This window comes from Theobroma cacao, chromosome 8 (genome assembly GCF_000208745.1).
Source record: "Theobroma cacao cultivar B97-61/B2 chromosome 8, Criollo_cocoa_genome_V2, whole genome shotgun sequence".
Classification (NCBI taxonomy): Eukaryota; Viridiplantae; Streptophyta; class Magnoliopsida; order Malvales; family Malvaceae; genus Theobroma; species Theobroma cacao.
The window spans coordinates 9800517-9871691 of record NC_030857.1 but is presented as its reverse complement, the minus strand read 5'-3'; the positions used below and the strand labels follow the sequence as shown (position 1 = coordinate 9871691).

At 33.2% G+C, this 71175-nt stretch overlaps 7 protein-coding genes across 8 annotated transcripts; 3 read left to right on the top strand and 4 right to left on the bottom strand.

Moving 5' to 3' along the window:
- LOC18592556 (LRR receptor-like serine/threonine-protein kinase RCH1) lies at nucleotides 5862-9670 on the top strand. Its single transcript, XM_018126337.1, has 2 exons — nucleotides 5862-8730; nucleotides 9064-9670. The coding sequence occupies exons 1-2, from the start codon at nucleotides 5937-5939 to the stop codon at nucleotides 9507-9509; spliced, it is 3240 nt and encodes a 1079-aa protein (XP_017981826.1). The 5' UTR covers nucleotides 5862-5936; the 3' UTR covers nucleotides 9510-9670.
- Nucleotides 11993-17340, bottom strand: LOC18592555. Of its 2 annotated transcripts, XM_007019360.2 has the most exons (9): nucleotides 17034-17340; nucleotides 16865-16930; nucleotides 14627-14707; nucleotides 14446-14499; nucleotides 14297-14365; nucleotides 12955-13017; nucleotides 12591-12673; nucleotides 12424-12489; nucleotides 11993-12319 (listed from the first exon to the last, which is right to left on the bottom strand). In XM_007019360.2, the coding sequence occupies exons 1-9, from the start codon at nucleotides 17277-17279 to the stop codon at nucleotides 12277-12279; spliced, it is 771 nt and encodes a 256-aa protein (XP_007019422.2). In that variant the 5' UTR covers nucleotides 17280-17340; the 3' UTR covers nucleotides 11993-12276. The 2 variants fall into 2 exon arrangements, with proteins under 2 accessions (XP_007019422.2, XP_007019424.2); XM_007019362.2 differs by lacking the exon at nucleotides 16865-16930 and having other exon boundaries at nucleotides 17034-17325.
- LOC18592554 (glycolipid transfer protein 3) lies at nucleotides 25732-28296 on the top strand. The gene is made up of 6 exons (XM_007019358.2): nucleotides 25732-26153; nucleotides 26257-26312; nucleotides 26565-26695; nucleotides 27358-27493; nucleotides 27835-27978; nucleotides 28067-28296. Exons 1-6 carry the CDS (start codon nucleotides 25994-25996, stop codon nucleotides 28100-28102), a joined length of 663 nt encoding a protein of 220 aa, XP_007019420.2. The 5' UTR covers nucleotides 25732-25993; the 3' UTR covers nucleotides 28103-28296.
- On the bottom strand, nucleotides 28342-31418 carry LOC18592553 (endoglucanase 25). The gene is made up of 6 exons (XM_007019357.2): nucleotides 30985-31418; nucleotides 30570-30880; nucleotides 29983-30465; nucleotides 29743-29875; nucleotides 29465-29640; nucleotides 28342-29366 (listed from the first exon to the last, which is right to left on the bottom strand). Exons 1-6 carry the CDS (start codon nucleotides 31364-31366, stop codon nucleotides 28995-28997), a joined length of 1857 nt encoding a protein of 618 aa, XP_007019419.2. The 5' UTR covers nucleotides 31367-31418; the 3' UTR covers nucleotides 28342-28994.
- LOC18592552 (uncharacterized protein C57A10.07) lies at nucleotides 32757-38379 on the top strand. Its single transcript, XM_007019355.2, has 3 exons — nucleotides 32757-33784; nucleotides 35309-35433; nucleotides 37776-38379. The coding sequence occupies exons 1-3, from the start codon at nucleotides 33190-33192 to the stop codon at nucleotides 38094-38096; spliced, it is 1041 nt and encodes a 346-aa protein (XP_007019417.2). The 5' UTR covers nucleotides 32757-33189; the 3' UTR covers nucleotides 38097-38379.
- Nucleotides 39114-40489, bottom strand: LOC18592551 (pathogen-related protein). Its single transcript, XM_007019354.2, has 4 exons — nucleotides 40278-40489; nucleotides 40059-40191; nucleotides 39667-39968; nucleotides 39114-39585 (listed from the first exon to the last, which is right to left on the bottom strand). Exons 1-4 carry the CDS (start codon nucleotides 40413-40415, stop codon nucleotides 39442-39444), a joined length of 717 nt encoding a protein of 238 aa, XP_007019416.2. The 5' UTR covers nucleotides 40416-40489; the 3' UTR covers nucleotides 39114-39441.
- Nucleotides 49321-50713, bottom strand: LOC18592550 (pathogen-related protein). The gene is made up of 4 exons (XM_018125355.1): nucleotides 50377-50713; nucleotides 50140-50272; nucleotides 49720-50021; nucleotides 49321-49640 (listed from the first exon to the last, which is right to left on the bottom strand). Exons 1-4 carry the CDS (start codon nucleotides 50557-50559, stop codon nucleotides 49494-49496), a joined length of 765 nt encoding a protein of 254 aa, XP_017980844.1. The 5' UTR covers nucleotides 50560-50713; the 3' UTR covers nucleotides 49321-49493.

The window sequence follows — 71175 nt, the reverse complement described above, 5'->3', positions numbered from 1 at the left end:
TACAATCGATCAGTGAGAGAATTAAGAATGTATCCATGACATATAAACTTGTCATGTTTCAATTTCTCCATGTTAACATCAGCGATGGTTGTGACAGTAGTTGGGGATGCAACAATAGTTGTTGCAGCAATGTTTCTAGAAGATGTTATTTGTGTTCTTTCCACTGACATGATCTCTTTTAGAATTGATGGTTGATCCATCTCAAGAACATAATAAATCTTCAATGTGGTTAAAAGGAATACCATCTTGTTGCTTTATCAAGTGAAATTCGTTTCATTGAATTTATCCAATTTAATCATTTCTTGATTTTGGAAATGAATCTTCACACTTGAATTTGGCCTAGTCTCCATCACGAAATAATTGCGAAAAAAAGTTAAAAAAATACCTTAAGAATGTTAGAAAATTTTTTATTTATTTTAAGAAGAAAAAGAATACGACTTTAAAGGTGTGAATAAAACACTTTCCTTAAGGTGCTTTTTTTTAACCTTTAAGATATGATAAAGTCCTTAACACCCTTATCAGAATAGTGAAAATGACAATGTAATGACATTGTTTATATAATAAACGAAGATATACGTCATTTAATGTAAACAATTGTTTTCTTTTATAATATAACTATTCAAAAAGTTATAGTTATTCATAACTCTTTAGTGACAACTTTTCATTAATAAGCACATTTCATAAATAACATTTATTATTCAATCCAAAAATTAAAATAATAAAAAATTAATTACTTATTAATATTTTAATCCAAGAGTCTAAATGCCATCATTAACAAACTATCTAGCATATATTACATAATTTAAAGCGTGCTACTAACCTTAATTTTTTTTGGTACAAAATAATACTAATACAGGAATATATTATTATATTATTATTATCTAACTCTTACATAGAAATTATAAAATAAAATAATAGTTTTAGTTTATTTGTAGTCCCACATTAGAAATAAAATAATAGTTTTAGTTTATTTGTAATCCCACATGAAAAAATAAGAAGGCTTTCTTCTCTAAGAATAGTTATATAAAGCCCTAGTGGGTTAAGTGTTAAGCATTAAGTTAAGAATAAAAAAAGAATATTTTTTTAAATGAGCAATGCTTATTTTCTCTAGACTCTTTTCAAAAGAGTAAGAGGTTCTATCTCGCCAAGATTGGTGTCCTCACAATGTCCCGACGTTAGTTTGGTATCAAAGCAAGAGGATCATTACTCATTATGTAATTCATATTCTTGCCGCTGTCTGGTTTCAACTTTTCTTGTTCAAGTAATTCTGTCTTTTTTATTGTTTTGTAGTTTTATCATCATTTTTTTTGCATCACCACATCGTCATCACCAAGTCATCGCCATATCATCACTACCATAATTGTCGACCTTCATTTGAGTCAACAAAATTCTACCGAGATGCCATAATGCTTGTCAAAGAAATGTTCATGTGATCGAGATTAATGAATTACATCGTCAAGTTCAAGAATAACAAATGTAACTAGTAAAACATGATGCTGCTCAAATCAACAACAGTAGCTCCAGTGATGAAGAGGATAATGCCAACCCTTTTCATAAAGAATCGACCTTTGAGGAAGAAGTACCTATACATTGTTTTAGAACTTCTACTAATAGAGATTTGAGAATCAAGGTAGACATTCTTGAGTTTGAAGGAAAGCTTCACTCTAATGACTTTCTTGACTGACTCTACATAGTGGAAAGAGTTTTCGAGCTCAAAGATGTTCCTGATAAAAAACTTGTGAAGCTTGGTGTAATTAGATTGAAGAAGCATGCCTCTATTTGGTAGGGAAATTTCAACGGCAACAAGAAAGAGAAGGCCACAACAATATCAAAAAATGGTATAAGATGTGTCTAAAACTCAAGCATAATTTCCTTCTAGAGCACTATCAACAAGAAATTTTTATTAAATTTCATAACTTAAGGCAGAGAACAATGTCGATGAAAGAATATACAATGTTGTTCAAACAACTTCACATAAAGTGCAATGTCCATGAACCTGAAGAGTAAACTATAACTCATTATCTTAGAGGTCTCAATGTTGAAATTGTAAATTTTATTCAATTACAATCATATTGGAATTTAAATGGTGTCATCAAATTAACATTAAAGGTCAATAAGCAATGATCATGAAAAGGCTCAATGAGTTCATCTAGACAACAAGAGTTTACCTCAAACCATGAGAGACAAATTCAGTAACCATTTTGCGTCCAAAAGTAAACTTTTCCAAAACTTCAACCAATAATGATAAAAAAACTACTTTTACTTGTGCTTTTAATATCAACAAAAAGTGTTTTAAATGCCAAGGATTTGGGCATAGTGCTTCTAATTGTCCAAATTGAAAAATTATCATTTTTGTAAAAGAAAAAGTTATGGAAGAACCTAGTATAGAAAAAGTAAAGAATAAGTTAGAAATATTCAACGAAGATGAGACAGAAGAAGTTCCTGTAAACCATGGAGAAGCTCTTGTCATTCATCGTAACCTTAACAACGCTATGATTATTGAAGATGAAAGTTGGCTTCACCACAACATTTTTTATACAATGTGCATATCCCAAGAAGAAAAGGTTTGCAATGTCATTGTTGATAATGGAAGTTGTGAGAACATTGTTGCCACCTTCATGGTGGAAACGTTGAAGCTTTCAACTGAAGCACATCCTTGTCCTTACAAGTTACAATGGCTAAGAAAAAGAAATGAAGTTAAGGTAACAAAGCGTTGTTGTATTTAATTCTCTATTGAAAATAAGTATCAAGATGAAGTCTAGTGTAATGTCATTCCAATGGACGTATGCCACCTGTTGTTAGGACGCTCATGGTAATATGATCGTCGAGCTCACCATGATAGATACAAAAATATTTATTGCTTCTTCAAAGATGAAGCAAAAATTATGTTGACTCCACTAAAGCCAAAAGATCACCCAAAGAGACAAGAAAAAGATAAAGCACTCGTCACTGTGTTTAACCTCAACAAAGCTTATCGTAAGTCAAGCCACTTATACCTTTTATTAGTCTATAAGGAGAATGAAGTATCTTCATCCTTATCCAAGGATGGTCAAACAGAAGTGGTCAATAAAAGTTTGGAAAACTTATTGAGAAGTTTTGTGGGCAAACATATTCGCCAATGGGATCTTGTATTAGCACAAGTAGAATTCTCTTACAGCAATTCTATGAGCTAAACCGCTGAAAGATGTCCATTCGAAGTAGTGTATGGAAAATGCCTTCTTAGTCCCTTGGACCTTCCTCCATTACCAATTACTCATGAATTAGCACTAATGCTTATGAACATGCTAAGCATATCAAAAAGCTCTATGGAGAAGTCCGAAAGAAGATTATTCATCAAATTGCCAAATACCAAATGCAAGACAACAAGCACAAAAAGCCAACTAGTTTTAAAGAAGGAGACTTAATGTGGATTCACTTAAAAAAAGATCATTTTCCTAAGTCTCATGCAAAATTATCTCCTCAAGCTGATGGATCATTTCGAATCTTGGAACGTATTAATGAGAATTCTTGTAAAATTCATCTTTTTGGAGGATATAAAGTTTCTTCTTCCTTCAATATAGCTGATCTTTCTCTTTATTATGAGAAATACGAAAAAGACATGGATCATAAAGGCGATTTGTCTCCAATCTGAGGAGAATGATATAGGCTTATATTATTATATTATTATTATTTAGGTCCCACATAAAAATTATAAGATAAAATAATAATTTTAGTTTATTTGTAGTCCCACATGGGAAAATAAGAAAGCTTTCTTTTTTAGAAATAATTATATAAAGCCTTAGTGGGTTATGTGTTAGGTATCAAGTTGAGAATGAATAAAGAATATTTTCTTAAATAAAAAGTACTGATTCCCTCTAGATTCTTTTCAAACAAGCAATGGTTCGAACAACCAAGGTGCGAGTTTGGTCATTTTACACTTTAATGGGGTAAAAAATATTTTCTTGAATAAGCAGTACTTATTCCTTCCAGATTCTTTTTCAAAAGAGCAATGGTTCGATCAACTGAGGTGGGAGTTTGGCCATTTTGCACCTTAATGGGGTTTCTAACCTCGTCAAAAATGATGTCCTCGCAACGTCTCAACGTCAAATACGAACACAATTAAATAAAAGTAGAAAGATTCTATTTAGTCTAAAACCTCGAATTAAACAGGACATTTCCAAAATAAAACGAATAGAATAGTGACATCATAAATATTGTGAAAGTTATTACATATTCAACTTGTAAGAATGATTTTAATCCGAATTATTCAGTCGATTTTACTGTCATGGAAATTGACTTCCCAATTTGATGACAGAATGCTGGTGAATGAAAGGCTAATGAACCTTGCAAAATCAGGCAGGAAAGCATGAGTTAAAATAAATAGCGCCAAATTAATTATCTTGTTACATGTCCCAGGCAGACAATCAACCTTAACTTTTTCGACAACCATTTGCCATCATTTTAATTAGGTAGAATGAAGTTCTTAAGTCTTTCATAAAGCTCCAGAAGAAATAGCTTCAATAAATTTAAAAAAGAAAAAAAGAAAAAAGGAAGAGAGACAGAGGCTTGTGATTGAGTCATGTAAAGTTATAAAAATTCCATTACAGGTTGTCTATGCAAAAAGCTTTAGAGTTTTTTTCAAGTATATATAATGACGGCAAAGTGCCAAAATGAAAATGCTGTGTATAAGAAGGTTTTACAAAATGGCCAAATTTGGCATCATATTGTAGTGGTTTTGCCCTTTGTGGGAAGGTTCATGCATGGGAAAGGGGCTGGGGTATAGCCACTGTCCAATCCTTTCGAAGATCGTTGGCTTACTTTGTTGCTAAGAACTTTTTCTATCGAATGCAAAACTGATTTTGAAGCCTTACCGGTTCTCAAATGACAGCAAAAATAAGAGTTGTGGTGTCCACCTCTTTTTTTATTATTATTATTATTTCTTTGGTGTTGTTTTGTCATTTTCACACCTCAAGGACTGCCATGCAACTCAACTAAAAAAGATGAGCAATCTTTGTTTGAGAGTGTTTGGAAAGTTACAAGTAACTATCAATCACTTTGTCATATAGATATACACTCAGTACTGAAAGAAACATTTACAGTACAAATACCACTAAAGAAAAGCATGTCCAATTAATTCTGAATTTCTATCAAAGTCAATTTCTTTTCTTTTTTGTTTTTGTTTCTTTTTGCGAGTCTCTTCATCTGTATTGACTACATGTCTTGGCCACTAGTGCTTGAAATACAAGCTACACCATCTTTTTCATGTCTAGAATCTTTAAATCTTTTTATCTCATGTTTGTAAAGTCATTTTATCCAGGTTACTTAATCTGATAAATGGTCTTCAATTTGAGTTTAAGCATTGTCAAGTACTTAATCTTAGCCAAAAAAAAATCCAAAGATAGACACAGGGTCCTTATTGTTGAAGTTTTCCATTTGTAAAAGACTCATAGTGGTACAGAGCTATTGTAAAATACTTCAGCAGAACCTGTTATTTTCCAATTTCTAGGATATAAAGTAGACCACAAAAACAATTCTGAATAGAGAGTTCCATGTACTTAACAGAGGAAAACGGCAGTAAAGTTGCACAATGACTCAAAAGGAAAAAAGCTTTTTTACAACCCCAATCATGTAGATGAAAAAACTATAATCTAAGTTGCTTATATCCATATTGTGTTGGTGCATCAATGCATTAGAAACCATAAACTGATCTGTCCCTCCAATCTCAGTCACTTCAGCACAACCAATGCATGTGATTTATGAAAACCGTGTAGAGGATTTTTTTTTAAGGTTAAAGTAAAGATGTCACATTGTTTTCAGTAATTTTGGATAGAAGTGGGGGCATTTCATTTCAAGATCCCACTCTTGGTGATAAGAGGGAGGCTCAAAAGGAAATTGGAAACTGACTTTGCTATCTATAACTGGACGAGATAGAACAGTAGTAGAATACTAGCCTCATCATGTCAAGCAATGCTATCACTATTATTCTCTTGTTTCTCAACATCTCTTTGCTTCCAGCCATCTCTGCCTTGAACCAAGAAGGCCTCTCTTTGCTTTCATGGCTTTCAACATTCAATTCTTCTTCATCTGCTGCTTTCTTCTCTTCATGGAATCCGTCCCACCAGAATCCATGCAGATGGGATTACATAAAATGTAGTGATGGATTTGTTAGTGAAATCGCAATAACCTCCATCAATCTCAGTAACAGTTTTCCCACCCAGATCCTTTATTTTCAGCATCTTACTACTCTGGTCCTTTCACATGGAAATCTCACTGGAGAAATTCCACCTTCGATAGGAAACTTGTCATCACTGGTCACCCTGAACCTTAGTTTTAATGCTTTCACAGGAAATATCCCAGCTGAGATTGGAAAGTTAGCTGACTTGCAGTCATTGTCTCTGAATACAAACTTTTTACATGGTGGGATTCCAAGGGAAATTGGAAACTGTTCAAAGCTTCAGCAGCTTGAACTGTTTGATAACCATCTATCTGGAAAGATTCCTACAGAAATAGGAAAATTGGTGGCTCTGCAGATTTTCCGGGCAGGTGGGAACTCAGGTATCCAGGGTGAAATCCCAATGCAGATATCAAATTGCAAACAACTTTCTTTTCTTGGTCTAGCAGATACTGCTATTTCAGGGCAACTTCCAAGTAATATAGGGGAACTGAAGAATCTCAAAACTCTTTCAATCTATACAAGCAATCTTAATGGTCACATCCCACCAGAAATTGGTAATTCTTCAGCTTTAGAGGACTTGTTTCTTTATGGAAACCAACTTTCTGGTCAGATTCCCGAAGAACTGGGTTTATTGAAAAATCTCAAGAGGGTGTTACTGTGGCAGAACCAGCTAAGCGGGAGAATTCCAGAATCTCTGGGCAACTGTTCGGGTATGGCTGTCATTGATTTCTCATTGAATTATCTAAGTGGTAAAGTTCCTTTGTCTCTTGCCAATTTAGTTGCATTGGAGGAGCTTCTTTTGTCTGGGAACAACATTTCTGGTAAGATACCTCCTTTTGCTGGCAACTTTTCGAGCCTAAAGCAACTGGAATTAGATAACAACAGATTTTCCGGCGAGATTCCACCAGCCATTGGACAACTAAAGGAGCTTTCTCAGTTCTTTGCCTGGCAGAATCAGCTTCATGGAAGCATACCAACTGAGCTAGCCAACTGTGAGAAACTTCAACATTTGGATCTTTCCCACAATTTCCTTACTGGTTCTGTTCCGAGTTCTCTGTTCAATTTGAAGAACTTGACCCAATTGTTGTTGATATCAAACAGACTTTCAGATGAAATTCCACAAAATATTGGTAATTGCACCAGCTTGACCCGTTTAAGGCTGGGATCAAACAGCTTTAGCGGTCATATTCCATCAGGAATTGGGCTTTTACACAGTTTGAGCTTTCTTGAATTGTCAGAAAATCAATTTACTGGAGAAATTCCTCCTGACATTGGCAACTGCACTCGTTTAGAAATGGTAGATTTGCGCGGAAATAAGCTCCAAGGTACAATTCCAGCGTCTTTTGAATTTCTTGCTGGTCTTAACGTCCTCGACCTTTCAATGAACAATATAGGAGGCACCATTCCTCAGAATTTGGGGAAGCTCACATCCTTAAACAAAATGGTAATCAGTGGAAACTACATAACAGGTTTTATCCCAAAGTCACTAGGAAATTGTAAGGATTTGCAGTTGTTGGACATTAGCAGAAATAAAATTGCTGGTTCTATCCCAGAAGAGATTGGTCGATTGCAAGGACTGGATATACTCTTCAACTTGAGTTGGAATGCTTTAACAGGACCTATTCCAGAAAGCTTTTCAAATCTCTCAAAACTGGCCAACTTAGACCTCTCTCACAACATGCTAACTGGGAGCCTGAGGGTACTAGGTGGTCTTGACAATCTTGTTTCTTTGGATGTCTCATACAATAATTTTTCAGGTATCCTTCCAGATACTAAGTTATTCCATGATCTCCCCTCCGCCGCATTTTCTGGCAATCAAGAACTCTGCATTAACAGAAGCGAGTGCCACTTGAGTGGAAATCCCCATGGCAAAAAATCAACCAGAAATCTCATCATGCGCACTCTTTTCAGTGTAGCTGTAACTATTGTAGTAGTCATTGTTGCTGTGTTTTTGTTTATCAGAGTTCATGGAGCCAAAAATGAAGATGATTTTTTGGACTGGCATTTTACCCCATTCCAAAAGCTTAACTTCTCGGTGAATGATATTTTGACGAGTCTGTCTGATTCAAACATCGTTGGAAAGGGTTGTTCGGGCATGGTTTATCGTGTTGAGACACCCACGAAGCAGGTTGTTGCAGTGAAGAAGCTATGGCCAATAAAAAAGGGTGAGTTTCCCGAGAGGGATTTGTTTTCTGCAGAAGTTCAGACTCTTGGGTCAATAAGGCATAAAAATATAGTGAGGCTACTGGGATGCTGTGATAATGGAAAAACTAGATTACTCTTGTTTGATTACATCAGTAATGGAAGTTTGGCTGGATTACTGCATGAGAACAGGGTATTCTTGGACTGGGATGCAAGATATAAGATCATACTGGGAGCTGCTCAAGGTTTAGCTTATCTTCATCATGATTGTATTCCACCAATAGTTCATCGTGATATCAAAGCCAATAACATCTTGGTGGGACCACAGTTTGAACCTTTCTTGGCGGACTTTGGTCTGGCAAAGCTAGTTGATGCTTCAGAAAGTCCGAGAGCTGCCAACATAGTTGCAGGTTCTTACGGGTACATCGCTCCTGGTGAGTACAATCAGGTTATTCAACAACCCATTATGCGACAAATCTCCCATGATTTCTTCCTATAAACCTACATTTTGTTTTCAAATTTCTTTGCAACCGATATCAGAAAGAATAAGTGACTTATTTTTCAGAAGATATATATATTTCTTTATGAGATATCTATCACATGGATTAGTTTATAGCATGAAACAGAAGTCATGTCTTTCTATCATTTTACTACTAACATGTTCCTAGCTTCGTAATCTTCCAGATTTTGAAATCTTCTGGGACATGTTCCTATTTCCATCCTGTATTCCTGTAGATAGCTAATCCTGACATTATGACAATTTGCAGAGTATGGATACAGCATGAGGATCACAGAGAAGAGTGATGTGTACAGCTTTGGCGTGGTGCTCCTAGAGGTTTTAACAGGAAAGGAACCGACCGATAACCAGATTCCAGATGGTGTCCACATTATTACTTGGATTAACACGGAAATTCGAGAAAGGAAAAAAGACTTCACAACCATTCTTGACCAGCTGCTCCTCATAAGATCAAGTACACAAATCCAAGAGATGCTTCAAGTGCTCGGGGTGGCTCTCCTATGTGTCAATCCATGTCCCGAGGAACGTCCCACTATGAAAGATGTAACAGCAATGTTGAAAGAGATCAGGCACGAGAATGAGGATTATGAGAAACCAAATCTCCTCGGAAAAGGAATAGCAAACAACCCGGAGGCTGCAGTTCATTGCTCTAGTTTCTCTAGATCATCTGAGCCTCTGATTAGTTCACCTTCTTAGTTGCCAGTCTCCAATCTTTGTGCATTAGTTCATTGGTATTTTTTGTAACCGTCATTTGTATAGGTCTCATAATATGTAGCACAACTAGGGCTCTCTATCTACTTTACCGTTAACTCAACGGCTGCTTCATTAATTTGAATGCATTTCTCAGTATTCTCATATATATTCTCTCGAAAAGCAAAGAGGAGAAGGTGAGTTTATCTTTGCTGCATAAAAAATGCACGTCAGTTGCTCACGACAATCAAAGAAACGGACAACCTGATGCATCGACCAAAGACGATGATCTTGAGGAAAAGGCATGAGCTTTGACAGGATAGAAGAGACGACAAGCTTTTCACTCACTTGTAATATACCCCTTTCCTCTCCTGCTTTCTCTTTAGGGGGGGAGTACCTAGCTTTACATGAACCCAGATGGAATCCTTCGTTTCCTGCGAAACATGTGGGGCGGTTGTCCTCATAGACTAAGCCCCAAGAAGATACAAAACATGGAACAGGAATAATGGCACTTTATAATCGGACCAACTATTTTTCATCTGTTTCCCCAAAGTAGGAACATTTACAACTGCTAAGATATGCAGGTGACCCAGCATAAAGAAGATCCAAATGCCATCAAGCTGGGTACCTATATTCCAAATGACAGGATAATATATTTATACCGAAGCTTAAAATCTTTCAATATTATCACTGTCATCTACTGTATATTTTCGAGACCAAAATGTCATCAACCGTCACCTCAACAATCAAATGGCATAGATCACGGAAAGTAAACAATAATTAAAAGTGCTACAGTACAAAAAAATCAAGCAACATGACTGCTCATCAGATAGAGTTTTCAAGTAGGGGACCAATAGGGGAAGGCTTTAGCTTTCAAGCCCATTGGGTTGTCCTTGGGGAGCTGGCCATTGAAAAGCTAAGGGTAGTGACACAATCTTGGTTGGCATGAGCCAGATAGAACATGAAATTATGGAGCTGCAAAAGGACCACCATCTCTCACAAGCTTACCCAACATCTGTTTCAGTGAAGATACAGAGACCTTAAAGCCCCAAGTTCTTGAAAGGGTGCATTGCTCCTAGTCATGTGACTTCAAGCTATCTTAGGCCCACAGATGGCTTATGCTACCATATCAATCTCTAGTGGCTAAGAACGCAAGCAACCAATGACAAAAGTCTTACGTTTTATGGAACTTTTTCTTACAAGCAATCTGAACCTTATTAACCGAAATATTAAAATACTATTATTTGCAGACAGCCCATCTAGGTTCAGCCATACATTACTTTATCTTCTTATTTTCAAGCAAGAAATAACAAATTTGAGCATTTTGCTCATCTTTTTTTCTTTCAATTGGCCAATTATTGTTTATACAGGATTTCTTTGGATTTAAATCAAATGACAACAAGCAAGCGAACAGATTTCCTTTTTCTATTTTACGTAGAAGCCAAGTGTGAAAAGTTCAACTGTCTCAGGAAATCTGAGGTTCAAATTTTTTATGATCCTGGAGTTTAACGTATTCCAGCTCATCCCAGAAACATGATATAAACAAGCAAGCAAATCATAGAACTGACCCATGAACAAGAAGGAATCAACTTAATTAGAAGGGGATAACTGCCTTTTTGGTTCGAGTTTCATCTAAGAGTGTGGTAGGGCCCCATTAATCATTCAACAAACATTACAAGACACTTAGGATGTACTCTAATAAACAAGACATAATCAATCTGAAACATATCGATTATGACAGATTAACAGTGGTAATATATATGGTAGCCAGAGCACACTTCCATTTTGTAAAATAAGCAACTTCACAATGTACCAAAAAGAATATGCAACTTAACTCTAGTTGAAAACTACACCAACAACCAAATTAGTCATTCGAAATTTGTGGCATTTCTAATGCAAATGCTTAGCAGTCGCTGTAAGAAGATGCATAAATATGTCCAGAGACATTAACTGTAGGCTTAGGTTTTAGTATGGTAGAGACTTGTAAAAAAATAAACTGCCCATGCCTGAGCTACCATATGTCAACATGCTTACATTCTTGCCTGTGTTTATACGTTTATCTTGCAGTATTTGCATGGTAGGGAAGTTGTAACAGTGAAGATATAACATTTAATTTGGCACCATGGTAGGATGAATGAGGATGTGAAGGGAAGATTTCATAGTTGTCAGTAGCAAAGCACCATACTATAATGACTAATTGTCAAACCCATCTCACTGCACCAGTCAATTTTTGCACCAAAAGAAAAAAAACTACGATTACCTACCATATTTGCATATCTTATCTGCTGTTCCAAAGAGCTTTTTGCAAAGAAAATGATTAAATTGTCAGACTGTTGGTTAATCTTACTCTTGCACTTCTTTCAATGTCTCCCAGAAGTATGAATGCAAAACTAGAGATTGCTGTCTGATAAATCCACGATTCTTAAGGGATAAGAGTAGCCAAGAATTTAACTGCAAGTGATATTGCATGCCAACAATGATAAGCCTGACACCAGTAACCAGTAAACTTTGTAACAGCTTTTAATCCATATGTAGAGCAATTCCTATATACAAAATTACAAGTCAGATTACAATTACATGTTGAATCTTTTCATATCCACTGTGCTTTCAGGATTCCAAAGAAAGGAACCTGTTGGTTCATGGAACTTTATGACAAGAAAAATAAGTTGCACTCCAGTATTATCTATTTGCACTAAAAGGAAATGCCACTTCTCTTAGCAAATGTACACTCACAGATTATGTTCTTTAGATAACTGAATAAAATTGTTGCACGCTACGAGCTTTTTAATGGGTGCCACTTTATGCTGCATCCAACACTATTAGCAAATGGGAAATAATGACTTTTAGTGTGTAACACGTCAAGTCAAACTGTTAAAAGATAAAATTAAAAAAAAATGGAAGTACTAAAGGAAGAGCGCACCTTGGTTTCTGAAATGATGGTACTGGTTGGCCACTAAGAACACGATCTATAGCAAGGCTTAAGTCCCTAGAAATCATTAAACAAGCAGATTGATTAGTAATGCAACAGGAGGAGAGGGGAGTTAAATTGTTAATTACATATTTAAGCTTAAAATTACAAAAGCCAACCTTCCAGTAACAGGAACATTATTACTTGGCCGTGAATCATCAAATTGCCCATGATATACCAGCTCAAATGGCCTCCTGCCAGCCTGTTAAAAAGGAAGAAGTTAGCAAGTTATTGTTATTATTATTCTCAAAATACTTTTACATGACTCCAAGTCTTAATCCCACCGCACAGAGTCTTCTAAGTAGATCATGTTCTGATTAATCACAAATTTTCTAACATTCAAATCTTCATGGCATGGCAGACTGCCTACTTATCATAGCCAACCTGCTTAGCGCTGGTTGCCTGTAAAGGTAATCAAGAGCAAAACCAACAATTTGTGCATTTTTGTGAGAAGATAAAATGAGTTACACAGATTGTGGTCACCTTTTTAAATAGAAAAAATTCTGGTGTACAAACTGCTCCAAAATCTCTTGCAACATCTTGAGTCTGCAGTTAAACATATTTAACTTAATCGATACGAAACTTTTAAGGAGAAAATCAATTATGAAGCAAACTAATGTTATTCAGATGCTTGAGTAATCAAAAGACAGATAAGTACACCTCAGAGAAATGTGCCAGATTTAAAGCTCGAATAAGAAAGAAAAAGATATTAAGATATTTAATATCTCCTTAATCATGTTAACATGCCAGATAATTGTGGAAACAGAAAAGAGATTTTAAAGTATTCTTTTGTAGTACGCTTTCTGTCTTATTTTCTTAGTCATATTCTTGCAGTCCTAAAGTTTTCATATTCCTTGTGGTCTCAATTGACATGTTTTATTTTAGGATAAAATACCCCCACACCCTTAAGTTTTAATCGAAATTCCAGGCAGGTCCATTAGTTTTTGAAATGGATAAGGGAGCACCAATCGATGCTCTCCTATTTTTTTTTAAATTAATAATAATAATTTTTAAAATTAATAGAGAGTAAAATTGTCATTTCAATATTACCACGCCATCAAACTAATGGAAACACTAATGGTTGACTAACGGCTAGACCTATTTGTCTGGCAAAAGATATCTTTTTGGGGCAGAATACCCATTTTGAAGACTAATGGACCCATTTGGAATTTCAATTAAAACTTAAGAGATGGGGGTATTTTACCCTTTATTTTGTTGTAAAGGGATGCCAAAGTTTCTCTCATTTAACCAATTTTATATCTGATTCACTATTGTTGCAATGAAATAACTGTAATATTTTTTAAGCTACATCAGTTAAAACAAGACCATTTGTGTTACTACTTCCAGTACAGCTACAGTTATCTGTACGCTAAAACTAATCAAGGTTTGTATTTTACAATTTTCAGACCTAATTAGTGTCTACTTATAATATTTGAAGTTGCTTTTTAAGTTTGTATAGTCTTAGAATCCTGCAGTCTGAACAGTGCTTAAACCTACTGAAAATCCTAGGGAAGATCAAAATTTTAACTACACCAGTACCAATTTAGGCAGGACATTTTGTGATTGCATGTCTATACATGGCATGAACAATAAACTACAAAAAATGTGCTTGAGATTATACAAGAAAACAAAAAATGGCAATGAAATAACAGGCAAATTCAGCAATCTTAAATCTATAATAACGTTGAAATTTAAACAAACTGCGAATTTTATAACAATGGAAGAAGCATAGTTTTCGAGGTAAAGATAAGAGGCATATTCTAATAATGTTTCATTTTTTTATACAAAACAATTACAGAGAGAACAAAGGGTAGCAATGGCATACCTCATCATATAGGTAAGGGAAAGGATAATTATATAGTTTCGCCTCTTCTGCCATAAATTGTGGCCCATCCTGTGAACAACAGTTCATTCAGAGAAACCATACGACAGCCTCAAAGCAGCTTTATTCTCAAATTAGGGGATAAGTGGAACCTGAGGGTGAGTGGCTACAGAATTCGAAGATATTGCAACAACTGCAAGCCCTTTCTGTAACAGAGTGCAATATATATTGTAATTTTAATCTTGTACTGTCATTTATCTTTTCAAAGTTCCTTTTGCTAACAGGAAATGAAGCAGGATGCAAAGCCCAGCAAGAGGAAGAAGACTTAGCTACCTTCATATAGAAATTTGAAAGCTTCACAATATCCTTCTTAAGGTGCTTAACAAATGGGCAGTGGTTGCATACAAACATAACCTGCAAAACAACATGGTTACAATAAATCTTATGATAAATACATGTCAATATAAAGAAAACAAATGCGGTTAATCCTCAAGAATCAAGAAGCTCATTGTGGCATCTTATTGTTATAATTATTAATTATTTTGAAAATGATAGTGTAATACTTATTATTATTTATGTTCTAAAAAATATTTCATTCTGTTAAGTGGTTCAAACTTTCCTGAACCTATCTGTAAGTGGCACCATAAACCAAGTCCATTTGCTATGTTGGTTCAAACTCACAATCAATATATATATGTGTAATCATAATCATTCAACTCTAGATAACTCAACAAAACTATGATGTTTACTGTCAGATTTTCAGAATATCCCATTAGTTTAGCTAGTATAACTGCTCGTGCTTCTTTACATCAAATATGAAGGATGCACTTCACACAGGGGTATATACAAGCCAAGTTAAAAAATATATGATACTAGTAAATTTTGGTTTGTTCAAGTTTTAACTGGGACAAATATTTGCCTACAACCTTTCCTACTTGTATGAAATTGGCATTGTCCATGGGAAAAGTGTAGCCCTCTTTCATTTACTACGTCTGCCTCATTAAGAGATACTAGATTCAACAAACATGAGAATATATGGTTATACTTCCATGTAAAAGGGTGCTAAATATAGTGAAAGGTGTAGAATAGATGGTTGTACATTAAGACACGTGAAAAAAAAAAAACAGAGTTGAGCAGGGATGTTGAAGGACTACTCTGGACAATCCACTACGTGATGTTTATTTATAAATGCACTGTTTACAAGCCCCATGACATTTACACTTTTGCCTTGTGTCAAAATCAGCAATTAAGGTTCCACCTTGGAATATGCCCTTGCCACATAGTTCACAGATTCAATTAAGTGGACCAAAAGAACTCCAGCTATTCCTAAGCAGCAGATACAGGCAGACATTCAAATCGATTTAAAAAAAAACCTCCAAAAATACCTTTTTATCCTTCTGGATTGTTACAAAAAGCCAATGTAGTAATTTTCCTATGCAAATTAACAAACCTAAATCCAACCATAGCATCATTGTCAAACTGCCATCCATGAGTCAGCACCTGAAACTGAAAGAACAGGTGCTTGTTGCAATGACTATTTGGAGCTTCTTTTTTTTTTTTCTCAATCACCATAAAATATATTAAGTGAAAGAAATAGCAAGTACAATAAAGCCTGGGTTTTAACAAAAAAGAGACCCCAGGCAGCGAGATATAACCTTCTTGCAAAGGTAACTATTTGGAGATTTTACATTCTGGAAATTTAACATTCTTGAATAATTGGCTGAGTCACAATTATTTTGAACACCAAATCAAAATGCCAACACCAATGATGTTGATGCAACGATATCATAACCATGATATTGGTCATTTGTTCAACGATAATTCCTGTCACAATCAGTTTCCTTTTAAAACCAGTGATGCCACTAGGTCTTAAACTAATACTAATAAATCCTTGCATTTTCCAATTGGAACAAATCATCTCTTTTAGAAAAATAAGCAATGCCCCTTTCTAGTTTGAACCCTTATTTTGTCTTTGCTTTCCCTTGTCAAAAACCTCAGTTCTAATTATGCACTTACTCTCATCTTGTGACAAGCATAGTGATATGGCACTGACACAATCCTTCTTCAAATAAAGCATAACACATCATAAACTGAGCCATTGCTGTATAAATAAAGAACGATGAGACAAATAATATACATTCCACCTGACAGTCACCCCATTTTCAATCATGTCAACTCTTACCTCAGTTTAACAATACCCCAATTTATGAATTAATCAAATCCAATGCACCTTTCTCCTAATGATTCACCTTAAATTTTTCTAAAACTCAATACTTTCACTATCTTATAAGAAAACAAACAGGAATTTCATATCTTATGCTATTGAAAAATGGTAACATTGAATATCCCAAAACTTAGAATGCCTTACTTTTACAAATTTCATAAAAGAAACATACTTCAACTACCTTTAATGGAAGCTCAATAGATTCCAAATAATCCAGAAAAAGGGCGTAATTAGAGAATAAAACACGGATTCTTTTTGCACCCGTCCATCAAAAGAAAGAAACGAAAAGACCAAAACATAAATAAATAAAAAAAAGAAAACATTGCAAGAAAAATATGAGTTATTACCAATAAAGCAGGATATGATTCAAAATCTTCCAAAGTCCAAATCTTCCCAGTTAGAGGCTCTGGCAACTGCCCTCCAAAGGAATTAAAATAATAGTAATAAAATACAGGCAAAAAGATTAATGTTTTCAACGTGCAAAATGTTTATGTTTCGATAAAAAAAAAAAGAAACCTGGAAATTGGGAGCCCTGAAACCAAGGGAAACGCCTTCGGACTCAGCTCTTGCAGCTCGTATAACAAACAGCTTTTTTCTGTCGGGTTCATTGTTCCTTATCCGCACCGGCCACAAACCCAACTTCGAAGATGACAACGCCGTTACAAATGATGAAGCCTGGATAGATGCTAAACTGCGCGAGACAGACAGTAAACGTACGCCTGTTGTGGTTGCTGATACAGCTCGACCAACAGCAACCGCCATTGCTTTTTTTTTTTTTTTTGTTATAGAAATCTGCTCTAACGGCAAGGAAGCTAAACTGACACTGAAAAGAATATAAAAGTTAAAGCTGTCATCTTGGGTACATGACAAGGGTAATCTTGTCTTTGTGCCAAAATGAAAACATGGGTTAATCCAGCTAGGTTGGGCAGGCGAGAATTAGCCCAATGTATAATTTTTGGGTAATCTTGTCTGTGTGCGACATGAAACCCATTATATACGGGCTCGTAAAGCCCTGACAGAAAGTCCCTTAAGACCGTCTTGGAGGTTGTGCTACTCATAATTACCTTGGTTTTTTTCTCAAGCAAAAAAAAATTATTTTTTTAGCAAAAGTAAATATTACCATTTTAATTCCCCTTCCATAAGATAAGATGTATTAAAAATAAATAATCTTATTTCATGCCCAAATCAAGTGATGTTACAAGTTTGGTTCTAGATACAAACCATACCCAATATAAACTCTAAACATCTTCAACAAGTAATTCCTTCAAAATTTAAATCTTGTCCCCGTCAACTTTTATTTGTTGTAATTAGCACCAGAGTTTTGTGATAATGTCATCTTAACAAATTGTTTTATTTCAATTTTTTTTAAGTTGAGATTTTTTAAATAGTTTTTACCAACAAGGAATGATTACAAACACAAGTTGCAAATATAATCTTGGATGCTCCCTTAGAATATGTGAAAAGTTTTTGCTTAAAATAACATAAGTAGCATTGATTCTTAAATTAATTTTCCTATACGAATCTAATAGCATAATTTGTAGGAATATATAAATGGAGACATTAATATGGTTGCTTGATTTATAAATGATAACTCGATGAGTAAGATTAGAATATCGTGCACTTTTTTATTATGTTCTTAAATCTCACATTTAAAAAAAAAATTGTTGAAGGGACATATATATAGTAATGGATTCATGACATGATAATTTAAATTTTTGGGTTTAAATGAGATTCTAAGTCACATATTTAAAGTTTTGCTTGGTTAGAGTGAGAACCACAATGAAGAAAATGTGAATATATATATATATATATAGATAGATAGAGTGATAGATTTATGAGCGGACAGTTGCTTAGTGGATTCCTCGAGGCGTTCAAGCACACAACACCTTTCTTTTAACGGTGAAGTAGCAATATATGATTTGTCATGTATCGAAAATACTTCTCATAAACTATGAGCAACTATTGGCTGATCATACACGGAAGAAATACTACAAGTGAATACAAAAAGCAAACAAATGTTGTCAGCATGTTAACACCTTAATTAATCAACCTAACACCACTTGAATGGTTATTAAGATTCTTAAAAGAAAAGAACTCACACTAATTATTTTACATCATCAAGTGGCTTATTTTATCTTCTAATTAATACAGGCGCAGCCTGTATTGTACTCTCTCTCTCTCCCTCTCTCTCCCTATGTATATATATATATATATATATTGTTATCTAAACTATTGTGGGGGTTATTGCCCTCAAAGAATCTTATCGCATTCACACTTTGAGCTTTGTGATACACATCTTCAGAAACCATATATGTAATTATTTTTATTTTAACTCCTATATGTTTATATCTTAATCCAAGTTCTTGGAATAGCTGTCATATATGTATGATGCAAATTAATTTGGACTTTTTTTCTTTGCCACAAAAAGAATTTGGATCCTCACTGAAAATTTTCTTTTTTTTTTTTGTGGGTTGATGTTTAAGGTTTTGGGGGTGGGGGAGGATTTAAGGTGCTCCAATTGAAGAAGGGTGTCATTTTCTAACTGTTTTCTTTTGATTATTGTTAATTTATTTGATCTCAAAAGGTATCCATTGCATTTTCACACCTGCCATATGTCAAGCATTCTCATCTACTTTTTGTGATTAAATTATAAATCAGTTTTCAACCCAGGTTTTAGGAAGATAAACATTCCACTTGATAGCTAATGTACCAGCTAGCTACAAAAGTTCTTGATTGATGACAGTTTACTATTAATTAATATCTGCAGACTTGTTCCCTGTTAATCTTACACAAAAAAAAAAAAAATCACTTTAGAAATAGAGTTTATATTTGATAATATATAATTTTTGTTATAAAGTTTTACTTTATTCTAAAAATATTTTTATTTCTCTCCAAACACCCTCTCACCCGATCTCCAAATTATCTTTGATTTCTTTACTTTCATACAATGTGAAAGTTGATTGGCCTGGCTGCGAAGCAACCTCAGCTCATGAACCATGAGGTGTCTGTACAGCAGATAAATGGTTCAACCTTTGCCCTGATTTTGTTCGGCAATCAAGATTCTACTTCTCCATTGTTGTATTTCTTCATTCTTTCTCGATTTTTTGGGTTGGCTGGTTCTGCTTCTCCAACTTTGAACTTCAAGCCTACGTAAAATCCAAGAAAGAATTTCGGAAATCTACCATGATTATGTGAAGAATGAATATTTTCAATTCATTCATGATTACTAGCCTAATTCTCACTTCAACTATGGATGTATCTTAATTATAAACTATGTTTGATCCATTCAAAGTTGGCAAAGCAAGTCTTGCCATTTTAATCCTAAAAATTGATTTTTCATCTTTTGTGAGTACTTCATTAAATAAAAAGTCTTGACAGATTGATTGAAATGAAATTAAAAAAGAAATAAAATTATATTTATTTTTTATATAATTAAATTTTTAAAAAATTATAATGTTTATATTAAATTCGTAACTAGCTTAATTTACTTCTATAAAAAAATAACATTTGATATGACGATATAAATCCTTAAACATATCGAACACAAAGTCTCCTCATTTTTCCTAAAAGAAAAGGACACAAGCCCTTCTTGGCTATAATGAGACTGCCTAAACCTCTTCTCAGCCTAGGCAGGTAAAGTCTACTGATTATGACCTAAGGCCAAATGCAAAATGGTGAGTAATTTTGATAGTATAATAATTAGTAGAATGCAAAAAATATTTGATAACGACCTGATGAAGTGAAACACCTTGGTTTTCCTACTAGTTAATTACTATGGTAATTTCGTAAGCATTACTTCTAGAAGAATGAGCATATTATGGATTCTGCCTATGTTTTATTTTTTTTTTCTCTTTTTTTTTTGGAATTTTCTACATTTTAATAAATGCAACATGGAGCTTTTCAAGTTTTAACTATTCCTCCTATTTTTCACTTTTCTTATTTTCCTTATTCAACATCATATAACAACTCAAAAAAAAAAAAAAAAAGAAAAAAATAACAAAATTTGCAGCCATGACCACCTATCTGGTCACTGCACCAGATCCGACGGTCGTTCTTTTTCTCTCACTTCTTTCTGCCTCAGTCTTCAATGGGTCAATTCAAAGCTGCCAAAAAGATGGATGAATCTTCATGAACAAAAATGTTTTTTTATCGATGATTAAATTAATATTAATAATATTGTAAAATATAAAAACTAAATTTGTAGAAATTATAATAAAAGATCAAATACAATATTTTCGTATAATATAAAAATTAAATTCAAAATTTGGCAGACATTTTCAATGTATCTATATATGAAGACTACACCTGTAATAGTTTGATTATCGTGTGAATGAAGGTGCCACTAAATTCAATACAATTGATGAGTTTTTATTTTTATTTTTTAAAGGCTGAGTTCAGAACTTGAATCAAATTTCAAACCTTACCAAATAGTGAAGGATTGAGCAAAAAGTAGGATCAATTAGCTAACAGGAAGATAGGATTTGAAGCTTATAATAAATTATGCAATTAATTTTTATATTTTGGTAACGTAGGTGATTTCGTTTTTTCACAATAATTTGTAAAAATTAAATTTTGATAATTTTTTAAAATAACAATGTCAATCTAATTATTAACAATATTAAAATTTTTTTGTTATTCATATTAACATATTTCTTATTAATGTGACAATGAATATGATGATCTTTTAATGATGATGTGATTTTTTTTATCTATTTCACAATATTTTTTTCACTCTTTTAAATTATGGAGTATTTTTTTTTTATAATTAACAGAAAGATGATTTGAATCCTACTCTTTAGATAGGAGGATAATGCATGGTCATACAATAAAATAAAATAAAATACTTCATCTGGATATAATTAAGAACCAAAACCATTCGGCATTGTTAGGTTACAATATTCTACTCTTAATATCTCAGTTGGTAACAAAATTTGACAAAATTAAAATGCAACACTTCACCAACGATATGACGCTGATAATATTGTTGAATTTAATTTCCACCGCTGATGTTGGACAAAAGATTCCGTGGTGGAATAAAAATGCACTATTATAAGTAATGTTTATCGTAGAATGTTGTTGACTTTTTGGGAATATGTCCTTTGTTGTACTATTACATTTGCAATCCAAGGATGCCACACTCACTTGTTGACTTTCTGCCACTAATGCATATTGGTTCCAATTTTCTTTATGCATAAGAGGCAGAACTTGTTGCATCTGGATTTGGTTCAATAAATGGTTATAGATATATATATATATATTCTTTGATTTAAGAAATTCATCTTTCTTCAATAAGAAGAATAAAAAAAGGTTTGCTTGTTCATAGAACTCAAACTTGACCTATTTTATATACCTTTTATTGATGGAAGTTTTTATTTTTTGACTGATCAATGCCCAGTTTTTGTTCTAGGCGCAGTGAACTGCAAATTATTTTTTGCGATGCAGTTAGAGACTTTACCGTCAATTGTTTTATGTAATTGTCCAAATTTCTCATGTCCAAATCAAGTTATTATACCACGAAAAGTCTTCTTCTAAACAAAAAAAAAAATTGAAATGACAAATTGGTTGTTGAATATATACATTCATTTTTCAAAAAAAAAAAATACAAGATTAAACTCCGCATTCCTCTTGAGCCTTAATTGAATGTATAAAAAGCAAAAAAAAAAAAAAAAGAAAATGTAAAAGACATCTTGTACATTACTATTGAATCATTGATGAAGTCTATCTAAGATGAGATCTCTAGGCATGAATGTGTTTGATCATTATTTTCAGAAAAATTAAGGAATACAGAAGAGGTGGGTGAATTATTCAATAACCTTTATCAGAAAATTTCATCACTTGTAACCTAAGAGAAACAAGGAAAAAAAGAGTAACCTAAGAGAAACAAGAACTTTGATTTCCTTAGAGTTTAGGTAAAGCACTGCTCAATAAGATTTGTTCCCTCACGCACCAGCACTAGAGCCTATTAGAACGTTTTAAATATTTACATAATCAAAATATTGATCTTTTACTATTGAGTGAAATAAGCTTCAAATATTCTTGAAGGATTCCATTTCTACAAGCAGGGTTTTAAATATCAGGTCTGCAAGCTATATATATATATATATTAGCCTATAAGCTTTGATTTGAATGACGTAAGAGAAAATTAATATAAAATGTTCAACCATATCCATTAGTTGAATCATTGCTTACATAAATGTTTAATAATAGTGATTAATTAAATACATAATTAAAAAAATAGAACAGCTTAATTAAAGTTGGAAAACAGGTTCTTTAGTTCCTTTGAGATGCCTAGCCAATAAGCTATATCCATATCGAGTTAGTTGCTTACCCGAGTGAATAAACAATAGGGAAAATAAAAAACACAAATAATTATTTTTAATGAAATAAAGAAGTGAAAAATGAATGAATAAATATGGAGGAAATATCTTTAGATTTATGAATATGATTGCAAATAATTAATTAATAAACTCAATTAAAATAATTATAAACTGGGGCATCTATGAAGAAAAAGTGGCTTGCTTCCCCCCGGCGTGGTCTATGACAGAATAACAACCAACAGAAAGTGTAACTGTCAAGCTGCAGATATATATAATTCCCAGAAAAAAAAAATTGCCTTTCCAAATGTTATTATGAGCTTATTTTCTCATTGAAGAGTCAACCTCTACTATCCCAATGGTACCTTAACACCATTTAATTTTAGATTTTTGGATCAACAACCATCTAAACCAACATTACCATAACAAAAGAATTTAAAAGAAAACAAAGAATTAGCAAGGAGACCTTTAAATATAGGCAACAGTATCCATATTTCCTGCTTGAAGATCCCAAGTCTTGAACTTATTGTGGTGAAAATTTTGTGTTTCTTTATGAATTGCAATTCCTAAGTTCAGATTGTATAAAAGTAAAAAATTCAAGGAATATATTATAACATATATAAATAAATAAGAAACTTAACTTAATATAATTAATTACTCACTTCAAAAAAAAAAAGAAACTAAAAACAAGTCAAGCTATTTATGTCTGTATCATTTTGAGTACCAGGGAGGGGAAAAAGGAAAAAGGAGTTCATGCTATTCTCAATCATCCTATGAATTCCAGGTTGCAGATTATTTTTGGTAGTTACAGCAACTTGCATAACACAAATTATCTATGGGAGGTCCCTAGAAATATAAAGAGTGCTACAACCCTTTTCCAATGGTACCACCCCAACAAAAAGCAAGATATATGGAAATTTCCCTTTTTCACTCTTCTCAAACCTTTTGAAGAAATGTTTGCTTTCCAAGCCCCCCAAACACTAATGCTAGTTCAACTTCTCAAGTTAAGGGCTGAGGGCTTCTCAACCTTATATTCTTCTATCTAAAGAAGACATATGATTGAAAACATCCAACTTTCTGCCCTGCCAGTATCAAAATAATGGATATCAGCAGTCTTTTGTACTCTTTTTTTTAAAAAAAAAAAATTGGATTTTTAATGATTTCCATTTCAAAATGAGAAAATTAATTCTCTAAAACTTTCTTCGCTAGAAAAAATGTCTTAATTCCAATCATATAGTAAATGCTTGAGATTGTGGCACTACCCTAATGCTACATAAATATTCACAATTGGTATTACAAATTATTGGTGAAGTAGCATGGAGTTGGACTCCATAAATTCTCAGCAACATATACTTTATAATAGTGGTGGAGTCCAGATTTCACGTTTGAAGGGACGAAAAGTTAAAGATAATGTTTATAAGTTCAATGTTTGACAAAAATATAAAGCAACTTAGTTGAAAAAAATTCATATGAAAATTATATAAATAAATTCTAAAAATTATTCAAAAAAATCAATGTTAATAATTTATTTAAAATAATTAACTAGCATAATCATAAATAATTTAATAATGATAATAATCTCAATTTCTAGATAAACTTAACAACAAACAAAAATGAACAAATATAATAGCAAAAATTTAAATGGGAAGTAATCTCCTAAAAAATATTAAGGCTATCAATAAACAATTCAATAGGGAAGCAATTCCCTAAAATTAATCACAAAATTTAAATACAATATCAATAAAGAAGCAATTCCAAATAAAAAACTTAATTGTTCATAAGAATCTAAGCAAAAAAAAAAAAAAAACACAAAGAATTTGTAAGAAAGCAATCAAGTAATTTCTAAATAAATAAGTAATAACTAACTTTAGGCGCTTAACCAAATTCGTGTTTTGTTACCTTCAACAAAAAATGGTTTAGACAGTAAATCCTAAATCAAAATCACAAATAAAAATTATTAAATAAAAAAATTTAAAGTTGAAAATATTAAAAATAAAATAAGTAAATAAATCAAATTTATCAAATATGATGATATGAAAATTGAGTTACTGACTAGAGATTTCTTGCACAGAGAATGCTAACATGTAAAAGAGTAAAAAAAAAAAATTTTTTATTTTTACAGTATTTGGTAAAAAGAAAAGAGAACAAAAGGTGATGGTTGTGAAGTTTTAGAAAAGTGAGGTTTGAGATTAATTCTATTGCAATAGGTTTTATTTTAGTCTTATTAAAATTAATTGTCGTGGACATCTCACCAAATAAAAAATTATTATTAAGATAAAATTATAAAATTTTTAAAAAATAAAAATATATTAGAAAAGCTTTAAAAGTTTTATAAAGAAGAAATTATAAAATTTAAAAAATATAAAGCTAAATTAGCCCCCCTCCCCTCCGCCTCTGCTCTATAAGTAATATTTCTGTGAAATGAATTTTTAGATAAAGTTTCATATATACGGATCATAGATTTGTAGATGGCAAAGACCTTAAAATCATAGAGCTGTAAATTTGAATCCATGCTGAAACCCTGTTGACAACAGTTAGCTGCTTTAGTTCATATCAGAATTTCTGGTGTGTTTTGCTCCCCAGCCTTTTCGGTAGGGCCAAGATGATGACAAATATTCTCTCATACATCGGACAGAAAAGAAAAAAAAAATTGTTTTAGTTCAAGGACCCACAACAGTTTTAGCTACTCATTGAGATCAAAACTCAGGCTCAAGAGTACAGTTGAGATCTTAAAACCCACCCGTCTCTTGTATACCGTAAGATCACATTCAAATAGCAGTGAGATGATAGCTCTCATAGATAACTCCAAGGTCAAATACGAAGTCACCATCAATTCTTGCAGATAAAAAAAAAATGAATATTAAACAATAATTAACAATAAAAACAACAAATAATAATAATAATAAATGGGCTTCAGGTTAGAGAAGCTACATGTTGTCCAAACCAGCCAGTATTTCTGAAGTAAGAAACGAGTTTTGTTAGTTTAATTCAATCATACATCTCTTAGAGTAAATTCTAAATTCTTAAACCTCTGAAGTCTCTGCCTACATAGTCCATAAAAAAAATTCAGGAAAGTCAGCTGTGAGCCATATAAGGTTATCTAGAATCAAGAAACAAGAATCAAGAATCAAGAGAGGAGATGGAAATTGTTAAGAGACTGAAATGAAGAGAAAAAGGGAAATGGAGAAAAGGTCAGAGTTAAGGTCGGCCATTGACGAGCTGTCCATGATAGCCAAAGTTCAGCCTGGTGATGATCTTGATGCAGCCCATATAGCACCCAAGCCTTTTCTTCATGTCTGTACCTTGATTCTTCAAGTTCTCGGTCAGTTTCTCTTCTTCTTCTTCTTCTTCTCCTCTCTCTTCAGACATGTGGGTCTAAAAATATCAACTCAACTTTCTTTTCCTGCATTTTTGTTCTCTTGCAGATAAGATAGGCCCAACTATGGCTGTCCTTAGACAAGACATTCATCAGAATATCCAGGTTAAAAGTTAAACTACAGCATAATGGAAGCATCTTTCTTCTTAGATTTCCACTTAATATGCATACTTGACTTTTCTTGCATGACAAGAACGCCCTTGTGACTTTTCAACCAACCTTGCAATTCTGGCTTTATTTTTGTCGTTTCACCAATTCTTCCATGGGCATTCTTGTCCCTGCGAGGACATGTTTTTGTCATTTTCTTGATTATTTGAACATTGATGGAACTCTCTTTTTTCTTCTCTCCATTTTTAGAGATTGGAGATTCTCTGCGAATCCGATCCTACAAGATATTCAAATTTGATTGAGATGTTGAAAGAAGAAGACAGTGAAGGCAATGCAAGAAAAGGTACCAGCTGCAGTAGAGCCTTTCTCTGGCTTACCAGGTAAGCAGATTATATTTGTAAATAACTAACAGTTCTCTAAAAATATTCCAATTTAATCATAGCTAGCGAAAAGGTTTGCAGATATGAATGAAGCTTTTCTCGAATAATTTAACTTATTACTGTAGATTCAACTTTGCTTTCTGTGATATTATCATAAGTTAAGATAGTCTGTCTGTCACTGATGGCTGACATATCTAAGTTTAATGAAGGGTCAGGGTCTGCTATCTTTGACCTTCTCCGTTGTAGGTCTTTACTATGTTATGATTTGTCTTTTACTGACAAGCTGTTATTTTTTTTTTTAAATTCTTTACCAATTTTCATTGCCCTAGTTGAAGTTTCAAAGAATTATGCTATTTGCTCTGTCTGTGTCCCCAGTGTTCATGCTTTAGCAAATGTAAGTAAATAGATGTGGCTCATGCTTTAATGACATTGTTAACATGCATCATTGGCATCTGCAAAAGCAGAGATGAATACAGAGCCAAAGCTTCTCTTGGAAACTTCTTAGCTCGTATTGGTTTCAATTTCCCGAGGAAGAACTTTTATGAGCACACTTGAAGACACATAGATATACTTCTTGCTCTTGGTCTAATATCATTAGTTATGCTAATAGTTTAAGGAGATATTTAATTAAAAGCAAATAAATTTATTTTTTCTTTCTTCAGGTCAATGGATTTTATGGTAGATTTGTTAAAAAGGTTGGTGAAGAATCCTGGGCAGAACATGGAACAAGCAGTTGAAGAATCCTATAATATAACTTTGAAGCCATGGCATGGATGGATTTCATCGGCTGCTTTTAAGGTATCTAAGCATTCTTTCTCCTCTGCAACAAAAATTTCCCCTCAGATCTTACTGCCTCCTGAGTCTTAATGATTTAGCAGTTCTTTTTATTGACCTAACCCACTTATTCAACAAAAAGCTTTCATTAGATGACAGGATCTGAGGCTAAATTTCTAGCTTAGGAATAATATTCCAGGACTGCCTAGAATTCTATCTTGACTGCCATTGTTTCATTGACACATGATGTAAGTCATCAAATGTCATGTTCTTAATGTAATGCTTCAGCATTCAGCAAAAGTACTATAACATTGCCTTAACTTGTATCTTGCCTTCACGTGAACTAATAGATGGAAAGTTTACAGGTGGCGCTAAAACTTGTGCCTGATAATGAAACATTCATTAGTCTCCTCATGACAAAAGATCAAACTTATGACAACCTTAGAGAGGATATGCAGACCTTAATTTCATTACTTGTTCCTATACTAGAAGAGATCCACTCTATCCTGGTGAGGAAATATATTTGTCAATATTACTCATAAATGAGTTATCCAGCTTCTAGTTCTTTGTTTAATGCTTATTTTCTTAATTGTGCAGAACGTTTACCGATTGGGTAGGTTAAAGTCTACCTGAGGAGAATATATGGGGGAAAAAGGCAAGAACAAACATATAAAGCTTGGTTTTCATATAGCATGTAGTCTTCTCCAACCCATTTTCTTTTGCTTTAAAAATACATCTGTAAATAGCCTTCTAAGTTGTAAGCAAAAATTTGCTGTAACAGCTACGTTTTCTAATGTATCTAAACATCTAATATAGATAGGATTCCCTAAACCACTCTTCCATTCTTTGTACAAATATTAGCATCATCAGGAAAACAACCAATTTATTTTAGCCTTGAATTGGTATTAAAATGGTACTTTGGGGGCCTAACTAAATGAAAACTAGCTGGGGCGCCTGAGGTGAAAACTGTTCAAGCACAGCATTCATTCCCAGTCTAAAGTCTTTCAAAGACAAAAGTTGGAAGTAGATTTAAGAATCACAGAATGGATGTCAATGAGTAATGGGAGCCTGGAGGTGCCACCTCTTTAGCCAACAATCATGTAAAAGAAGTCATGTACTCACCTAGGCTCAAAATAGAAAATTGGCTGTTTCTTCTCTCAGATTCCTTTTCCAAGGTAGTTATATGATTCTGCACCTTCCAAAAATAAAACATTTCTCAAGGCAGTTAAGTTCAGCATCTACATGCTTCAAACTAAGAGAGAGTTCTCAAAGGATAATCCCCCTAAATCTCTTAAACAGACGTGCAGAGTCCACTGCCTAATTTGAAAAATAAATGCAGGAATTTAAGTTATGCACATCCCCTGTATATGAGTTTCCCTTCTCTTATCTCTTGATCAATTAGTAATTGCAAAAAGAGAATGCGTAATTGTGCTCAAGGAACCTTATCCAAGGTCAACTTTTTTGCTGAGGTGGTAGCAACAGAACTTCTACTACCCATTTGGAGCTTTGTGGAAGTTTAATGTTGTTAAGGAACTCGAGAATCCAACTGAACTTTTTCAAAGATTCCCATCTGGTCCAAGCCCAAATTGGGGCCATGATTTGCAATGAGTGCGGCAACCAAACCAGCATTGCTTGCTATGCTTGGTTCTGTGAACCACGGCTTGTCCCTTTCATCAGAGAAACCATCGAAGTGATCTGGTCCGGCTACCATTGCTCCCAAAAGTATATTTGGATTTCGATCTTGAGAGCGTAGCCATCTATTACCTTCAGCACAAGAGTGAAATTGACCATCCCAAGGAATTGATGCACTCCTATGGTGAACTTTTGTTGGATAGTGATCTCCAAAGCCAACCACGTAGCTCATCTTCCTGGGATTGTCTCCTAGAATGTAATTAACCTGTATAAATGATGAAACAATAGGCTTATGAGTACTAAAGGATTGCTTTGTTGCATGATTAGGACCTGCATACTTGTTATAGACTGATATACACTTGCCTGAGAAATGGAGAAGCTCTGCAACATTTCCAAAGAAAAACCATCACACTTGGTGCAATTACCACCAGACCTACCAAGAAGAGTAAGGTAATCTTTGTATAATTTACTCAAAAAAGATGCTGTTGCTGCAAACTGGAGTGGTTCACCATAATCAGGCCTTAGGAGGATCAATCCACCTACAATAAAGTCATGCGAGATAGAAAAGATAAAATGTCTTCAGAAGCATACATCCATTTGCATAACACACATGAAAAGATTCATCCTTTGAAAATATTTACCAGGTGTTCTATTGAAGTTTTGCTTTGAAAGATAAGAACACATAAGCTGATCAGTCATTTTGGAGGATAATCCCAATGCTTTTTCATAGGGAAATCCAAGATCATGAAAGAACCGAAGTCTTGTTAGCAAAGCCTAAAAAAAAAAAAAATACTTGGAAATGAATTTAAAATCCATGAATGCATAAAATATAGAAATTGAACCTTAATAAAAACAGCATAAAAGGTTTTTACTAAAACTACCGCAGTGGCAGTAAGCTTATTATTCCAATAGAAAATCCCTTTGTCAGCTATTGTTTCATTATTAGATGCTGCAGCAAAGTTTGTGGTGGCATAGTCAAGATACGTATAGTTCCCAGTGGCAAAGAACAACCAAGTTCCTCCCCAAACCAACTCATCTTTGTACCCAGATGAGTTATAAAACTTTCTTGCTTCTCCTCCACAAGCATCAATAGTCGTGTAAGTTACAGCTTTGTGAATCTTGTCTTTCTTTTCTGTAATCCCATATAACTTCTCCGCTGCTTTTGTTAATCTTTGTGAGTATTCATTCTCTTCTTTGAATACTATTGAAGCTGCTGAAAGTGCTGCAACAATTTCCCCTGCCAAATCAGAAGCCGTCTCATCACAAACTGAAACAGGTCTCTCATAGCTCATGTCTTCAGGCCTTTGCCAGCAATTTATGTCATTAGAGCCTGGATTTTGAGTGTCATTACCAGCACTTCCAACCTAAGGGCACATTCCAGAGAACAATCTCAAATCTCACCAATATACCACTATGAGTAAGATTTAAGACACTAAGGTTTAAGGCACATAATTTATAAAAAGCTTGCCTGTGAATACAAAATGGTGGGTTCAGAAGTAGCATTTGGAGCAACAAAGACCTTGAGCAAGTAGTCACTGCCCCATCTGATTACGTCTTTTATGTGCTCAAGCTCACCTATATCTTCATATTTTTGATGATATTCGATCACTGACCAACTCAACAGCGTGATGGTATAAGCTGTAGGGAAAGTAAACTTTATGTTGTTTCCAGAATCATAAAATCCACCCACAAGATCAGCACGCGTATTTCCTGTATTCCCATCACGCAATCCTGAACTTCCTCGGAATTTTATTGGACTTTTACTTGGATAATTCCCAGCTGCAGAAAAAAATTGTACTGAGTTGTGTGGACATCAATTGAAACTAATGTACAAGAACAATGATCTTAACTGTAACATAATGCACATGGATACAAATTCTTACACTTTTGTGCATCAAAGAATGTTATAGCTTGGTTAACTGCGAGGGAGAGATTCTTTGCAGATTCATGGTGATGATTTTTGCGAGGCAAAAAGTGCAGCACCAGGCCAAGTGCTAGGATAAGAAAAGCTACAGTCGATGAAATGTAAAGAAATCGCTTGTAGTGTGTTTTGTCTGTGATAACAAGCTCATAATCATAGGATTTAGAGTACGAAGAGGGAAGGGAATCATAGCCAGTTGAGGACTGTGGTAGAACTTTGAAGTCAAGTTCTATAGAGTTCCATTTGCTTGCTGAAGGAAGAAGCCTGCCTGCTTCGGATATTGTATGAACATACGTTGCAGAGTACTTATCTGCATCAGATGCTGAAGTACTTGAGCCTGTCATGGTTGAAGAAGAAGCTATTTTCCAGGAAAGGTTTTACAGAGAGAAAAGAGAAAGAAAATTGTACTGCCTCATTTTTATTTGTCTTGGCTCATCTGCAAGCTTCTATGTACAGTTGTTCCTTTCCAAAGTTGAATAGAGACCCTTTTCAGAGAACAGCTTTTTTCCGAAAATTGATTAATCTAGATCCCGAACAGATATAGAATTATACGGCAGTTCACTGGCAAAAGCACACTATTTTCATGCTACCATGGTGTGCCACTCTTACTATCGGACTTTTGGGATAACACTTACGATGATAGTCTTATTCCTATAAAAAAATCTAAGGTAATTACTTTACCTTTTTATCATGATAAATTGATATTATCAAAATTATTAGATATTAATATTATTTGATAAAATGTTATCAAAATTATCTTGATGAGATTTATCAAGTTATCTTTTTAAAAATAAAAATTTTATAAATAAGTTTAGGTGTTTTATCACTACGAGTATCTTAAACGTACAATAACAAAAAACCTCTCCTCCTTAGAGAAAAACCATTTTCCCTCTATCTCCATTGTTTAGCCAATTAGGTAGTGTGCTCAATTTTGCTGTAGTTCTCCACATCAAGTTTTGAAAATCAAAAGGTAAGTAAAGATGATGGAAATAAAATTATTTAACAATTTCTTTTAATCATTATGTTATCTTAAACGTTCCTTAAAAATTATTAGTAATATATCTCCTTACTTTAATTATTTGAGCTTAATTTTAATTGCATGAAAAGTCCATGAACATATCAGTCATTATAGCACAAGTAGAAACAGAGTCACAAACAAACAAAGGATAAGAAATTTTGATGGTAAAGAATTTATCCATTTTGACGGTGTTTCCAATGATACCATGGCATTTAGTTTTAACAGGGGAAGAGACAAGAGACATGCCCTTCATCTGGCAAGCCTCTGCCGGCAACTCTGTACAACAGCTAGAGCTGTCATCTTGTAATATGCCAATAAACAGTCATTAAGATCAATGGCACCTTCTTGTTCTTGAGTCAATTACAAACAAGTTTCAATTCTTGCATTTGTTTTTTGCTTTAAAGATTGAATTTCTCATTAGCCTTCTACTAAATGTTCCATAGTTAAAAAGGTCATTTCCTTTCCATGGTATGTTTAGCAGGCTAGGCACGATCACAAATCCAAACTTCAAACTTGGGCTAGTATTGTAACTATTTGTTATCTAAATGAATTTGAGGCCGGGCCACCTTGATAAACAAACACAACCTTGGGCAAGGTTGGATTTGTTTTCGAGGCCTAAAAGGGGCAACCCAACAATAGGTCCCTGTTGTTAGTCTTCCTCAACCACCCCAGTGAACAATTTCAACGTCCCAACTCCGTAGTCCAGGTATATTTATTAATCTCTCAAATTCTGGATCTAAACTTTCTACCGTCCTTTTAACTCTCTCCCTGGAACAAATAATCAAGCAGTCTCATTAAAAGGTTAAAACAAAACGCTTCCACCAATTTGCATCTTTGACAATCTTCTGCCAGGTTTTTGGTGAGTGTTCTCTTTCTACCTCTCCCTAGTTTTTCTTTCAACTCTTGGAATTCAAAGAGAAACGAAACCCCATTTCATTTATCTCCCTGAAAATTCATTTCTACTTGCCTAAGCTGCAACAAGACTTCAGCTTTATTGATCAAGATCTTTGCTTTACATAGTTTATGCTTGACTTCGTGGAATTCAATCAAATAAGGTCACGATCTTTATTCATTAATCTGTCCATTTACCTATCTGGTTATGCTTAAAACACATAAATTTCGAAGCTTTTCAGCTGGATTTGTATTATCATGAATAACTATCCATTCGGGTCAAATAGTCCTAAGTCCTTCAATGCATATCCAAGGGGTGATTTTGATCTAGAATCAGGAACTATCAAAAGAATCAGAAGGCCTAGAAATTCATCATTTTACCCTATTAGAATGATTAAGTCCTTCGCTAACCGGCTTCATTACTATTACAAGCTACATCCACTTCTTGTTTTCTTCATTTCCTTGTCATTTGGGGTCACGATCCTCATTGTTTTATCTCTATATGAGCACCACTATAGGATGCTGAGTAATTATAGGAAGCTTGATGATGGGTTCAATATTAATTATCCCTTTGCCAAGCTTAAGAATCTTGTAATGGTTGCTGGACATTCGGTTTATACAAGTAGTAGTTGTGGGAAAGTTGATAAGGAGGATTCTTGGTTTTTGGAGTCTTATCAGAAGAATCCAGGTCAGGCTGCTACTTTTTTGGCTCACATAAATGAAGGGATAGAAATCACGGCAAGAGATGGTGAGGCTTTGCTTTTGTTTAGTGGTGGAGAAACTCGAAAAGATGCTGGTCCTCGAAGTGAGGCGCAGAGTTATTGGACAGTTGCTGAATCCAAAGGATGGTTTGGTATGTTCACTTATTCACCCTTTTTAATTTCCTGATTATACGCTGTCCTGCCATACCTCATTTCTAGTTCGTACGTTGCCATCGTTTGAAGGATGAGATGTAAGCTTGACAACTTCTAATGAGTTTGCTGATTGTTTTCCTGGTTATTCTTCCTATAAATTTGTTACGTTTTTTATGCAATATCATGTTTACTGATTTTGTGAGCATACCTAGATTTAGTTCCAGTAAGTTCATGATTCTTTAAATCCAAATTCACAACCTTTTCATAGCACCAGTGAGAGTTCAATTATCATGATTTTCAAGGTGCGTCTTCAATCAGATATTAGTGATGAGAATAATTATGGGGCAGTTGTTTCTTTCAACAAAATGCTTGGTTTAGGTGAGTTAGTCAGAATACTAATTATACAAGAGTTTGCCTCAAATTTGGCCACATATTTATTTTGAATATATTGATACTGGTAATGTTGTTAGACTGGATTCCAGTTAAGCGACGCCTTTCAAGTTTCAACTAATAGGACATACTTATATGGGCTAGCCATTTCATGCCACTCCTATAGAAACTCCTAATGTATATACCTGGAACTGATGTATGTAATCAAATTCTCTCATGTGAGTGGTTAGCTTGTATTTTTTATACAATTCGGCACCTTTTGTTGGCTGTTCATGTTGTCTTGTAGAAGTCTTTACTTAGTAGATATGAGGTCTTATCAGGGAAACTCAAATTAATCTTCCTGTCTGATGTATTCACATTTCAATGTGTATGCTTCATCATTACTACGTGGATGAAAATTTGGTGGACAAGTAGTTCTAGTTTTTCATTTCTGTTGTTGATGCTGGCTGTATCATCAGTTTTAGCTATTGTGGACTGAAAAGTTAACCCAACAGCATGTTTGAAGAAGGAAAATTAATGCTAGTTCATAATTAACCTCCAGGATGTTCTAAATTTGCAACAGAAATGTTGCAAGTGAGACATGCTTATGTTGATTTGGGGCTTCTTTTCTTTCTTTTTGAAGGGAAAAATGCAAGGGCAAAGGTCCAAGCAATAATAGAAACAAGAAAGAAATTTTAATGCCTGGAATCTGTAATACTTTCCTGACTCGAGTTATCAGAAAAAGTGAGAAATGAAGCATCAAGTGTTTTCTTGCTCTTTCGTTATGCACTTGGTGCTTAAATCACTAGAGCTGTTTGTAGTACTCTCATTTTGCTTCACAAGTGGAACAACTTCTCCCCTTTTATAGTAATAAGGGATACCAGCTATATTGTATTATGAAGTAATTTCATGTTATCTTTGTGAAGTTGTTTTTTCCTTTTAGTTGTAATTCTATGTTTATAATTATGCCTTATGGCACTAAAGAACTCCCTTGATTTCTTGATCTATAAAAAATGAGTTTGTCACTGCAATTTCCAGTTCCTAGTCAAGTTCTATGAGTTTGCTTCTGTCCTGTCTTTATTCCTTGAAATTGTTTCTGCAGCATGAATGCTTTGAATCATCTGTCTCATTTTTTATATTTGATTGTTTTTCAGGGAAGGAAGAAAGTGTGAAGTGGAGGTCACTAACAGAGGAGCATGCAAGGGATAGCTTTGAGAATCTTCTCTTTAGTGTTTGTCGGTTTCGAGAGCTTACTGGGACATACCCACACAACATAACTGTAAGCAAATCCTACTTCAACCTTTCTGAATTTTTGGATATTTCTTTCTTTTACTTCTCCCTTCCCCCTCCTCTTCTGACCTATCAGCATGTTTAGATAGAGTGAAAGAATAAACTAGAAGGTCTTCAGTGAACAGTTTCTGTTTTCTGTTAAACTAATGCTCTTACTCTTGGTACAAAATTGCTATACATAAGACTAATTATGATTTCGGTTCCATTGATAAGGTCATTGAACACAACAAAAATCACCCAGATAAGTATAATTGCAGCCACTTACAGGGAATAATACATTTAAGTTCTCCAAACACGTCAATTTTCCTGCATACATAGTCAAGTCAAGGGTATCCAATGTAGTGCTTGATGATCAAATCAGAAAGGTATTGGGTGGGTTCCTAGAACATCTTGTTGTGATTTAGAACTTAATCCAAACCACTAAGTTGCAACAGAAGACAATCAAAGTAACCGACTTCTATGTTACATGGACTTGGGTATGAATGTCGGATATGGTTATGTGTCTGCATTTTCTGACCTGCCTTTTGCTAAAAATCTCAGTCTCATGGATTTGGCTAAAAAGTGCCAAAAAATAGGATAGAGATACATGGACACTTCCTAAAATTATACTATTTGTATGGTGCCCTAAGCTGCTGAGTCCGTAACATAGACCAACTTAGAAATTAGATTGATCAACTTGAAAACTCAAAAAACAGTAAAGAGAGAACGCATATTGTAAATGTGATTCAGAAACCTATTCCTTACGTCCATGGGCACAGAAAGAAGAAATTTACTATTAAACAACAGAGATTGCAATTGTCAAGCTCTCTTGAAACCCCAATTACAATCTCTTGTTAGTCGCTTGGGATTTCTGCATGTTTGCCACTTCCTTGATGGTGGTTACACAACTTAACCCCAAAACTCAAGAGAAAGACCTCTTAAAATTCAAAGCTCTCCAAACTTTCTACTTATCCTATTTTCTCTGCCAAGAACCTTACTCCTAAATATTCCAAAATTGCCCTTAAAAATTGCCCTAAAGAGAAAGATCTCCTCTTGTTTTCTTCGTCTCACTTTGCTCTTCATTAAATGCAGCTTGTTTGTGCACTATGCTAACAAACACCACATACTTTATCACCAAGAGACAGAGAATACAAAGCTCCCTCACTGTTACACACTGTCACAAGCTTCACCTTCTTGCTAACTCCATGGCCTGACTGTCTCAAGGATGTGCAAACAATTCATTGGTTGTACATTCTCTCTTCGTAATCCTTGGGATAAAGAAGGATCTTACACTGCAACCTCATCACATCCTTGAGAAATTTGTTGTTAAAGTGGCAGAAATTCCATCCCCTTGAAATCAAGATTCTCAGCCTCCGCCATATTCATGTCTTGTTGACTTTTTCAATTGCTTTCCCTTTGTTGAGTTAAGGGTAATCTGGGAAAGAGAGCAATCTGGGAATGAAAAGAAATTTGTGTAAGGTGAAATGGAGATTATGGGGTGAGGTTCTGGGCTGAGAAAAAAAAAGGTGAAAGTTAGAGAGTTTTGAGTTTTAAGAGTTCTTGCTCTTGAATTTTGGAGTTTGGTTGTGTGACCACCGTCAAGAAAGTAAGAAACACATACAAATTCTAGGTGAGTGACAAGAGATTGCAAGTGAGGTTTTGGGGAGAGCTTGACCATTGTAATCTATACTCTATGATAGTGAATTTCTTCTTTGTTGTACTCATAGACATAGGGAATAGATTCCTGAATCACGTATATTATTTGTGGTCTCTCTTTACTGTTTCCTCTTTCATTTTGGGTTCCTTTAATGGTTATTGACACAGGTTGGTCAATCTAATTTTTAAGTTGGTTATTTTGATTGTCTTCCACTGCTTCGTAGTTGTTTGGATTACGGTCACAACATGTCTTCACATGGTTGAAGACATTGTTTCACATGCGTCCTTAGACATTAGTTAGAAGTATACACATTGCTCCAAATAAAAGCTTATTACATGTTCTTCCCATTTGTCAAGGAGCTGATGATGGAGGTGTCATATCAACTAATCCCAATGTGCCAAAGAATCATTTTGAGGAATAAAGAAATCATTGCTCTCTGGAAATAGTATACCTCTCAAACTTGACCTCAATATTCTGCTTACTGTGTATGCTAGTAGAGGCTCGCTCTGCACTTTGTACACGTTTGATGAGGGGGATGGAACCCCCTTGGTTTCCTCACATGTTACCCAGAAGTACTTGGCTATTTGTTTACTTTTTTAAATATGTACTTGCTAGTTCTTTATTTATAACAAGTGCTGTCTTGTCCTCCATTTTTGGAAAGAAAATTGATCCTAATCCTATTGCATTGGGACCAGGTTGTAAGTTACGATTTCAAGGAAGAGAGGTTTGCACACTTGCATCGCTCTGCCATTGGCTTTCCAGAGTCACGGTTCTTCTACACAGGCACCCCAGCTTCAACATCTTCGAAAGAAGCAGCTTTGAAAGGGGAGGCATTGGTGAGGATTCAATTTCAACAGGATCCATACGGATGTATCGGACCACTTAAGAGGAAAAAAGTAGGCCGTGATCCCTTCCATCGGTCAATCCCTTATCCCAATGGATGCCGTGAAATTGAAGGTCTGTTTAGATATTGCGGGGCTGCTCCTTATCCAGGTTCTCTGCCATGGGCATTGTAAAATTAGCTATACCATAGTACTTCTTTTCATAGCCTATACCACACCTAGACCTCCAAAACGAGATTAAATAATTTTTCAATTACCGAATTAACGGAAAAAGAAAAGATGGATTTGTGATAAGATCGCAACCCTCTTTCTCTCTAGTTCTTCCTCATTGTTGCCACTTTAGATTGTAGGATCATAGTTGATGGAGGAATATGTCCTTTTTTTCCAGTAATCTACTGTACCACCTGACTGCATTTTTGTAGTCCACTTTGACATGGCAACCAACCCTTAATCCGAATTCCGTTCAACTCGATCTAATTAAAAAAGTATATAATTTGAATTTATCTAAATCAACTTGATTCGATTAATAACTTGAGTTGTCTAAATGTAAATTTGACTTTATTGGTGGAGTTGAACATGGCATGTCCTGTTTAGTGGATTTTAAGGTGTGTTTGTTTTAACGTAAAAGATTTTCAAGTCGTTTGGATATTGAAAATGAAATTTAAATAAAAAAAAAACCAGTTGGCTTTGTAAATTTTCTTACGTTATCGAGGAGCAAATTTATTTTTCATTTGTTTATGTCAACAATAAAAAATATTTACAGTTATCGTACGGACCTTTAGATTTGTTTTGCAATAAAAGTTCAAAGGCAATAGGATTTTTGAAAACAAGTAACATGCTTCGCTCATGTGCTATTAGTAAATATATTACGAGGTGCCTGAAACCTAGGTTGCAATTTTTTCCTTTTTAAAGAAACAAAAGCGAAAGCACAGAGTCGGCGAAGGTCATTCCCGTTTCTCTCTGCAATCACACTCCTCCGCAAACAATCCCTCTCATTTCCATACCTCCAGATTCATGTATTCATCACTGCTCTATTCCTCAAACCCAGATCCATTAAACCTAACCCACCGAAATCTTTGGTTCACGAATCGTATCCCAGTTCAGAAAGTGTATCCTCCTCTTGTCCTCCGTTCCCCTCCACAGAATGACAATTAGACATGGGTATATAAAAATGTTCACAATCTCATGCAATGGAATCAGTATGGAAAATTCTTCCAATTAATATTAGGAAATCTGGAAAGAAACACACAACAAAGTAAATGGAAAAGAAGCCTTTTTGGTCCTTGACTTCTCTTTCAACCACACTGAAATGCCCCATTAAAGCATTTGCTTATTTTTTTTTGTAGTAATACTATAGGAATTACATAAAAAGATGCAGAATCCAGCAGAGCTTGTTTTATTGTTTTTCTTTTTTTTTTTCCTTTGATCCAATGGTTGAGTTTAATAATGGGAGTCAATGCAATGGCGACCTCAAAGAGGGTTTGGTTTTGATTTACATTGCAGAATTGCGGGAGAACTTCTACCCCGTGTTCCTTAAGAAGGGACAGCTAGAAGCTGCCTCTAGAGCAGAACTATCCATGGTAGCACCCTTCAGCAGACCTCCCAGCAGTTCCCCACGATCGTAAAAGAATTCCACTCTCACAATTTTCATCTCTTCATCCACCTATTTTACATGTAATAAGTTTTAGTTCATACACAATTAGCAAGAAGGAAAGGCTAGAAATATATAAGCTAGAGTAGATACCTCAAAGATAGCCATTCCATAGAACTCTACCAATTCTCCAGTCGGGGCGTGGCCTTTGAAAGGACCTTCATTGTAACCCCAGTGCCTGAACTTGTAGACGATCTCCGGGGGCCCTGTATAAACCTTAAGAACCTCCAAGGCAAAACCTCTTGGAAACGTTGTTGTGAAAGCCCTGTGAGATGATTCTGATGTTTCCTTATCCGGATCATAACACCTGAACTCCTCCGGAAGGGAAGTTTGCAACTGCGGGTTATAGCCTCCGCCAAGCTTCTGTATCCCTTCCATGGTTAAAGCTTCCTTACCTGTACACAGATTCGAAAACAACATCCTAATGACAAGATGAATTACTAAAACTTGTAAAATGAGGACCTTGATTGAGTTTCTGGTATTACCATTTAAGCTAAAAACATATTTCTTTGTATCGATTGTTTTGAAATCTTCGAGGCGTTCCTTGTGGAAAATTTCCATTTCCCATGTCTTTACAAGGTTCTGCACCTTCTCCTCTAGTGATCCGGGAGGCCATACCTTCCGTAAACAGATTAAAGATTGGTAAGAATACATAAATAGACAAGCAAACTAAGAGGGAGAAGGGATCAGAAAGAAGGAGAGACCTTAGTCCTTTCTTCTTCAAAGAGCTTGTTCACAACATCGTAGTTTGGAGGAGCTCCATACCTCCATTTGGTGTTCTTCTCTTCTTCTTCATGCAGATAAGAACGATATTTATCTCCCTCAACATTTGAAAGTTCCATTTCCTGAAGAGTTCAAACTAGGAAGATAATTTCTTGCTTATCTGTGGTAAAGAAGGGACTTGATACATATATATATATATATATATATATATATATATATATATATANGTATATATATATATATATATATATATATATATATATATATATATATATAGGCCCAATGTTTACCTAACATGATATTTGAATAATCTTCTAGCGATCAGACCGCTGCTTGTCATGATAAGAACATGAACATCAATTCATTAAATTACGTAGTACATTTTGTTTTTAAGTATCCATTCAATGCATAGACAGTTTGTCAGAAGAATAACAACGTTGTACACTGCCAAAAATTGGTGAACATAAGATTCCGTGCTAATCTTTAATTTATTTGAAGAAAAAGAAATTCGAAACTATCAGCAAAATATATACACAAAATGTTCAATTGAATTATATGCTATTACTAAAAAAGGAGAAATTGGTAAGTGGCATGGTAAAATATGAATTTTCAATAACAACAACAACAACAGATCAGTGTGCGACAATAACCATAACGTCTTGATATTATTTAATTCTACTGATTACTAGGCTAAATGTGAAACTACTACTCATCATAGAAAGAACAACAAATACAATATATTACAAATTATAAAAAGGAAAGATTGAAGGAGATGATTAAATAGTTTTTGAAAAATACTTTAATCCGCCAACTGTTGTTTTATAGTGAAGAAAAACAAAAAATGTTTCTATTGCTCCTCTGAAGTGGATGGGGCAAGCAATTAGACCCGGTGAAAATTGGGTGATGAAGGAACAAATGTTTGATTATTCCAATAATGCATTAGTTATTGTCATGTGGGATAGATGTTTGTTGTCGCAAAGGAGAAGTCAATTCACTCACAATTTAAAATTTTGATTCCAAATGTGTGGAGAGAAATTCTGTATGCGCTATAGCTAGGAAATTTCTTACCCTTCATTGACATCGATCAATTTCCCTTCCGTGTGTTTGCAAGTTTAGGCCGGCTAAGACTCTTGACTTGGCACCCCATGGTTATTGGTACTTCTCATAAAACTTGCTGATTACTCTGACTGCAATTTTAAAATTTCAGCCGCTAAATTATAGGGAGCAAGAGCTAAAGACGAGCTCCACTAGTTTCTCCCTGTCCCGGTCAGCACCTTTGGTACGTGCAGAGAATAGCTAAGCTATTCCCAGTTATTATTTGCTTCCCTTATTTGGTTGGCAAAATTTGATAAAAAATAATAATTCTTAAGTTTTACCTACTCTCCAGAATCAGTAAAAAGTCATTTTTAACTAAACCCAACCCCCTCCTCTTGGGTATTAACAATTTTATGTATGATGGAATAACTTTCAAAATCATTATAACCAAATCACCTCCCATAAGTTTAAAAAATGACAACCATATCCATATAAAATCATTTTTTTCTTTCTTCCTCCTCTCCCTCCTCCTCTTCCAGCTGCATTGTTCTCTTCCGCGCTTTGCCAATCGTCCCCACCTCTCTCTCATCCACCGTTCCAGCTGCATTGCTTTCATCCACAGTCCATTTTTCCAGCTTCGCCTTTGATCATGTACTTGTTTGATGTAAAGGAAAATGGGTTGAACTGAATATGTTCAAGAACCCTTTTCTTGTTCAGTGTAAAAGGTTCTGGGTTTAGTTTGCTCCTGTCTTTTTTTTTTGTTGTTGGTTTAATGTCTTGGGTTTGCAACTCTCTTCATTGAACTGACCAAAATTATTAAAAGGTGCATAACATTCTGTATAACGGGTAAAAACTTCTTCCTTAGTGAGTTTTCTTTTCATCAAATATTGTATATAAAAAATATTATTTGAAAAAAAATATTAGATTTGGTAATTTTGGACATAACACGTTAACACGACACGAGAATGTGCGGGTTAAACAGATTTTGGGTTTAGTCTTAACGTGTTTCGTGTCTAATCGTATCAGACACGATAAACACATTTACTTAATCGTGTTATAGTGTTTATACGTGTATACGTGACACGTTTATTAACTTATTAGAAATTAATAGTTAAAGATTATTTTAACTTTATATAAATAGTTTTAAATAATTATTTTAATAAAATTTTTTAATTTTATAAAGATAAGAATGTAATTATTACGATTGAAAATTATGAATAATTTTTAATATAATTAATATTTGAAGGTTAGATGTTAATGCTGTATTTTATCATATTATATGATAATAAATTTTATATTTGTTATTTATATTAAATTTTATTATATTTGATGTTATTATTATTTTTGTTTTGATATAATTATTTTTATAATTATGGATTTCAAATTTAAGTAATACAATTATATTTAATTATAAATATTTTTATTTAATCGTGTTATTAATCGTGTCATGTCGTATATTGACACGTTTAATAAACATATTAATTATGTCGTGTCGTGTTATATGTTTATTAAACGTATATGTGTACGTGTTTCAAATTTAAGATACGAATATTAAACGTGTAGTGTTCGTATTAAGCCTTAACGTGTTTCGTGTCTAATCGTGTCTAATATGTTTATGACACGAAAACACGAATTATCATGTCTAGAAAATATTACCTAGATAAGTTTCTAGCAATTTTAAGAATTTTCTCGTTCCTTTTTGTCTGTGTCAAGATTGAACTTTGCATCAAAATAATATTCAGGCAATTACCCAAATCCACATATATGGATTTGAAACGAGAATTTTAGGTATTTTTGCTTTAGCTTTTTCGCAAGACTAAAAGAGTAGACAAAGTCGAAAACCAAATACCCTGAAGCAGGAGGCTCAAAAGTTGTTGATTCATTAATTTTGGCACGGTTTGCTTGACAATGATAATGACTCCTTTACTAATGTTCAACCTAAAGTTTGCAAGCATCACTTCACGGTTGATGAAGTGAGTGATATTTGAAAATTTAAAATTGTACTTTTCTTTCCTGTAAAACCTCAATCTCACCATTAATGACAATGTTTCAAGTTTATATTTCTGTGTTCACACTTGACCCAAGTGAGCCTAAACCCAATTTAGGGCATAGGTTGAAATCAGTTAATCATGCACTCCAAGCAATCATTGATGGGTGGAAGGGACTCACGACATTAAACCCCAACCCTTGTGAAGTTTTTTTTTTTTTTTAAGTAAAATATCCCAATCTCTTAAGTATTAGTCAAAGTTTTAAATGGGTCTATTAATTTTTAAAATGAATATTTTGTCTAAAAAATGTAAACATTATGAACAGAGATTAAGAAAAGACTAAAATACTCTTTTTTTTTATTAATTTTAAAAATTACTATTATATGTTTTAAAAAAATTAAAACAAAGGGAGCATTGATTAGTGCTCCCCAACTCCCCAAGAAAGGGAAAGTTTTTTTCTTAATTAATAAAAAATTAATAAAATTATATAATAGTAATTTTAAAAATTAATCAAGAATAAATTTATCTTTTTACCTTTCTCAAGTCATCAAATTGACAGAAACACTAACGGTTGACTAATAGCTAGATCTAAGTATCCAATAAAACATATTTTTTTGGGTAAAGTGTCCATTTTGAAAATTAATAGATTTTTGCGTAATTTCGATTAAAATTTAGAAAGATAAGATTATTTTACTATTTTTTAATATATGTGGAATAGCCATGGTAATTTTGTATATGACACAACACTATGACATGAATACTATTTAAAGTTAAGGTTTAAGGTAACGGTGAATCGTGTTTTAATCGTATTGATAGAGTTAAAACAAAAAAAATTTTGTTTTAAAAAACTTATCAAATCCGCTTAACTTGCTTAAGACTTATTTAATTAATCATCTTATAGTCATAGTTAACAATATCGTACGATACATAGATATGGTACAATATGATATTAATAAAAAATGATACATATCAATAGCTGTATTACATTTGATTAAATATAAAAAATGTATCATGTGTCGCATGATGCGTATCTTACGATATGGAGTACAATACAGTCAGTATACTTTTTATAAGCTTAATTCTAACTAATTAATAAAAAGTTATTTCTTTATTTATTTTTTTGAATTGAAATATGAAAAATTATTTTTTATGAGTTTCAATGATTTAGATTATAATAAAAATACTAAAACATCGAATACCACTTTTAATTTCAACATAATGAGTGTTTTTTAATTTTTAATTAATAAATTAATATAAAAAATATAATTTTATTTAAATATATATTATTAGGGACTATATTGAGAATTTCAATTGAAAAATAATCATCTTTTCAATTTATATTCTATAATCTTCAATTCTATTAAAAAAATATAACATTTTAAAAATTTTTCTTTATTTTACACGAATAAATGTTATTTATAATTAATTTTAAATTTTGTTACGATACTTGATATTAAAGGATAAGATTTCGATGCACGATACTTATCTCGATTTAACAACTATGATTATAGTATATCCATATAATTTATAACTTATTTACTATTCATTTAATTAATCATGTAAACATGTCTACTTGTCACATTTATCTGTGTAAATACTTATATAAATACATTTTTTAGATATAATATCTAAAAAAAATCTCTAAACTATTCAAAAAAATTTAAATAATTTTTATTTTTATTATATTCAATCAAGTCTCTATACTTTTATTTTGAACCATATTTTTTTATTTTGAAACAAATAAGTTCTTATGACTAATGATTGACTTAATCAAAATGCTACTAATCATTTTATACTACGTGGTATGTTAATAAGTTATAATTGATGATGACGTGACATGCTAATATGTCATAATTAATAATGATGTGACATATTAATTGGTATGATAACATGACCATATGATATTTTTTACTTTTTACATCAACATCACATCAACGTCATATGAGCATAAAGCGACAAGTAGCATTTTGACTAATGACAAGTAACATTTTAACTAATGACAATTAGTCAATCCTTATTTATAATGGCTTATTTGACTCAAAATAAAAGTATATAGATTTGATTGAACGTAATAAAATAAATATTTATTTGAATTTTTTAAAATAGTTTAAAGGTTTTTTTGAGTATTATGTTTTTTTTATTATAATAGTTGATGATGGTAGTAGTAGATTTTACTATAATTGATAGATATTATTATTTTATTATTATTAGTTTTAAATTTAAGTAATGAAAGTAAATTTCATTTGTAATTGGATGCATCTTAATTTAATCATGTTAATCATATTAATTGTGTTTAAAATTATAATGATATTAATCATTTAATCAGGTTATAAATAGTATTTGATCATATAAAATTTAACATAACTCATTTAATAAACATGCTAAGTATGTCATGTCGTATTATAGATTTAATAAATAAATCTAATCATATATGTTCATATTTAAGATCTTGATATATTTAATTAATTATTTTATATTTATATTTATTTATATAACTATTAATATTTCATCTTATATTTATAAGACATAATTAAGATCTTTAAACACGAATCATCAGATTTAATGTGAAATAGATTAGGTTCAACTGTTAAAGGGTAAACTGCAATGGATAAGCAACCTCCGTCACGACTTGTTTGTGATGAACAGCCTGCCCAAGTTGACAGTGGAAATTCTTGTGGCCCAAGATACCAAGGTTTATCTCACCCACCACGTGTAAGAGTTGCATACGATATAATAAGGATTAGTCAAAACTTTGGGAGGACTTTGGATCTAAAAAATAATTTTTCCCCTTTCAGTTTGAAAAATATGATCAAAATATTTCAGGTTGAAAATATTTAAGTAATGATCAAAATATGAAATTGAAGATAATGAATGCCTTGGTAAATAATTCTAAATTCTTTACACATATTAACGACGTGAAATAATTTTTTTTATCAACTATTCACTTTGTATTGTTACGAGCTAGGTGTAGGACAATTTTTTTTATATTTATCTTATTACTAAAAATTCCTTGTTTCCTTTAAAATAATAAATTTCCCAATTCAGTACGGACAAATTAAATGAACAAAGCACTTTGACGGAATAGCCTGGAGGGTGTAACCTGCTAATAATCTAATAGCAAGTTCAAATGAACCTTCACAAGATGTCTTGCTTAAGAGTTCTAGTCAAAACCAAATTCCTCCTTCAATGAACCCCTTGCTGGAGGAAAGAAAATGTGGTTCACGTTCCATTATTTAAGAACTCTGTTTGTTAATTGCCAGGAAATCATCCAGTATGAGAATTTTTATTTATATACTTTAACGTTTTAAACTTATACAATAAAATAATGCTTTTTCGTATCATAATCATCCATCTCAATATTCAAACTTAAAATGAGCCGATGTATTTGAAACAAGAAAATTGGGTAAATGTGAAATTTCATGCTCCTTTAAAAATATTCCTATTAATTTCTTTGCTCATATCTTTTATTTAGTTTTAAAGGAACCCTTCATTCATCTACCATGATTGGAGACCCTAGCTAGCTATTTAATTTTATTCATTTATATCTTGCTATATTTGCTGGTAGCAATATGTTGGCCAACAATTTTAGCACAGTTTAAGCCAGAAAAGCCAAAAATATAGCAAAAAGTATTAACTATTCTACAAAGTATAATAAATTCATATTGCCAGCATATAATTCCTGCTTTGCATTTTCAGTTAAAATTAGTAAACATTATTCAGACTATACAACTATTAATTGAACGAACTCACGTAACGAAAAGATATATAATGTACTGAAAAATCTAAAAAGGTCTTTTTTTGGCAAAAAAATTAAAAAGTTATTCAATTAGATTACAATTCTATATAGGAGTAATTTACTTGAAGTTTTAACCGTATTAAAAAATTTTATTATCAAATGAACCTTCAGATAAGCAGAACGAGATTTATATGAAAGTGATTTGTTGAGAAGTCGGATTTTCAAATCCACAGGTTACAAAGTAGATTAATCACAAACACTAGTATTAGCATCCAGTCAATGAATTTACAATCTCCTTACATTGTCAAAATAATGAGAAAATTGTAAACTGTTCAGGTGGTGACTTTGATGGGGGAAAAGCCAACAGCATTGTTCATTAATAGTCCGGATGCAATATTGGATTAATCAAAGGTGTAAGTAGTATCATAAGATGGGATGACATAAACATATTACAGAGATACTAGTATTTTTCCGTGACTGTTGAGCTTACCATACGATTCTGCTGTTGCAGAGTAAGAGTTTTGAACTCAATCAAATTTACTACTTTCCTTGTAACTTTTAATTATCATTATCATGCAATATGTAATGTGTATAGTACGATGTCACACAACACCATATAATATTAATAAAAAATTATATGTATTTATAATTATATCGCAATCTTACGATACGGAGAGGTGTATCACACGATACGATCAATACACTTCTTATAAGCTAAATTTTAATTAATTATTAACAAATTTATTTTTTATTATTTTTTGAGTTGAAATATGAAAAATTATATTTTAAGAATTTCAATCTTTAGATTTTAATAAAAAAAATATAAAAAGAATCGAATTCCTTTTTAATTTTAACATGATAAATGTTTTTAATTTTTAATTAATAAATTAATATGAATGTATTATATTTTATTTAAAAATCTATATTATTAAAGAATATGTTGAAAGTTTAAATTAAAAAAAATTAATAATCTTTTCAGTTTACATCTTATAATCTTTAATTTTGTTAAAAAGTAATATTTTTAATTTTATTAATTTTAAAATTTTTATCGTATCTTACAATATTCAAATGTTAAAAAAATAAGATTTTGATATACGATATTATCTTGAATTTCGAAAAATTCATGGTAAAAAATGTTGATTGGGACTGGGAGGTAGGTGAAGCTCAACCCCATTGCTTCAAGGTGTAGGTACAGGTCAATCATCAAAGAAATATTCAAGATTTTAGGTGTAGAATAAAGTTTGGGTTATGTAGTGCACATCAGTTGTCCAAGGTTTACAATTGGCAGTATCCATTAAAGCACAGTTAGAAAAAGTTTGGATATGCATAAGTTTTATATTTCTATTGATAGCTTTTGATAATTTTTTGTTCTTCCCGAAGCGGTAAGTTCAGTCCAGGTTAACTTAGGCTATTTGGTTCTGTGTTGTTTGATTCTCTCAAGATACTACTAGGCAATCTTCTGCTCTTTGGCTTATAGATTGATTGCTACTATTTGGTTCCCATAAACTTTGTATTCACTTACTTCTTCAGGAAACTGATCAATGTAGTTTATTAATTTCCAGAGACACATATTTGTTGAAGTATGGCAGACTCTGCTGCTCATGCTTCATATCAGATTGGTTTCTGCTGCTTCGGTCAAGTTTGATTCGTTTAAGTGTTGGTTTTCCACTTCAGGTTTCATATTTGCTTGCTTTGATAAGCTCTTTCAGCAGTAATTCCATGTCAGTCAAGTTTTCTGTCATTGGAGTGTTGGTTCTCAGCCTAGCTTCATATCTCTCTGCAATGCTAGATTTTTGACTCAATTGCATACCTTCGCAGAAGACTTTCGTGTATGGATGCGATGTTCTTAGTTGAGATATTTTAAGTTCAACATTATTTAAGGGGACAATATTTCAGTTATAGTGAGAGTAGTTGATGACTAAAGTGATCAACACTGACTTGCCTCTCTCTCTCTCTCTCTATATATATATTGCTCAGCCAATAATGAGGATTTCGTTAATATTCTGCTTGTAGCAGCAAGGAGTCAGCCAAATAGCTGCTCCAAAAGATTACAATCGCCCAAGGCTTCCAGCTTACAGATGAGAGTAATAACACTAACTGGTTTAAAAATAATCCACTCGTGGTTCTGCATCAGATCACAAGTGCAGCAGTCTCTTTCAGTTAGCTGCTGCAAGACTTTGAGCGCATTGTGTGTGTGTGAGCTGCTGCAATCCAACAATATTGTTAGAATAAGTGAATAACGCAAGTCAATAAAAGGAGAGAGCATTTTGGAAAGATCCTTCATTTTTATTAGTCACACAGAAAATTATACATTCACCCAAACATTGGCTCATTGGATGGTGCATGATCCCTTCCCTAAAGAGCAGGTTCAAATCCTCTCTCTCTCAATTATAAAAAAAAAAAAACAACAGAAAATTATACATATGCATTCAAGCAGGCTATCCTGTTTTCCTCAAGAATGGACAGCTCAAAGCCACCTGATCAGTGCCAGTACTACCCAGTTTAGCACCTTTCATAAGACCTCCAAGCAGCTCTCCACGATCAAAAAAGAACTCTATCTTCAAGATTTTCATCTGTTCATCGACCTATTTCAACAGAGAAATGCAGAATTTATTCACAGTATAGAAGAGAAAAGAACCAAGAATTATAGGAGTTAACATGTACCTCCACAGTTGATATTCCGTACAATTCTACTAGTTCCCCAGTTGCGGCATGGCCTTTGAAAGGACCCTCCATATAACCCCAGTGCCTGAACTTGTACACAATCAGTGGAGGCCCTGAATAAACCTGAATAACTTCCAGAGCAAACCCTCTTGGAAACGCTGTTGTGAAGGCAACATGAGAGGAATCTGCAGTTTCCTCTGCTGGGTTGTAGCCCCTCAAGTTCTCTGGTAAGGATGTTTGCATGAAGGAGTTATATCCTCCCCAAAGCTTTCTCTTTTCTTCCAAAGTCAAAGGTTTCCTTCCTGAATATTATGACAAAAAATCAGGGCTTCTTTCAGTTTTTTGGTCTTTGACCAATGATAAGATAAAACTAAGATGGATCTTAATGATGAAAAAGTGGAAAAGAAGTGGTGATCATACCGTTTACACTGACAGTATAGTTCTCCAGATTAATCGACTTGAAGTCCTCAAAGGATATTTTGTTGAACATTTCCATTTCCCATGTCTTGACAAGGTTCTGGACCTTTTCTTCAAGTGATCCAGGAGGCCATATCTGTCATCAACATAATGAAAAACCAGACAGTCATACTGATTAGTGACACATTGAATACATATACTGCTACACACCCATGTATATTGTACAGAGGAAAAAGAAACCTTAGTTCTGCCTTCTTCAAAGAGCTTGTTAACAACATCATAGTTAGGAGGAGTACCAAACTTCCACTTAGTGTTCTTTTCACCCTCTCCGTGTAAGTAAGAACGGTACTTGTCCTCCTGAGTGACAGAGGAAGCCATTTTCTCAGACAACAAAAATTTTAAGCAATTATTGGTTTCAAGCATACAACGGAAAACAAGGGATCTTAATAGATCAATATTTGAATAATGGTCGTTTCCTTTTAACTCTTTTTTATACGGACTAGGTTCATCTGCACTGGATAAACAAACTCCGCCATGACTTGCATGTGGTGAGCAACCAGTCAAAGTTTTTTTTTTTTTTTTTTATTTGAAAAGTAAAGAGTTTCATTAACAGAGGCCACAAAATGACCCTCCAATACTGTACATTTGACCAAGCAAAGTGTCTCCCTACCAGTCAAAGTTGGTAGTGGAAATTCTTGATGCCCAAGGTTCCAACCCAACTTGCATATAACAAGGATTAGTCAAATTTTTTGGAGGACTTTGGATATAAGAAAATAATTTCATTTTGAAAAAAATGATCAAAATGTTTTACCTCCAAAATTATTTGGGTAATCAGATTATTAGTGGTTGATTATGAAACTAAAGAGAATGAATGTGCTTGTAAACAATTCAATTTCTTAATTAACGGGATAAAATATTTTCCGTAGCAATTATTCACTTTATATTGTTACAAGTTAGGAGTGATCTTGATAGGACAATCTTTTATATTTATCTTACTAATAAAAATTCTTATTCTTTACCTTTCAACACAAATAAATTCCCTAATACAGTTCTGACAAATTAATAAATGATCAAAAAACTTTGAAGGAATGGCCACTAGGGTGTAACCTGTTAATAATCTAACAGTAAGCTAATTTAAATGAACCTCGACAAAATCGAAGAAAAATTGAATAAATTGAAATTTCGTGCTGCTTCAAAAATATTTCTATTATTCTCTTTGCTGCTATCTTTTATTTTGTTTTAAAGGAACCCTTTATCCATCTATTATGATTATTATGATTGGAGATTTTTTTTTTAGAAAAAATGAGTTTGATTAAATACCAAGGGAACCTTAGGTTACCTCCTTATATTGATTTTGCCAGGTTATGCCCCTCACAAAGGAACCAGGGGTGTACCAAAACAAAATCATATCAACAATTCATAAAAACCTCAATCCTTAAAAGTAAAAAATAAAAAATCCCTACCCTGTACAATCAGAACAATATGCAAAAGATCCCCTGTACACAGAAAGGGAGAAGCACAATCAAACTTTTCCACTACCAGCAGCCTACAAATCCCACGGGCAGGTTCGAGAAAGACAAGACAAACGCACTTTCAAACGCAAAGGAAACCAAACTTGTAGAGTGTTCCTCTTACCAACCGACTCAGCTGCTTATCTCTTCACCCGCTCTTTCACCGCTGCTTTGGTTTTCATCCCATATATTCAGCAGTCAAGGCGGCTCAATAAGTTCAAAGATTTAAAATTAAATAATTTTTTTTAAATTAAAATTAAAAAAAAAATTATTAAAATTTTATTCTTCTAACGTAACGTATAGGAATTTACCGAATAGTTCGAGTCAAATCTTGAAAAAAAGCTAAAAAATGCCGTTTGATGAGTTTTCAAGATGTAAAATTTGTAATTAAATTTTTATAATCAAGTTTCTCTAATATTTTTTTTTCAAATGATAATATAATCAATTCATTTAATAAGATTTTATTAATTTTAGTTTTGAAAAACTTCTTTCTGAAGTAACATTTACTAAAATTATTAATTTTATTCTAAAAGCAATATATATATTTGGAAAAGAATCGAGTCTTTTTATATGATTAAATATGTCAATTAGATTGTTTTCTTACTGTATAATTTCTTTTAAAATTTTTAACTCTGAAAATAAATCGAAACCATCAATGTCAGAATAGTTGTTATATTTTAATGAATATTTAAGATTAAGATAATATTCTTTCAAATAAGGCTCACAGCTTTATGAAGATAATAAAAGAACAGATTTGTTATGTATTTTTTGAAGAAAAATTGAAATTAAAATAAGAAAGAGCAAATAAGAAAGGAATATTTCAAAAGTAGATATTATATATTAAAAAAAATAATTAGTTTTATATATAAGAAAAAAAAACTGTTGGCAATCATTAAATGCGTTGATTGAAAATAAGAAAAATAAATGAGAAAAAAATAACTGTTGGAGATAATTAAATATATATGACTGTTAATTTATCAGAAATGAAAAAATATAGTTGAGAATTAATAACATTTTAAAAATAAAAAAATAATAAAAAATTAAGATTTATTAAGTACATAATTAAAAAAATAAAAAATAAATAATTTTATTAATTATTTTTACTTTTATATTTTTTAATTTTTATATATTTTTAATATAATTAATTATATTATAATTATTATAAAATTATAAATTTTCTCTAAAATTGAACCTCTCCAAATTAGAAGCCTAAAGCCCTTGCTTGAGTTGCTTCACCCAAGGGCCGGCCCTGTCAGCAGCTTCACCTCTCCCCTTACTCTTGCTTTGGCCAAGTTATCCGTTTGTTGATTTGCGTCTCGGAGCACATGTTTAATTTCCCACTTAACCAGTTGTTTTTTCATTGTTTCAATGTGCAAGATCCATTTTCGTAATCTCCATGGAGTTTCTAGTGGTGTCTGTACTCACATGACAGCATTCATGGAATTGCTCTCCGCCAACAAAACATGGTTGTCCTCCCACCGTGAAGCTGAAAATAACAAGGCTTCCCTTGTTGCTAGGATTTCCGCTGAGCTTCTTAAGTTTCCGCCAAGCTTGCCTCCCTCTGACGCCCACTCGCAACTCTATCAACATTAAATTTCATTGACCTGGCAGCCGGCTTTTCCCATTGAACCACTACCCTGCTCTTTTTTTTTTTTTATTATTATTAATAACAACTCTTAAAGTTGGTGCCCTGAATGTATCCAATATCCCTCCATACTCTCGTGCCCATTTTGCATTGGCTCACATAACAATGCAAAGTTGAAACAATTCATAAACCTGATTGAGATCTCAAAATTTACAATTAACCACAACCTCATTCCTTGCCAACCATAAAGACCACACTAAAGCATAAAAATCCATCTTCCATACTCTAATCTCACCAACCTTACGTGAAACCCTTAACTTTAGTGTATAAATCCTTAAATGAGCTTTGGACATTTATTATATTTGATTTGTTTATTGGTTATAATCTCTTTCATATATTCTTTTATCTTTTGTGGCTGCCACCTTGATTAGCTATCATTGTGAAAGTAGAGATTTTTTTAAGTCTAAAAAGAGTCAAAATATATTATTTTTATAAAATAATTTATTGAAAATAAAAAATGATAATAATAGTTCCGTTATTATTTAAATAACCAAAAAAGATTTTTTTCATAACTTTTTAAATATGTTTGCTATGGTAAATGAGAGCTGCAACTTTAATTTTAATCGAATTTTTTTTGTTTTGTTCTTGAAATCAAAATTTTGATTTTGATTCTTTTGGAATTTTATTTTTTGAATATTTATATTGAATTCAAATGGGGAGTGTTTGCTTAATTATATTAAATATTTTAAGTAAATGAAACGTAAAATAGAAAAAAAATAAAGACATTTATTTATATGGTATTAAAGTTAAAGACACTCAGAGTACATTCTAGACAAAATCAATCGATAGATTAAATGCAGAAAGTTTTTAAAAGGAATGGAAGAACATCTACTGATAGATCGGACTTATCTATTGATAGATAGACAAATCTAACTATAGATAGAAACCCAAAAGCTTTTTAAAAAGACCTTAAAGCCCATTTATCAATAGATGACCTTATCTATAGATAGATTTCATCAAAATCAGAAAAACAAAAATGGTAAAAACGTATTTTCACATTCCAAACTATAAATATATCACATTCTATGAGGGTTTATGACTCTCAGCCGATTTTGAAAGGTATTTTCTCAACCGTAATGCTTTCTCAACCCATTTTCTACCCAAATCACCATTTTTGAAGATTTGAGCTTGGTTTTGAGTTTTAAAAGCGAATGTGACATTTTTCATTCTTGAATCTTTAAATCTTGGACCTTTTTTTGGAAAAGTATGCAATTTTATTGCTCAATGCCAAAGCTAAAAATAAGCATTTGAACTTTATAATTATATAAAAATAAAAGGAAAACTAAGAGAACCCCCATACATTTTAGATCTAGATTTAAGGACATTTAGACCCAAAAAACCTCTCCTTTTTTTTTTTTAAATTAGCTCAAAGCTACAAAACTATCAGCAGACATCAACACATAGCCCACAATTCATATGAAACATATTATTCCATGATAGCTTGTTCGAATCACCTTAATTATCCATTATTTATTGTATAAATTGAAGCTAAGACTACTCATTACATATCTGAATGGAGACCAGAAACAATTCTTTTACTAGGTTCTTGCAATCAAACTGTAATTAAATAATAGATATCCTTATAATTGTAACTTGTCCAAGCAGCAGTTAAACACTTGTAAGCCGAGCCCACAATTTTGAAAACAAATAATAGAGCCAAGAAAATCAGTGAAAGATCAAGCACACTCCAACTCCCAAATCACATAACTTAAGGCATGGCCTCAGCCCCATTGACATAAAACCGCCAAGATAAAAGTTCTGTCCAACACCCAAAAACTTGAGAATTAATTCAAATCTCATGATTTTACTTTCCTTAATATCAGTCGGATCCCGTACAATCTGTTCCAAATAACTCCAAGTCAACTTCCCATTCTTCGAGCAACTCTAATAATCATCATATGATACTTCAACAATTTGAATAAAATGAACCTCTCTTGTGATTCCATTCTTTGAAAGACCATCTGCCATGGCATTAGCCTTCCTAAAAACATGCTTCACTATCCAATTTCCTAAAGACAGTTGAAAACCATCAATGTGAATTATATATTGTCTAAACCTCCAAGGGGCCTTAGAAATATTATTGCACTATAACACTGCATTTTGAGTGTCTGACTCTATCCACAAAGGCACATTATCCTTCCTTAAATATTTAATAAATAGAGCATATGCCTCTCTAATAGCCATAACCTCAGCTTGATTAGCATCACATATACCCACAGATCTAGAAAATTTTAATCTACCTATACCCATGTGATCACGAGCAATCCCACCAATGCCTACTCCCACATTACCAGCTGACGCCCAATCCACATTAAATTTTATCCAATCAAAATATGGAGCCTCCCATTGCACAGATGGCCTCTCGACTTTAATATTAGGAATAATTGAGGCAACATTTGGATTCCCATAGATGTCCTCAATTAAATCCATCATCTTTGACCATTTTGGTTTGCACCAAACAACTGTATGCATTTTAATTAAATCATAACACTACCTCATATCCTAGATCCTCCCATTAAAGACAACGTCATTGCGAAAAAACCAAATTGACCATGTGAAAGCATAAAAAGCCATCGTCCAGATCTTCCATTTGTCTTCAAAAACACAACTCAACCTCCATAGAAGGAAAAATTCTCTTGGATTGGCAGGAGATACCCAGTTCTTCCTCCAGTCAGAAAACCACAATCCTCATAATCTCCAATTCTCATTGCATGAAAATAATAGATGATTGACAGTCTCAAGACTTTTATTGCAAATTGCACATAAAGCTTTTTCCTCATTAATTAGTTTCCTTTTAACTAGTTTAGAGTTAACCGCAATTCTATCCCACATCAACTGCCACACGAACACTTCCACCCTATATGGTGCATCCCCATGCCAAATTCTCTTCCACAGCATAGAAGAATCCGAATTACAAGCTAATCGGCAGAAATATTTAGAAGAGAACCTGCCCTTTGAAGTAGCCTTCCGAATAAGCTCATTTTGAAACCGTCTCCCAGGGAATACTCTCTTAGATTATTCCATAGATTAGACCACTGCTGAAATTCGTATCCAAACAATTGTCGTCTAAGTTTTATATTCCATTGCCACACATTTTTGTCCATTGGCCATGTTCACATAACTTGCCTTTTTTATTCATAGGCAAAGCATTGTCATAACGTACGGGTCCAGAAACCCGACCGTTAGACGTGATGAAAATACTAGGAGTCGCCACCAATATTTTTTCCTAGGTGTGATTGGCCACCTATTGACTCAATTCTAATTGACGAAGTCTTAAATTAATTTTAAATCCGTCGAGAGAATCTCAAATTGGTCTACGTTTTTTTAGGACTAGGTTCGGGAGTGCGGTTATGCCCTATGAAGAATCAGCACCCCCAGGACGTCCGTTTCATGAAAGGTACCATTTGATTTTAGATTATCCTATCGGGCTTTAATCTTTTAATTCATTATATTTCCTTAGCTATTATTCATTCATTTTATCTTTTATTTTGTTAAAGTATTTTATCTGATTCTAAGGTCAAATGCGAACATGAGGCATTATAAAATGCATAGCATAAGATTCAAAAAAAATGTCGGACGAATAACCTTTTATCAAGGAAGTTCTCTTTGATCTACCCATCATACTGATGGGATCCGGAGGTATTCTCTCACCTAGGGAATTATCTGAGAGATTTACCTTCGCAAATTTGATTAATAATCCCATCATCGGGGTTATCGTACATTTTTTTAAAAAATATTTTCATGAATGTAAACCTATTACGAGCAAAAGCCTTATTATCAAAGATGTTTCCTGAGCCCTCCCATCATATTGGTGGGACCTGAAGATATCCTTTCACTTAGAGAGCTTTTCGAGATAAACTCGCCTTCGCAAGATTTTCAGAAAATCCCATCATTGGGACTTATACTTGTGAACAGAAATATTTATATGTCATGATATGCATGATGCAATAGAAATATATGCTATGCTTGTGAAGTTTATTTTTATTATTATTTTTTTATCATTTTTTTTCATTTTAAGTTTCTCCTATGTCTTCCTTGTTATTTCTTATGGATTCTATTTTTCTATACCCTTTTTTGTAATTAGATATGTTATAATTTATCTATGATTCTATGTTATTTAAGTGAACAATTTTTCTATGTAAATAATCTTTCATTCAAATCTAGTGCATGATATCTTATTTTATATATATTTTAATTCTATTTTTCTCTCTTTTTATTATCTGTCTTATTCCCTTTTCATAATACTTATTAATTTATATTTTATACCACTAGATATTTAAATTTTATATTTTAAACTTTTATTGTTTTGAATTTTCCATCATTAACTATTTGAGTTATTCATCTATTTATTTATCATAATGAGTATTGCCATTTTCACAAATTTTTATTTTTATCTTTGGACAACTTAAATATATGTCATCTATTCTTTTATGTATGCCATATTTATATTTATGTTTTGTTTAACTAATTTATTGTATAATAATTTTTATTTATTTAAAAATTAAAAAATCTCAAAACCTCAAAATCGAGGCCCTCCCATCATACTAGTGGAGCCTTAATTTGGGTTTCGAACCTAGAGAAAATTAGTCCGGGATTGCGACTCCTCGCATCCCGACCAATCATCCCATCATCGGTATTGATTTTGTATTCTTTCCATGGTTAATAGTATGGTACATTAAGGCTCAATTCATGTACTATCATAACTATTAATATTGACCTAAAACAAAGGTTTTATTGTTGTGACTAATTTATTTCCTATGCCACACTATTTTAACTCTTGATAACTCATATTATCTTTTTAACCATTTCTCTTATATTTTACTTTATCATTTTCTACTTTACTTGTTCATTTACTTAATTTCTATTAGTTGATTACTTATTCTTATGTCTTTTCTTTCTCTTTCTTTTCTTTTTATCTTGTTCTTTCCCTTTTATCTTGTTCTTTTCATTAGTTTTTTTTTAAAACCAATATAATATATTACCACATTTTCCTACTATTTATTTATTTATTTATACGTTTGTAAACATGTATATTCTTCCAAATCTCAATTCTTTTTTTTCGTTTATGACTAAAAAATAATTAAAACATTTTTTTTACTATCTTTTACTATTAACATTATTATTTTACATTTTTCTGTTAATTTTAATCTTCTAAAATATTATTAAAAGAATTTTAAATATTATGCTCAAACCATTTAAATTTATTGTATATAGCCAAATAATAAAGCTTAATCAAAGAAAGTGGGCTAGCCCCAAAACAACCAATCCATCATAGATCCATGCAAAAATAAAGTTTTTACATGATCCGGCTTAGTTAGCTCAAACTACTACCGGACCCTAGCCTGCCTTGGAGTGGAACAGCTTGGAGCTTGGTGTGGCAGCTTCCAAGCAACAAAACGGCATGGTTGGGATGGATTAGAAAGGACTCTTGGGGAGTGGCAAAACGACGTAGTTTTGAGCCTTCCTAACCCTAGCTATAAAACCCTCTTTTTCTCCTTTCCTTTTCATTTCCCTTCACCATTTTCTCTCTTTACCCTGCGGCACTCTCCCATTTCTCTAAAAAAAAAAATCTCACCTTTCCTTCACCCAAAAACTCCTCAACCGACGGCTCCCTTTCTTCCTTCACCGACGGCCAAATCTTTCTTCTCCGACCGACGGCCAAATCTTTCTCCCTTTCTCTCCTCTCTCCTACTGACGCCAGCTACCCAAAAATAGATCGGGCTCTTTCTCTACCCAAGATCTCCTCCAATAAACGACGACAGCAAAACCCCAACTTTAACACCTCCATCGGCAACAGGAAACCCCCAAAATTTATTTTCTAACCGACGACAGCAAAACCCAAACTCTAAATCTCCCTAAAAAATGAGCTACAAATCCTAAAGCCAAACCATTTTTCTATTCTCCTTTTTCATTGTATTTTTTTTATTTTTTTTCTGCATTTTTTTGTTGTGGATTTATGGTTATTTCTGGTTGTTAGACTAGGATTTTGATTTTTGGTTGTTACCAAGGATTTTAGGGTTTTTTTTCCTCTTCTCTCTGTGTCTTTGCTCTTTTATACCCGATTGCATTCTAGGATGAGCCATTTCCACTGCGTTGTCCGCACCTTGCCATTCGTACTTTTTTTTTATTTTTTGTTTCTTGCTTTTTTTTATCCTCTATAATGTTTAATTAACACTTGAATTTGGTGTCTACAGCTGTCTCTCTTTGCACATTTGGGTAATCCGAAATAAGTCTACTGTATTTGACCTAATTTATTAATTCTTCTTTTGAAGCTTTTTCTTTTTTTTTTTTGAAAAAAAATTAAGAACTCCTCTCATGAAAGCTCCACAATTTTAAAGAAAATAAATGATTATCCAGTGGTTTTGGAGATGTATCAAGAGGTTTTTTTTTAATGTATTCAGAGGTTTTGAGAAAGAAATGTGGCTCTTCAAAAAATGAGGCAACGTAATTTTAAAAATTCTGAAATTAATTACACGGAGGTTTTGGAAATGTACTCGGAGGTTTTGAGAGAAAAATTTGACTCCTCAAAACTGAGGTAACGTAACTTTAAAAATCTTAAAACTAATTACTCAGAGACTCCTCAAAATTAAGGTAACGTAACTTTTTTAAAAAAAAATCTTGAAACTAATTACTCGGAGGATTTAAAAGGAAAATGTAGCTCTCAAAACTGAGGCAACGTGACTTAAAAATTTTGAAGCGGTTTTGAAAATGTGACTCCTCAATACTGAGGCTTCATAGAATGTACTCGGAGGTTTTAAGAGAAAAATGTGACTCCTCAAAACCGAGGCAACGTAATTTTAAAAATCTTGAAACTAATTATCTGAAATTTTTCAAAGTGGTTCTCAAATTAATCAAAGCTTGATGTCTTTGCATGATTTTTATGTTGTATGGATTTTTACCTCTCCCAATGCATAGAAATATGTGTGAATGTTGACTATTGCATAGAAAATTTCCAACCTCACTATTGCATGGTCATGTGCATGCATGCGTGATTGCATGACAGGAGGAAAAACTACCTTTATCTCATCATTTCATTTCCATGTCTTCCTCTATTGAAAGCCATTCTTCATATCTTTGCACACTCTTCTATGATTTTTTTGTGAAATTGCCAACCACTTTATCACAAAAGAACTTTCTTGTTAGTCTTGTCATAACATTCCCAATTCCTGAAGTTATTTCCCAAAGATGGATATCCCTATGAGATCGTGTATCAATTCAAATTTGATTTCAAAGGTTCCATACCTCTTGATCCTTGAGAAAAGATTCACAAAAATGCTTGTCTCATCATTTAAAACTCTTGATCTTCATATTACAATAGCAAAAGTTACTTTACAAAAATGCAGAATCCTTTATTATTTTCAAAGCATCCAGAATTTTGATAAAATTGCCCCACATAATCAATTTTTTATGACTAAATGTAATTAAAGCTTAGAACAGAACTGAGTCAATTTGTCAGTTTTCCAATGTGTGATACTTAGATCTCTTGAACATTGATGATTAGTATTCGAAATGATTTTAAGATGAGCCAAATGACAATCCGATCTTTCAAATGGATGAGATGGTTTAACACATCAAGGGTTTGGTCTACAATAAAAGTTTTTCACCATTTCATGAGGGAAAGAAGAAAAGTTGACGTTTCTTTGTCTAAGCTCACAAATGTATAGTGATTTAGGATCAAATTTTGCAAAAAGATTCTTTTCAAATAACAATCAAATTTGACACTCTCTAAGTCTCATGATATGTGACAAGATGATAAATGTTAAGACCAGCTATTACAAGCTTAATATTGCAGAAGGCCTTTTAAAAGAGATAGGCTCAAAATTTGATATGAATTTTTCCAATAGATCTTGAATCTTTAAGGGTGCTTGAGAGTTTTAAGCACTTAAAAAGTATCCAACTCTTTCTAACTGCCTTGAAATGGTCTCTCTCTAGTGCTTCTTGTTATCACCTTAGTTAGAATCATGAGTGGCTTCATAAATTTCCATCTTTGCTCTAGACTGCCCTTTCAGGTTTTCACCCTAGAGCTTCATATTTTTCATTCACTTTTGCTTTCCTTTTTCCTTTTTTTCTTTTTTTCTTTGTTTTTTTTGTTGATTAATTGTTCCATCATGCACTTGAAAAATTCAAACTTGGTCCAAAATGACTTGAGGAATTTAAGAAGGTAATTTTAACAAAGAAAAGAAGTCAAGGTTTCATCTTCTATGTGATGATCTCTTTCTATAAGATGACTCTTCAATTTAAGTATCCACACTCGATCAAAATGGACTTCTTCAAGCACGTAATGTAGGCTATGGTTAAGGGTTTTGAAAAAAATGGATACAAAGGCCCAAAACATGTATTTAAAGGTGATTAAACCAAGGATCATTTATTACCGCGCTAAGGACTCTATTAAGACATTTGTCCTTTTTCAAAGCATACTTTTTCCACCATTTCTCTTATATGCTTTTTCTTTCTTCCTTTCTCTTTTTTTTCAATTTTTATTTTCTTTTTTTTTTGCATTATTTCAATCTTCATATTGATGGATTGAGTTCGAAACTTTCAAGAACTCAAATTCGCATCTGCTCCCCATAATATAAAAGATGTTTGTTTTTCCCTCATAATGAATCTTCTATCATCCATGCTTTTGACAGAAATTTTTCTTCATAATTGCCCCCCAATGTGGGAGGTGATCCTTGATTGAGGTGCATTTTAGAGACAATTTAATAGGCTCAAAGAGGTAGCAAGTGGATAATTTCTCATTTGTGAAGGGAAAATGAAACATGGCCGTTTATCCTCTCAACTATGGTTACTTACATTGAAGAGTTATTCCCTAGAAAGGAATATTTTAAGATCAAAGGTTGATTTTTCTTCATTTTTTTCACTTTTGACACAATTTGAGTATTTCAAGTGCATAATATCACTATCAACTTTCCTCGCCATTCTCTCACTTTTTTTTTTCACAACCGAAGATTGAATCAATCTTTCTAAAGTGAAAGGATTCATCAAGAATGTTGGTTTTTTTTTTTCAATATCAACCACTTAAATGAGGGCTTAGGAGACAACTCTTAATAATAAAGGTTCCTTAGAAGCCTTCAAAGATCTAATATCAGAATACCTTCTCATGATTAACTCTTTATAGCAAGAAATACTTTTGCTAAATGAGAGAGGAAAAAGGGCTATTTTTAAAGCCCAAGTGTCTTGGAGGTATTGGGTAATCATGTCTTTTTGGTCATCATGCTCCAGAATAAGGTAAAAGATGATTTCGAAAGGTTCACATTTGGTATACAGTTGAACGAATTTGAGAGGTTTTGGCATACTTGAAACTTCAGCATAGTCTTGACATTTATTAACTTACCACATTTGGAGTCTTTATAAGAGTGCCTGATTTGCTTGATTTTTAAAGAAAGAATTTTGCAAAATAATCAATTATAACATTGGTCATCGCCTAAACAAAGATCATTGTCCTTTGGTATCATATGATAAGGTTAATAAACTTTCGAAACCTTGCTTCCTTTCAGACTCAAGTTCTTGAATAGTCTTGGATTCCAAAGTGTTTGAAGAAATGGTTAGAGAATGTTTGCAAGGATAAGTTTGTTCCAAACAGTAACCATCAATTCTCTCGAGATCATGTGCATATTTTATTGCCAAAAACCTTTTTTCCTTTATGACCTTTGTCTTTTTATTTTTTATTTTTTTAATTAATTAAAATTTTTTTTATGATTATGATCTTGAAAACATGTTATAAAACCTTTATTGAATCAATTGTATCACATCATAAAACTTCAAAAATTTTCATTCAACAAAAACATAAACGCTTCAATTACAACTCCTAACAAAATCCTACTCATGCCATGCATCTAACTACAAAATAAAAACTCCGAATCATCCATTTTCTTACAAGTAATTTACTTGAGACTTGAGGCTTTTTCAACTTCCTAACAATAGCCCACTCTATGGCACAACCGATTTCCAACGTTCCATAAGCTTAAGAGTAAAACTGCCATCCTTGATAAGATTTTCAATTTTCTTTTTCAATTGCCTACACTTCTCCATTAAGTGTCCAATTGCCCCCATGTGATAGTCAAATTTAGCTTTAGGGTCATAATTCCTCGTCGATGGGTTTGGAACTGTCTTCATTGGCACCAGACTGAGGTATTGATTCTTAATTAGTATAGGAAAAAGTTTAGAGATTGGCATGGGCAATTGACGAAGGTTTGGTTTTGGAAATGATTGAGGTATAAGTGGAGGTGTGGGTGCTCTTAGATGAAAAATTGGTTGCGAAATCGGTTGATAGGGATACAAGTTATGATTTAGAGTGGGGTAGGAAGGTTGGCATGCTGGATGAAGATGGTATGGATTGATGCCCCATGGTTATTCTTCACATGTAATCACTCGTGCCTCCCTTTTTCTTTTTTTTGAGCAATTACAATTTGCCATGCTACTAACAATGTTCTCTTCAATTTTACCCTTCTTAATTGCATTCTCAATCATCTCTCCTGAAATCACTATGTCAGTGAAGTTCTTGATAGCATTTCCGACTAGCCTATCATAGTATGGTAGTGGTAGAGTATCAATAAAAAACATTGTTGTTTCTTTTTCAGTGAGAGGTGGTTGAACCCGTGCAGCAACATCTCTCCATCTTTGAGCGTATTCCTTAAAACTCTCAATGTCTCTCTTCTCCGTGTTTTGCAAAGAAAGTCTTTCTGGGACCATGTCCAAGACATGTTTGTATTAGACTAAGAATGCTCTTGCAAGATCTTTCCAAGAACTAATGTGATTCCTATCCAATTGAGCATGCCATTTAGCTGCAGACTTTGTTAGGCTATTTTGGAAACAATGAATCAAGAGTTTATCATCATGTGCATGTGCAGCCATCTTCTAACAATACATAGCGATATGGGCTTTTGGGCATTTGGTTCCATCATATTTCTCAAAATCTAGTACTTTGAACTTAGGTGAGATAATCACATCAGGTACCAAGCACAAGTTGTCACGACCCGGAACCTCCCTCAGGCCCATGACAATCGCCGCGACGTCCCNATTTTGCCCTTGAACATCAAAATTTCCAATTTTACCCCAAATGAACCCTCGAACTCCGAACAATCATTTTTTTCATTCCTGGACTATAAAATATTAAATTTCATCCTACAATTCCTATTTGAACTAGTTCGAGGTTAAATCAACTCAAGTGTACCGTTAGGTACGATATCGGGTTTCGTCTTTTCTTATGTGCTTTCCTAGCATAATAACATGCTACTTATTGCATGTATGTCATGACATGTATTTATAGGGTCGGGTTTTACACAAGTCGATTGCATCAATAGAACCATAGATGTCCATCCCTTCAATAGCTTTAAGGCACTCATCCAAAAGGTCATGTTTTCACTGCATTTGCAATTCTTTCTTTAGCTTAAAAGATTCTCCTTTCAATTTTTCTTGCTTTCTAGGGTTATCTAAGTCAGGAATAGGAGTTGGGTCAGAGAAATTTGCCCCTGAAAATGACATATTTTGCCCTTTCACTGGCATTTGGCTTTGTCTTTGCAAACCTAATGATCATTCGAAAGATCTTTCCTCTTTACTAGTAATCATCATCTCCATTAACCTTTCCAATTGTTCTTTTATCTCGTCCTAACGTTTCTCGATCTTGTCCATTCGTTTTGACTGCTCATCTCCCATGATTCTAATTTGAGTCCACGTATCACACAAACAGCCAAAGGGCTTTCTTGAGCTTTTATCTTGTCACAAAATGGAAACAAATTAGATTGAGTGATAAGTTCTACCTTACTAAAGATCTTCCTAAATATACTCCTTCTTCATACAAAACTTGGAAAAAGATCTTTTATCCTATGTAACCAATAACATTGTTGCCTCTCCTTTCCTTGTATGCAGCAAAGTCAAATGACAATACTTACAAAAAAGTGGATGAATGATAAATGCGTGGGTGTCAAAATCAATAGATGTTTAAATGCATGACAATATGACTTATGAGTCAATAGATGATGAATGATTCGAGGCACTTTTTATGCATGATGAGATTACAAAAAAATCTAAGTTGTGTAAAACATTTAATTTTCCATTAATCATCATTTTTTATTTTTTATTTTTGTTGTTTGTTTTCTTTTGGTTGTTTTTTTATGGTTTTTTTTTTTTTTGAGAAATCCTCTTTGTTGTTATGAAACAAAATTCAGAATATGCTTAAATAGAATATGAAAAGTCAATCATTGATACATTTACTCCAAATTGTGATAATTTTCTTGCATCATTCAAGGAACACATTCATTTTCTGATAATTGTTCACTAACATAAATCCATTTTTTACAAACTTCAAAAGTAGTTAAGCAAAACCATGTCTAAACATTAAATGCCCTAAAACCTTAAAAACTTTTACTCAAAAAGAAAAAGTCCCAATAAAGTCCACTTTTGCCACCTAAATGCCTATTTGGACATCTTATCACCCTGCCCGACCATCTTAGCTAGATCAAACCACTTTGCATCTATCAATGTTTGCACTTTATGCTTGAATGCAGTACAATCTTCAATGGAATGTCCCATGACTCCACCATGATAATCGCATCTTGCATTTGGATTGTATCACTTTGGATATGGAGGTTTCAAAGGTTCCATAGGCATAGCAGCAATAAGGTGATCCTGAACCAATTGGTGAAAAAGTTCTCCATAAGAAATGGGAATGGGATCCAACTGTTTGTGTAGTTTCTTTTTGGATTGTTTTTGGATAACACCTAGGCTAGAAGCAGGGGTGATAGGTGATTGTGTGAATAGTTGGGCTCGAGGAGCTTGTTGAGAAGATGGTTGAAAGGTACTTGGGCAAGGGTGCAAACTTGGACGTAGACCAATGTTCATGGGTTGAAAAGTTGGTTGAAAAGTGGTAGGTTGGAAGTATGTGCGCAGCGGCAAACCATTGTTTGAAGGTGGTGTAGGCTTAGAGATCCCATCTTGGATATTGAGCTCTTCAATTCAATTATCTGCATATTCAACTCGTCCATCCTTTTCATAACTTTTTCTAAACCTTGATCTTTAATTGGGTCATTGGGTGAAATGTTGGTCCTATCAAAGATAAGTTGGCCTTCCTTCAATGGTCGCTTAAGGCGTGGTTCAGTTTGAAGCGATTGGAATTCTTGAGGGTGAATTCCATTGGTTTTGTTGAGAAGTTCAATCATTTCCATCAATTTAGCAATCTGTCTTTTCATCTCTCGAATATCATGTTCGAACTCTTCTTGATTATGCTCTAATGCGCTTATCCTTGCTTCCAATTGATGTTCCATATCCTTCAAACCCCTTAACTCAAATCAAATAAATTAGAAGAGAATTTTGAAATTTGACTGGAGCCTTTCTAGATGTTTTCCATAAATGTGGATTTGTTCTATTTCCTTCAAATCTAATAAAATTGTGTGGTTCTTTATTATGGGAATAAATATAGCTAGAAATAGAGAAAAGATGTATACATGGATATGGGTGCAAATATGTCATGTGTGTGAATGCATGAAATGCAATGATGCTTTGATGAATAAATGAAGTGATATGCAATGGAGTACCCCCAAAATGTAAGAAAATTTAAACACTGTACATGCAATGTGAGTACAATAAAAACCATTTTATTAAAAATCATGTAAAATGAGAAGTGAAAGATCTATTCAAAATTAAAATCCTTTTTTCTCTCTTTTTTTTTAACGTAATGAAGAAATGAAAAACCCTTTTTATTTCTCTTTTCTTTCCTATTTAAATGGAAAACCTTTATGTTTCTTCTTCCCTTTTTTTATTCTTATATTTTTTCTTTTCTTTTTCCTCTTTTTTTTTTTATTTTTACGAGAAAAAAAATTTTGAAAGAAATATCATTTGTAGAAAAAAACTCCTTTTTCGTTATTTATTATATATATATATATATATATTAGACTGACCAGGATGCCATTTAAGGAGTAATAGTCAAAATTATTGTCGATATTGATATCTTCATCGGCTTTACATTTCTTCATTTTTTTAATTTTTTTTCCATAATGTTGTACAAGAAATCAAAATAGGGAGACTGAGAAGTATTCCTTCATGTGCTCCTATTTAAGAGTACATTCTCACAAGTAAGGCTCTACCTAGGAGTAAGCTGCTCTCGGTATTCTATATGCTGAGCTGGGATTATAAACGGAGATAAAGGTTCCCAAATCATTCTTCACTATTATCCATACGGACTAGTAAGGCACCCCAATCCTCATCCATCACAGGCTTCAAACGGACTAGGTTTGATCTGAGTGGAAGTCTTCACTAGCCCATGTGGAGGTTATCACCTCACAAGAGCGTAGCTACTAAACCCCTCATAACAATGGACATAGCTCGGGTAGAGGGCTTATGCATGAATGCAAAGTGTGTTGTGTGTGTGAAGGAACATATCGATTTTGGACCAATAATCTCACATCCCTCTATCCTAAATCCCCACAATTATTAAAAGCAATAAAGCAATAATAACAAAATAAATAAATGCATCGAACAAAATATGCAGAGTAAATCATTAATACTAAGGAAAAATTGAATTATTTAAAGCCTTGGATAACCTATTATTATTTAATGGTTCGACTCTTGACGTCCCCAGTGGAGTCGCCATCTATCGTAATGTACGTAGACCAGTTTAAAATTCTCTCGACGGACTTAAAATTAATTTAAGACTTCGTCGATTAAAATCGAGTTGATAGGTGGCCAATCACACCTAGAAAAAAAGATTGGTAGCGACTCTTAGTGTTTTCATCACGTCTAGCGGTTGAGTTCCCGAACTTGTACGTTACGACAAGCATACAATCTTGGAAAAGCTATCGTTAGTACCATGTCCTCCATCCACATATCATGCCAAAATAAAATTGAAGATCCATCACTTACAATTACACCCAAATTAGCTATAACCTGCAAGAAAAACTTATTAGTAGGCATAAGGGGAGATATGATATTTTTTCATAATTTAGAACAATTTCGAGTAATAGTAGCCTTAGGTAATAGGGCACACAAATCATAGTTATTCTTTTTTGCCACAATTCTCCTCCATAAATTGTCTTTTTCATTCTTGTATCTCCAAAACCATTTTGTAAGAAGTCCTCTATTTCTTATCTCTAAATCAACCAGTCCCAATCCTCCATCTTTCTTATGCTGACATATATTCTCCCATCTAATGAATGAATTCCCCAATTGTGATTAACACCTTCCAACAAGAACTTGTGCTGAAGCCTCTTCAACTTCTTTTGAATCCCACTAAATAGTTTAAAAAGAGACATAAAAAATACAGGTAAATTGTTAATTACTAACTTTAATAAGGTAACTCTACCACCTTTTGATAAAAATTGGATTTCCATCCATCCAATTTTTCCTCCACTCTATCCACCAAAGGCTTCCAAAATTTATAGATGATAAGTTAGGACCCGATTGTAGTTCAAGATAGCTAGTAAGGAACGTGCTTTTTTTTCAATTAATTCTTATCACCCTAAAACTCAAATTTTCACAATTGATTCCAACCCCAAATAAACTATTTTTCTAAAAATTAATCTTCAAATCAGACATTATTTGAAAACATCTCAAAAAATGTTTCAAATTCATCAGTTTCTCCTTTTTTTGGTGCACAGAATAACAAAGTATCGTCCACAAATTGTAAGTGAGTAAGATGAGCTTGTACACCAATGGAAACACCACTAAAAATGTCACATGCCTTAGCTTTCACCATCAAGTAGCTGAAGACTTCATCCACCAAATTGAACAAAAATGGAGAAACTTGACATCCTTCTCTTAAGCCTTTCTAAAGTTTTATAGGTTTTGTAGGAGACCAATTAACTAGAATGAAGACAAAGACTATTGTAACACATTTCATTATCTACCCAATCCATCTCCTCCCAAAACCCATGCTTTTCATAGTGAACTCCAGAAAATCCCAACATACATTATCATAAGTTTTCTCAAAATTGACTTGTAAAAGAAGTCTTCCCTCATGTTATTCTTCAATGAATCTACCAATTCATTCGCAATTAAGACTGAGTCAAGCAACTGCCTTCCAACTATGAAAGCAAATTGGTGCTCACTTACAACCTCCCCCACAACTTTTCTCAATCTATTTGTCAGTAACTTAGCCACAATGTTATACGTACAACCCACCAAACTATTAGGTTTATACTTACCAATTTTGTTGGCATTCTTCTTTTTTTGGAATCAAAGTTATAAAACTTTCATTCACACCATGACCCAATCTCCCAATTTCTTGAAAATTTGTGATAAAACACATTACCTCATCTTTCATAGCTCACCTTTGAGACTTGAAAAAATTTCGATTGAAGCCATCCGAGCCAGGTGCTTTGTTCCTATCACACTGCTTAATGACCTCCCAAAGCTCGAACTCGAGAAAAAAGGTTTCCAAATCAATCACTGATTGTGCATTTACAGACTTAATTTAGCACTGAAGATCCAGCACTCTCATGGTTCGACTAACAGAGTATAATTTTCAAAAATGTTTCACCACTTGCTTTTTAATTAAAGATGGTTCATCCATTACCACATTCTCCACCAAAATATTTTCCAAACAATTGGATCATTTCCTCTTTGAAGCAATTGCATGAAAATATTTTGCATTTCTATTAACCTTAAAAACCTATTTAGTCCTAGACTACTGTTTCCATTTTCGTTCCATAACTCTGTAAAGTTCCCATAATTCTGCTCGTTTTTTCATAACTTGTTCTCTGATTACCACATCACTAGTTTTTTGTTGTCAAACCTCCTCTATTTCTTTGATTTCCATTTCCAATGTCTCAATTTTCTATTTAACCAACCCGTACCTTTTAAGACTCCACTCCGCAACATAGGTCTTAAATTTTTTAACCCCTACCCCACACTTGAACTTCTAGGAATACCTATCTTTACTTTTTCCCAATTGTGTTTGACCAACTCATGAAAGAAACTACCATCATATCAGTAATTAAAAGAACGAAAAGGTTTAGGGTTCTAATCACAGCTCTTGCTATCCAACAACACCAGATTATGATCAGATAAGGCACTAGCTAAACTTTTTTGTACCATATCATTATAAGAATGTAACCGCTTGCATCTATCCGAAAATGATCAAGCCTGCAAAAAGTAACTTCTTTCCTTCTACTACTCTAAATATATTGACCCCTCAACAATTGTTAATCCACTAAGCAAGCATCTTGAATGAAATTTGCAAAATTAGAAGTTGATCTAGAGATGTCACACTTACCCATTTTTTCATAATCATTTTTCACTGTATTAAAGTCGCCCCCCATACACCACCAAATATCCCTAAATTGAATAATTTGTAACAAGGTAGCCCATAAAGGAACTCTTTTAGCCTCATCATTTGGAGCATAGACATTTAGGAACCCAACTATTTTTTACTTCCCATGCAAAAATACAATAGCCATAAAATGTTTTTTTTCAAAATGAACTCCTCCATATCAAATAAGCCTTCACGCCAAATCATCATCCACCCACCCGACTAATCATCCGATGCCATGCGTAGGCCCTTGACCCTACCTCTACTCCAAATTGACTCATAAGAACTCTAATAATATTTTTTTAATTTGGTCTCTTATATGAATACAACATACGATTTAACTTTAATAATTAAACCTCAAATTAATCTCCTCTTGTCTCCCCAACACATCCCTCTAACATTCCATGTTAATGCATTCATTAATATATAAACACATTAAGCTCAAAACACCAAAACAAAAAATCTATATCAAATAATAGTACCTTGCTCCTTTTTTTCCAATGAAGCTACGGTTTGCACCACATCATCCTTTGAATTAACAAAATGAATGCCCAATTTTTTTTTCTTTCAATAACCAAGCCATTTTTGCCTTATGTAAACACTCACCTTCTTGCTCTGACTATACGTTAATGCTTGAACTC

Bases quoted from the DNA above. Each gene is read 5' to 3' on its own strand.
- LOC18592552 (XM_007019355.2), top strand. From the start codon at position 33,190: ATGAATAACTATCCATTCGGGTCAAATAGTCCTAAGTCCTTCAATGCA. The intron at 33,785-35,308 runs GTATGTTCACTT...ATTGTTTTTCAG, and splicing joins TGAATCCAAAGGATGGTTTG to GGAAGGAAGAAAGTGTGAAG. The intron at 35,434-37,775 runs GTAAGCAAATCC...CATTGGGACCAG, and splicing joins CATACCCACACAACATAACT to GTTGTAAGTTACGATTTCAA.
- LOC18592551 (XM_007019354.2), bottom strand. From the start codon at position 40,415: ATGGAACTTTCAAATGTTGAGGGAGATAAATATCGTTCTTATCTGCAT. The intron at 40,192-40,277 runs GTCTCTCCTTCT...TGTTTACGGAAG, and splicing joins TTGAAGAAGAAAGGACTAAG to GTATGGCCTCCCGGATCACT. The intron at 39,586-39,666 runs GTATCTACTCTA...CATGTAAAATAG, and splicing joins ATGGAATGGCTATCTTTGAG to GTGGATGAAGAGATGAAAAT.
- LOC18592550 (XM_018125355.1), bottom strand. From the start codon at position 50,559: ATGCTTGAAACCAATAATTGCTTAAAATTTTTGTTGTCTGAGAAAATG. The intron at 50,273-50,376 runs GTTTCTTTTTCC...TGTTGATGACAG, and splicing joins TTGAAGAAGGCAGAACTAAG to ATATGGCCTCCTGGATCACT. The intron at 49,641-49,719 runs GTACATGTTAAC...CTGTTGAAATAG, and splicing joins ACGGAATATCAACTGTGGAG to GTCGATGAACAGATGAAAAT.
- LOC18592554 (XM_007019358.2), top strand. From the start codon at position 25,994: ATGAAGAGAAAAAGGGAAATGGAGAAAAGGTCAGAGTTAAGGTCGGCC. The intron at 26,154-26,256 runs GTCAGTTTCTCT...GTTCTCTTGCAG, and splicing joins CTTGATTCTTCAAGTTCTCG to ATAAGATAGGCCCAACTATG. The intron at 27,979-28,066 runs GTGAGGAAATAT...TTAATTGTGCAG, and splicing joins AAGAGATCCACTCTATCCTG to AACGTTTACCGATTGGGTAG.
- LOC18592556 (XM_018126337.1), top strand. From the start codon at position 5,937: ATGTCAAGCAATGCTATCACTATTATTCTCTTGTTTCTCAACATCTCT. The intron at 8,731-9,063 runs GTGAGTACAATC...GACAATTTGCAG, and splicing joins TTACGGGTACATCGCTCCTG to AGTATGGATACAGCATGAGG.
- LOC18592555 (XM_007019360.2), bottom strand. From the start codon at position 17,279: ATGGCGGTTGCTGTTGGTCGAGCTGTATCAGCAACCACAACAGGCGTA. The intron at 13,018-14,296 runs GTATGCCATTGC...GTTTAACTGCAG, and splicing joins TCCCTTACCTATATGATGAG to ACTCAAGATGTTGCAAGAGA. The intron at 12,320-12,423 runs GTGCGCTCTTCC...ATTTGCTAATAG, and splicing joins CCATCATTTCAGAAACCAAG to TGTTGGATGCAGCATAAAGT.
- LOC18592553 (XM_007019357.2), bottom strand. From the start codon at position 31,366: ATGACAGGCTCAAGTACTTCAGCATCTGATGCAGATAAGTACTCTGCA. The intron at 30,466-30,569 runs GCAAGCTTTTTA...ATGTGCCCTTAG, and splicing joins CCACCATTTTGTATTCACAG to GTTGGAAGTGCTGGTAATGA. The intron at 29,641-29,742 runs GTAAATATTTTC...ACTTTATTGTAG, and splicing joins AAACTTCAATAGAACACCTG to GTGGATTGATCCTCCTAAGG.